The 72,089-nt window shown below is 41.0% G+C and overlaps 1 protein-coding gene across 1 annotated transcript; it reads right to left on the bottom strand.

Moving 5' to 3' along the window:
• Window positions 1-13,338: 13,338 nt before the first annotated feature.
• LOC134375839 (death-inducer obliterator 1-like) lies at window positions 13,339-39,652 on the bottom strand. The gene is given in 14 exon segments (XM_063094589.1): window positions 13,339-13,560; window positions 14,456-14,545; window positions 15,250-15,403; window positions 15,696-16,200; window positions 16,441-16,576; window positions 16,842-16,895; window positions 16,898-16,948; window positions 17,092-17,208; window positions 18,354-18,533; window positions 18,645-19,096; window positions 32,122-32,335; window positions 35,593-35,805; window positions 37,732-38,053; window positions 38,817-39,652. Coding segments are annotated over 14 exon segments (3,546 nt in total).
• Window positions 39,653-72,089: the final 32,437 nt, after the last annotated feature.

Genomic DNA, 72,089 nt, shown 5'->3' with positions numbered 1-72,089 from the left:
AAAATAATTATCCCTTATAAAATTAATTATTACTCATTATTTCATTATTTGGTCTGTAATTGATTTAGACTTTGTCTCTGTTTAACCTTCCTGAAAAAAAGCAAGACATTTAAATGTATTATTCTTATCCTAAATGACTCTTAGGCTTTATTTTCCACTTACAAAGTTCTTCCCATTTATTTACATACAATTACCATGTTTTATTTCTGTTTTTATAATGTCATTTGTGTTTACATAAACCACTTGTTCATCAGTGATATATTTTTAAGACTGCATTTAAAGACTGATTTGATTTATATAAAATAATGATTTTAATCACTTTCTATTTTTGGACCTGTAATATTTGCCTATTGTATTATCATACCTAGAGGTGACAGCTTCCCTTTCGTATTAGTCCATTTTGGGTTGCTATAACAGAATTACTTGAGACTGGGTAATTTATAAGGAAAAGAGGTGTATTTGGCTTATGATTCTGGGACAGCTGCATCGGGCATGGGCCTCAGGCTGCTTCTACTCATGGTGAAAAGTAGCAGGTGCCGGCGGGTACAAGCAGATCACATGGTGAGAGGAAGCAAGAGAGAGGAAGCAACAGAGAGAGAGAGAAGGTGCCAGGGTCTTTTTAAATAGTGAGCTATCCTGGGAACTAATACAGTGACAACTCACTCATTAATCCCCCCTCCCCAGGGAGAGCATTAATCCATTCATGAGGGACCTGCCCCCATGACTCAATCAGTTTCCAGCACTGCCACATTGGGGATCAGATTTCCATTGAGTTTGGGTGGGACAACACATCCAAACTCCATCACTTTTTAAAAATTGTGGTAAAATACACATATTATTAAATTTACCATTTTATCACTTTTTAAGTGTATATTTTAGTGGCATTAAGGGCATTTACTTTGTTGTACAATTATCACCATTAATCTTCAGAACATTTTTCATCTTGCAAAAGTGAAACTCTACCTATTTAAAAAATAACTCCCAATGTTTCCTCCTCCTGTCTTTTGCAAACACCATTCTGCTTTCTGTCTCTATGCATTTGACTACTCTAGGTACCTCATAGAAGTAGAATTATACAGCATTTGGATTTTTGTAACTTTTTTTACATGACATAATGGGCTTAAGGTTCATGAATGTTGTAAAATATGTCAGAATTTCCTTTCTTTTTAAAAATAAGTTGTATTCCATTGTATGTGTATATCACATTTTGTTTATTCATGTATACATCTGTGGATATTTAGACTGCTTCTACCTTTGACTAATTTGAAAAATGTTATGTCAACATGAATGTGTAAATATCTCTTCTAGTTCACACTTTTATTTACTTGGGCACATATGCAGAAATGGTATTGCTGGATCATAAGAAAAGTCTACTTTTCATTTTTTGGAGAAACCACCATACTGTTTTGTCTCCAGTCTGTACTGTCTTAAAATGATACCCACAGAGCACAAAGTTTCCAGTCTGCCTATGTCCTCATCAACATACATTTTCTGTCTAGTTTTTAAAATTTTTTCCATTTTAATTAAGGCATAATTGAAAATTTTATAATTTTAAGGTGTATAATATATAAAATTTACTATTTTAACCATTTGAAGTATACAGTTCAGTGGCATTAAGTACATTTACACTGTTCTTCAGCCATTATTTTATTCACACAGAATGTTATGCACCTTAAAATTTTGTGATGTACTTACTGGCTGAACCGTGCACTTAAAAATGTTTAAAATGGGGCCGAGCCCATGGCACACTCGGGAGAGTGCGGCGCTGGGAGTGCGGCAGCGCTCCCGCCGCAGGTTCGGATCCTATATAGGAATGGCCGGTGCACTCACTGGCTGAGTGCCGGTCACGAAAAAGACAAAAAAAAAAAAAAAATGTTTAAAATGGTAAATTATATTTATCTATCTATACATATATGCACATACAAGTGTACTTCAAAAAGTTCACAGAAAAATAAAATTAAAATATAATACAAATATTTCAATTAATTTTTGATGACCTCATGTATAAAACAAGAATAAAAAATACACATACAAAACTTTTTTTAATGAATGAACTATACCTATATACAGTGACATGAATGACTTTCTCATATATAATATTGCATAAAAGCAACCAGACACAGAAGTATGCACACTACAACTACATAATTCAATTTATATAAAATTTAAACAGCAAACAAGATTGTGGTTCTGAATTCCAGTGATGGTAGTTTGTTGAACTAACACTGTCACAGAAAACAATGATAAAATGTTGATAAAATATTAAATACAATTACATAAAAGCACACGCCTTTATGTTATACATACATAATATGTGAATATCTGTGTGTAAGACTAATGAGAATTCCAAAAAGAGAAGCAGCAAACAGAAGAACCTCACCTTTTGCAGTTTTTGTGGATGACTCTGTGCTGAGGGACTTATTTAATATGCACCCAGGCTGTTCAAGATCTGACAGCCTTCACTTCCTGCTGAACCAAGCCTGGAAATCAGCCAGTGCTAAAAATGAGGGTTTTCTCAGGTCTTTTTAAAAAAGTGTCCCCACATTTCCCAGCACGCACAAAGCTCTCTTAGTTCCCCAGTGTCCTGGGTGCTTTTGAATACCTCATTACTGAAATGAATTTTCACTCCGGCTTTTCCTTTGGGGCTTTAGTTGATCTATTGTATGTGTCGAGCATAATTTATTCTTCTAGGTGGCTCCAGGCTTTTTGTTTGCTTAACATTTTCAAGCAATTTCTATGAATTTTCTGTATTGATTGGCATCTGACTTAGACAAAATGGAAAAGAGAGCCTGTTTCAGACCTTCTGGTAGCCCCCAAAGAGACTGGAACGTGCAAGTGCAACACTTCACAAGTAAGATGTGCTTTGCTCTCTCTGGAACCAGGATCAGTCTCCAGCTGTAGGTCGGTTTCCATTTTCAGAGTTTCCATTTCCTCATGACTCGGTGTCAGGACATTGTGTGTTTCTAGACATTAGCTGTGTAAACTGTTGGCATACACTTAGAGACTTCTTAAGTAAAGTCAGAGGCGCACAGTCCTCCCAGCTGCGTTGTGCTGTTATCACACGTTTATTCTGCTTTTGATATAGAGCTGAGCTGTGGGGTGAGGGGAGCGTTCCATTGACCCATGATTTGTCCTCATTTTAGGAAGACTCTGTCTCTTTGGCTTATGACATTTATAAGTGCTTCTCAGTCCTTATCCCTTTCTTGGGACTGGAAGCTTAGAGAGGGATGGAGTTGGGCATTTCCCCTGCCCCAGGAGGTTTGGACCCAGTAAAATCTCAGTTGGTTATTAGGCTCTTAAGAAATCGGTTTCCTTTGAAGGCAGCACCTGTTAAGGAGGACAGAATTCAATGGGCGTATTTTATTTTATTTTATTATTATTTTTTTTGCCATTTTATTTATTTATTTTTTTTAATTTTTTTAAATCTTTTTTTTTTTTTAAATTTTATTTTGTCGATATACATTGTGGCTGATTATTGCTCCCCATCACCAAAACCTCCCTCCCTTCTCCCTCCCCCCTCCCCCACAACAATGTCCTTTCTGTTTGCTTGTCGTATCAACTTCAAATAATTGTGGTTGTTATATCTTCTCCCCCCCCAGTTTGTGTGTGTGTGTGTGTGTGTGTGTGTGTGTGAATTTATATATTAATTTTTAGCTCCCACCAATAAGTGAGAACATGTGGTATTTCTCTTTCTGTGCCTGACTTGTTTCACTTAATATAATTCTCTCAAGGTCCATCCATGTTGTTGCAAATGGCAGTATTTCATTCGTTTTTATAGCTGAGTAGTATTCCATTGTGTAGATGTACCACATTTTCCGTATCCACTCATCTGATGATGGGCATTTGGGCTGGTTCCAACTCTTGGCTATTGTAAATAGTGCTGTGATGAACATTGGGAAACAGGTATACCTTCGACTTGATGATTTCCATTCCTCTGGGTATATTCCCAACAGTGTGATGGCTGGGTCGTATGGTAGATCTATCTGCAATTGTTTGAGGAACCTCCATACCATTTTCCATAGAGGCTGCACCATTTTGCAGTCCCACCAACAATGTATGAGAGTCCCTTTTTCTCCGCAGCCTCGCCAGCATTTATTGTTCATAGTCTTTTGGATTTTAGCCATCCTAACTGGGGTTAGATGGTATCTCAATGTGGTTTTGATTTGCATTTCCCGGATGCTGAGTGATGTTGAGCATTTTTTCATATGTCTGTTGGCCATTTGGATATCTTCCTTAGAGAAATGCCTACTTAGCTCTTTTGCCCTCAATGGGTGTATTTTAAATGCCTACTTTCTCCCTCCTGCTGGAAGCTGAAAGCCATTATTTTGTGACCTATGTGAGAGCCTGGTAGTGTTTCTGGTGGTAAAACTCCTCAATTTGTGGAAACGTCCAAAACTGGGCACCCCAGAGGTTTTGACTCAAACTTTATGAATTCGCCAATTCCAGTTTCGGATTCTTCCACCTGGAGCGCTTCTCACAGAGGTTTGCTTGTGGTTTTCTGATCAAGTAAGTGATGGTTCTTTGTAAGAGCCTCTTTCTCCTGCTTCTGTCTCTGTCTCTCCCTATTTCTATCTCTCTCTGACTCTGTCTCGCTATCTCTCCTTGTCTCTGTATCTGTTTCTCCATCTCCCTGTCTCTGTCCACCTGTCTCTCACTGTCTCTCCTTATCTCTGTATCTCCTGCTGTCTCTCTCTTTTGCTGTCTCTGTCTCTCACTATCTTTTGCCATCTCTTTCTCTCCTGTCTGTCCCTCAGTCTCTCCCTTTCTTCATGTCTATCCATATCCATCCCTCATCTCTCCCTGTCTCAAAATTTCTGTCCCTCTTTCTGTCCCACCATGTCTGTTCCTGTCTCACCCTGTCTCTGTCCCTCTGTCTCACTGTCTCCCCATCTCTCTGTGTGTGTGTCTTTGTGTCTCCCTATCTCTGCCTTTATCTCTCACGATCTGTTTCTGTTCCTCTGTCTGTCTCAGTCTCTCCCTGTCTCTCCACTTCTCTCTGTCTCTGTCTCCCACTGTCCCCCTCACTGGCTGTCATCCATCTGGTCCTGTCACATTCTCCTCCTTGGCCACAGACTGACACAAGGAAGAGGAAGGAAGAGAAAGGGATGGGTGTGTGTCTGTGGCACCAGCAGTGTGGACACCACATGATGCGTGTCTTGTCACCACTGGGATTTGTGTTTCCTTTGCTCTTAAAGGTGTAAGTACCTAAGAGCATCTGATAAACCTTCATTATGTATGTGATTTTAATTAAGTGCTTAAGAGTACTTGATTAAATATGTTCATAACTGATATCTAAATATTTGGAAAAATTAACTGTTAAATATTGAATTTGTTGTTTAAATGTTTAATATGCAGTGTTTAAATATTTGAAGAAATTTTATTTAACAGATTTATTGGATGAAGAAATGGGATGTTAAACAAAATATGAGGGAAGGGAAAAGATTATTAAGGAAATATTCCAAAATGTCAACAGCAGTCAGTGCTCGGTATAAAATTATGGGAGACTTTGGTTTTTCTTCCTCTCTTTTGCTGAGTGTCCTGCAGGAAGCAGGTGTTGGACCCAGTGGCTACCAGTCGAGTGCCCTGGCCCTGCCCTGCCACTGAGTGCACAAGGTCCTGCCTGTGCTCAAACCCACATGGCTCCTGTCTTTCCTTTCCTTTCCTCCTGGTCAGGCCCCATCCAGGGCACAGCCACAGCTAAGGGCCCCACTACTGCCACCACTGCTGATGCCATGGAGTTCATTGGGGCCAAGGGCCTGGCGTGGCATGGAGGGGCAGGGGTACCCATTCCCTTTGGGTGTTACCCTCCACTGGAGGCCCCAACAACTTCGAGTTTTCTAGAGAGATGGCTCTTTCCACTTTCTCACAGCTGCCTCGGCAGATGTGCCAGGACTAGGAGCCACACCCAAGTGGCCCCTGGGCACTGGCAGCCCGGGATCTCTGTCCCTGGCATTTCTCTGCCCTGTGAGGTGGACATGGCTGTGCCCTTGTGTAGGAACAGGCTGGGGCTGGACTCCTCACCTGTCAGGTTTCTAGAAAGCCATGCATAGCACAGTGCACAAGTGTTGTGGGTGACGTTGGCCAAATGGAACCATGGGCTGGAGCCATTAGAGCTGGTCCTAGAGGGGATGTCGGGGTGAACAGGTGCTTGAGCAGTGGAAGGAGCATGGCAGAGCTGCCTGATGCAGCAGGAGGGTTTCAACAGTGCTTTGGGGTGAACGAGAATGAGACCAGACAACATCTGAGGACTGCAAGGCCCGAGGGCTTTGATGTGGGGGCGTATTTTCCAAGGCATCTGGGAGGCCATCCTGATGGCAACCTGCATGCCACAAAGTGTGGAGCCAGGGGCTGTGCCAGGCAGCCCTTAGTGTCTGTGTAGTGGAATTGGCACTTCCGCTCTCTGGCAAAGTGTCACTGTCAGGCTGGATTGCAGACCACTCTTCCTCGTCCTGTGCAGGTCCTGAGTGAGTCATGTAAGGGAAAGAAAAACCGAGCAGCAGCCAGGAAAGTGGACATGCTTTATTCTTCAGACATGAGCTCCACCGACCAGCAGTTCAGAGCTGCTGCCTTCCATACTGAAGTACACAATAGTAGCAATGAGCCAAGGGGTGCCTGGGCACAAGCGCACTCACTCTAACGTCATTTGTTCACAATGGATGTGCTGAGTCAACCCAGCTGGATATGAGGCAAGGGGACCTGACAAACCAACTCCACTTTCCTCACTGTCAGCTACTGGGAGCTCACTTCAGAGCAGTCTTCCATGAGGGACACCTGCACATGTGTCACCGCTCAGCTCGCCATGACCCGTGAGGTGATGGGGCCATTGTGGAGACAGTGTCAATAGCTGTGACAGCAGTCTGAAGGGAGTGGGGGCTGTGTGGCTAGCACTGGTGGCCAGAGGGGTCCCCTTATGAAGTCCCCTCCCTTGTTACACTTGCCTCAGGTCTGCTTGGTCTGCATGAGCTTGGCTGGGAAACGAGACAGCAGCCCCACTGAACAATCTGCCACACAAGGCCTGTCCTGCCTGGGCTGGTCAACACTTTGTTCAGGAACATCCCCTCCGTGTCTATGCTCATGGCTGAGTTGTGGACACACACACTTGTTGAAAAGCTAATTGCTGGCTCAAGGGTGACCAGATCAATCTGTCATATGAAAGGTGGGCCTCACCCAAACCTGCATGCTCCCCCCTGTGGTGGCCATGCACAGCCATCTCCCTTCCACCTGCAAGTACTGGGTCTGGGTCACCAACTCTGCCCAGTCACTTCATAAGAAGCCTGAATGGCAGCTGGAGTCTTCTTTGAATCCCAAAGGGGTGGGATTTGGGGGCAACCTCCTGCCCAGGAGCCACATACTCAGCCCCTCCCTGCACCTCCTCACTGTTACACTGTGACCACGTTTCCCCCTTCATCACACTCTGTGGTTCCCTGGGAGGGAGGCTCCTTGGTGGCCCCCAGCAGGGGTGTGTGACACCTGCAGAGCAATGAAGAATGTGGGAACCTGGGTGGCCAGTCATGACTTGGCTCATCCCCCAAGTTCAGGAAGGGGCCGAGGGCAACAGAAGCTGGGGGTCCAGGTGCCCTTGTCCAACCTCTGACTGCCCAGTGTTAGGACAAAAAGGCTGAGTGAAGACACACGAGACAAAACTCTTTGTAGATATTTATTCTACTTCAAATAACAGAACCTGACAGCCCAATGTACAGTGATAAAATACTCTGCAATATAAATACAACTTACAGAAATTTCTATCAACAAAACCTAAAGAAACAAACTTCATTTTTACTTTTGTATATTTAAATTAGGAAAAAAAAAACCTTCACAACATATTAAATATTGGAAATGACCCCTGCTTTAAGGTAATTTAACATAGCGACACTTGGTTTATAACACAAACACCCCAAATAGACATGTTCTCCATATTTCCTTAAAAATTTGTGCTATGAAGTGAAAATCTGTAGTGATGTGTAATGCAATAGACTCCAAAAGAACATATGAAATTCTCTAATTTTGCATCTGAAAAAGTTCATGAAAATATAAAAATTATCAACATGTATTAGTACAGTCAAATAAATTAGCCAGGTTTTCTCTTATTTCACACTTCAGAAGGACTTGAAAAATACAACAGGCAGTATCCTGTACTTCACAGTGTAAAGTTCTTTATTTAATTTGTGGTTTTTTTAACTAATAATCACTATTTTCCCTCGCTCGGCGAGCTGTGCATCCAAGGCTCTCTCCAGGTTCTGCTCTTCTTCAGGGCTGTGCGGCTGATCCTCCTCCTCTTCCTCTAGAGCCTGAGCCTTTGAGAACTGACCAAACTGCTGAACAGTCGGATCTGGCCAAGGAGCTGCGGACACCCCGTCGTCTGTCTTGGTGTTGGAGTCCTGGTGGAAGGAAGGAAGAGCTCCCACAGACTCCTTGGCAGGGGGCTCAAATGATTTCTTCTTTCTGAAGAGAATTTGGAAGATGGGTTCCAGCGGTGAAGCTGTTTTCCACATATTTGACACGACACAGGAAGTTGCTGTAGTGACTGCTGCTCGCTTAGATGAGGCTGTGTCAATCCGGGTAGCTACTGGCTTGATGGATGACTGTATTTTTAACACTGGTGTTTCTGGAAGAGAGGGTGGAGGTGGAGGGGACCCTGTGGGTGTGGTGCCAACAGCGGTGCCTGCAGGGTACAGGGGACACTTGGAGGGCTTCTCCTCAGACCGCGGGGCTGCAGTTATCATGGGGTAGATGGAAACATCCACTTCTTCCTGTTGAAGTCGGGGCCGTTTCTTCTCAATCCTGTCTAACTCTCCAGCACTTGAAGGACGTTTTATTTTATGACAGATTACTAACCCAAGGATTATATTTGGACGTGGTGACTCAAGACCTGAAAACAAAATATTTGTGTGAATTTTAGAATCTAAATCCAGTTTTCATCCTTCAGAGGTAAATTTTATTAAGGGCTTTCATGTGGGAAATTCTGTGGGAAAATAAAGCCAAGTGTTTGAGGAGCTTATTGCAAAAGAACGAATGGTTCCCATCCCACGAAGTCACCACCAGGCCTACCCAGCCCTGATGGTGGCCGCTGAAAGGGAGGGATTAGTCCCCTAGCCTCCAACTACAGAACCAAGTGCCCAATTCACGAGTAAACACACCCCAATTGTCAGAACTTGTTACATGTTTTATAAAAAATTACACACAATGCTAAAGCAATAGCATGGTGGAGGCGGCGGGAAGGGCACTACAGCAATGACTAACATTGTTAACCTGCAGGGATCAAAAGTGCGTGTGGACCAGCATGTCTTTTAAACAAACGGATCCCAGATATGCTCCTATGTGCCTCTTGTGACATATCCAGAAGGTAACAGCCCTTTTTGTCATTCACTTATGAGTTGCAACACATAAGTTAAGCTAAATATACTAGTATTATGTGTTAATGATTAAGGACCAATTCAACTCAATTTACAAAGACCACTAGGATTGCATAATCAGTAAAGCACAAAAACCATTAGGTAAATTCATTAGTTTCTGGTACCAGAATTACAATGAATGAAACAATAATGCTGACTGAAATAGCTAGAGTAGATGTTTGAGGCTTAGAAAAAAATTCAATGAGCATTAATTTATCAAAAACTTCGAGTCTTTGTAAACACAGGGCTTGTGCTTAAGTAAAGTGCCGAGGCATTCAGCACACTGGTGGGGAAGGACAGTCACATGGAGACAGACTGGGAGCTTCAGGGCACAGCATCAGTTTACCGAATAGGTATTTGTTAAGAAACGTTACTCCAAAGATCCTAAGTTGTGACAACTTACATCAGGAATTCTAACATTCCCATAATGATCCCCCACCCCCACACTCACACTCCATCAAGAATTCCCAAAGGGGAACGAACTAAACAGCCAAGTCACAAACAGTAACTTACAGAAAAATGATTCACAAAGGACAGAATATTTGTTTCAATAGCATAAGGATACAATCAGTCAAACTGTATAAATTCAGTTTACAGATAACATTACATAATAAAGGAGGTAATCACACTTTTTTCTTACAATTTAAAGCACTGCTAAGATTGTCCTGTTCTTTTTGTAATTTAGAGATGATCACACATCACTTCACAGGGTTGTTTTCATAGTTCTAAATATGTTTGCTGTGAGTCTTCCAAAATTCCAGTACGGAATTGATTACCGACAGCTGAGCGCACAAGTGCAGGTGGATGTCCTGCCCGCCACTTAGGAGGAGGACACCAGGTTGAGCTGGTGCAACCCGGCCTCCGCAGACTGACGCCGCTCTGCTCCCCTCCCTGCTTAAGGGTGTCCTAAAGGTCTCCTGCTTCACAGGCTGCTGTGTAAGAGATTCGTGTTGAAGGCACCCATGGGTGAGCTGTGATCACAACATATCCTAGTACCATGCCACCCTCCTCTCATGAGAACTTTCTGTCAAAACGTCCTCTCCCTGCCCCATCTGGTAACAGCAGTGTGTCAGCAAAAGAAAAGGCAAAGGAGGGGATAGCATCTGGCGTCTGGCCACCACACTGAACAGCACTTCCAAAATTCCTGCTTGGCCAATGGGAAGAGCAACTCATCAAGTTAATTTCGTAATTAGCATTCATTATGGGTATTTTATCTTCAAATACTACTTCTTTCACCGTAATAGCTATTTACCGAATACTTTATAGCTAATTTAAACAGACAGTTTTGGGGTTTGGTCAATTGTTAAATCAGCTTTCACGGCATTTGTGGACCCAGTATCTCTGCTGCAGATGGTCCCAGAGCTTCAGTACAGGTTTAACTGCTGAGCACATTCGTACCTACTGAGTCACAGCTGAAGTTCTGTCTGTGGGGCAGCTCTGTAAGCCAGGCTCTCTCCCTACAAACTTGGTCTCAGGAGCAGAAGTAGGAGTGGGCTTGGCCAGGGTGGGGCACTGGAGGGCAAGGACTGGGGGGGGGCTTTGCATGCGGAAGTCACCAGGGACTACCTCACTCAGGGAAAGGCTCAACTTCTAAAGGGCTAACATCAGGGCTCTTGCACAAATCAAATTTCTTGCATCAATCAACTGCGTGTGCTGGGTTAACCATTGTGTTAAACTCAGGAAGACACAGTCCCCAGGCTCTGTAAGGTGCTTCTCTCCAACTATCTTTTAATACACTAATATGCTTCTTGATGAAAAGAATTAGTGTATCTCACCCCTGGCAAGCTGGCTTTGACCTTTGTTGTCATATTTATCATAGGTGATGTTACGTAATATTTGTGTTGGTCTTGAAAACAGCGAGCTATCTAGAGATTGGCACTTAATAAGCAGCTGGTTTTTTAGATACTTTCAACTCTCGCCCATCTCATCTGCACACACTGGGAGATGATCTAGTGAAGCTCCACAGTTTTGAACATCCCCAGCAATCTTCCCAAAGATTTCAAATTTAAATAGGCCTGTCCCAAAATGCATACTCCTATCTTGAGATAGTCAAGTCTTATCACCTCACTCACATATTTATGTCATGTTACGGTTCCATGAATATTTGAAATATAACTAGCACTTGGAAATAACTTATATTCCTGGAAGAAACAATAAAACCAAAACTTATATTCATGGAAGAAACAATAAAATTCACTTATCTTGGACCTTAGAAGCAATGCTTACTGAGATGAAGGGACTTGTCTCAAATTTAAAGATGCTCTACACTGCTGTAATACAGGTGTCCAGCATGACAATACCAAACAAATGAGGGCAAAGAGCCACATGAGCACCCCCAACTGTGCTCCACATCTAAGGGAGGAGCAAGAGAGGACCAGGTTTCCCGGGGGTAACTCTCGAGGCTCACCCCATTTTCGCAGCTCCTGTGTCATGAGTTTTTACCTGGAGAGTGGTGTGTGTCCCAAGAAAGTGCAGAAGCAAAGGCGACGCCGGCTGTGGGAGGCTGGGCACCAGCTGGGCACAGGATGCTACTTACCCACCTCCCATATGAGGGCTGCTGTGAGGTTTACAATCCATAAAGTGTGTGAAAATAAGCAAGTAGGTAGGTGAGATATTTAAAGACCAGCTGCAGTTAAATGTGCCATCTTCCACTTTCACAGAGGTGACACCCCCACCTGATGCCCTCCAAAACACCAGTGTGTACAGTGTATGTGAAGACTTTTTAGTCCCATGTCTGTGTCCCTTGAGTTCATGGTGGAAGGTCTAGCCTCAGACTCAGTAGTAGAATTAAGCCACATGTATGGGAAAAGAAACCAAGGACAAGAGGTACATACTGATACCAATCAATACCTCTATGGGCATTTAATTCCAGAAAGTTGGCACAAGCCAAGCCTATGCCAGGTGTTATGAATGTGTTCCAGTCAGTGCCTGGGCCATGCTGGGGGTGATGGATTCCAGCCCCTGAACAAGCCCATGAAGTGGAGGGACCCCTACAGGATCCCAGCTGGCTTAGGTGATGTGTGGGTGCAGCTGTTGATGGGGACAAAGGCACAGGGTCTAGGCAGCACCTGTCAGTGCTCAGGGTGTTTAGTTGCCGCCACTATGACAAAGCACTTGGAAGAGCACTTGCTGTGTGTCAGAAACATCAGCTTTCAGATAAGAGCAATCCTCTGGGGACTTCGTGGCCAAGAACACTCCAATTTAGGCACCTGGTGCCAATTTACTAATTGAAGTTACATCAATTTCCTCTGAGGGGCAAAGAAAACTGGACACTAACAGACCTGCTCCCCTTGGAATCACCCTCAACCCTTGACAAATCTGAAATAGTCTTTTAGGTTAACTTATAAATAACCCTTTCCCACAGTACTTTCTAAGGAGAAGCAAACAAAAAGTAATTTGCCAAAGATGAAATAACTTAATAAAATTTGAGCAGTAGACATAAAAGTAACTATTTCCAGAAACAGTTTTCTATATATATCACTATTTTTTGTATGTGCCAGAAATTAATCCATGTTACAGAGTGACCTCAGAAGGAAGAAAGTCACTTATTGACATCTGCTTACTCCAGGGCTGAGACTAAAACATGAGCTCCATTTAGAGAGAAGAATATGACAGGAGCAGATACAAAGCACTGCCTTTCCTCTCCACTGACCCTGAGCAATTGATCAACCCACTGATCTGAGGCCATGACAGGCTGATTGTGAGCTGTGGGCCTTTTCCTTCATATACAACTTTTCAGAGATAATTTATGCTACAAACAAGGGGCACTCCTAGTGTCACACTCCTCTACCCTACAGGATGAATTATTCTGCTAAACATGGCTTCATCTGTATTTCACAATTCTGTTCCCAGAGACTCATGGCTGGATATGACAGATCTACCTTGCGACAACTCAGCAGGACTCCATATCAGGGGGAGAAAAGGGGTGGGTATCAGATGTTCCTCATCACCACCCAGAAAGTTGGTGCTTACCTGGTCCCTCAAAGGGCAAGAGTGCATATGGAATAGGGTCCTTAGCACCCAGTGGGATGAGGTAGAGGTTCTTGATGTGCCTGGTCTTATTAGGTACAACACCAAAACGGCCACGACTGCTCAAGTAGGAGTAGAGAGAAACGTAGGCAACCTCTTCTTCCTCTGTCAGGGGGTGAAAGCGGATCAGACAGAGCTCCTACCATGCAAACAGAGGACAGGGGAAAGCCTTCACCTGTGGCCATGCGAGGAAAGCATCTGCTTTAAAATTTGTACCCAAACCTCAAAAGTACAGCCTGAAATGGGAGATTTTAGCAATTCTGATTTTGACTTTCATAGCCTTATTGTCCAACATTTGTAACAATGAGATAATGAAGTAGTAAAAGAAACTCACAATCAAGCATCCGACTTCCTGACTCAAAACTTGGTTTCAGCAGGAGACTCTTTAAAATGACTTCCACTCACAGCCTTGATTTCAGAGAACTGTCCTGTGAGAGGCACAGGCCATGTAAGGTGTAGGCTTAGCTGCGTCTGGAGCAAAGTAAGCTTTCCCGCATGCACAGCGACTGTGGGCACGGTGAGCAGCTGCACAATCTGCAGCCATTCCCTGTGTGTCTCCACATGGGAGGGTTAAACTAGGCACAGGGTCTAAACCCTCTTGGGAATCTGATGGAAAACTGTACATACAGACACACGCAGCTGTAGCTAAACCTCAGGGGTTCCCAGAAAACCAAAACCCATTCAAGAGCCCAGGCTCGGTGCCTTTTGGCAGATCACCTCCAAATTCCCACTGTACTCCTTCAATCATAAAAAAATAAAAATAAAAATGAGGAAATAAAGTTTTTACATTTTTTTACTAAAATGTAATCATATGATTACAGTAAAGGAAAAAAAACCCTTCTATCACCGTATTTCTCAAACACACCATCACACAGGAATGTAACTATATAAACTTACTTTAACATTCACCTGAAAGTATCTAGTAAGTTGCAGTCTGACATTTCAAATGTGAACCATCAAAATGAAAGGTTAAAAAAGATGTTTAAATAAGCTCTATGTTCCATTGTTGCAGAGACCATATTATAAGCGGATACCTTAGACACAGAAGACTTGAGTTCACCAACATAATCCCAAACCATCTTCGGTGCGATCCTCCCACCGATGTGAATTGTGTTGGGCAAGTCCTAAATAAAAAGTACTTTGAGTAAATCACCTGTGAAACTCTAGTGTTCAAAAAGAGACTACTGCAGTAACATGAAGGCACCAAACAACCCAAAATTCAAGAAAACAACAATTCCAAGGAAAATGGTGATAACTGTAGTAAATACTGACTGGTGAACTACCATCCAGGATTACAAGCTCCCAAACCCAAAGGTGGTATAATAACCTTCTGACAAACAGGATTGTTTAGAAACTGCTGCCCAACCTTTTTACGTTATCTTTTGTGAACACACACACACACATACAGTAATGATTCAGTTATTACCAGGATAACTGACTTGCCACTCCTTCCTAAGGTCATAAATTCTAGTGCCATCTTTGTTAACTTTGAAAAATGAAAGACCTGTCAGGGGGTTACACCTGCCACCCACACTATGCAGGTTACAGATGCCTGGCCATGCTGGTGGCTGGGCACACACGTGTGGTAAATGCCCTTGCTAAAAAGATCACTGCTAAACAGATCACTGGGCTGCCCAACTGCTCAAATTTCTGTTCTGTGCAAACTGCATGACCGGCTGACCCACTGTGGCAACCATTATCTTGCCTTTGGAGGTATTTAAGTGCCCAGGCAGCCAGTCTAAGAGTGTCACATGTCTGCCTGTAGTAGAGGAACTCCTGTGAAAGACACATACACAAAAGCACACACACATATACTTTTGGTACTAACCTCACTGAGATAATCAGAACACCCAGAGACAGGATATGCCTTAGTGACAAATTTTGCTACACTTTTCATGTTAATAAATCCTTTCCAAATGGTGCTGAGTTGAGATAAAAAGCAGGTCATATCTCCTTCTGGAGAGGAACGTGACTCTGAGACACTGTAAAACAAAACCAGGAAAAATAAGGAAATCTCTCTTGTACAATGAGAATTTCAAAACAATGAAGACTGTGTGTTTAAAAGTAAAAGTGAATTCCTACAAGTTTTGGTAGCTTACTTTTGCCAATAAATGCTTTAATCATAATGATATAAATAGACATTTTGGTAAGAGAAAAACAAACTGAATTGTATTTCTGAGTAAAACTCAGAGTTGAAATCAACAATTGCCTTTCCATTCATTAGTTCAAAAGAAAACTTCATTGGCTCTTTCAGACTATATCTAAAATACACACCTGATATTCTCTGATGGAACTGACAAGTGTCCTGGGTCAGGGGATGAGGACGGCTTAGCCAGTATTAACCTGGGCACCGCCAAAGAAGTCAAAGCAGGCATCAGTGTGTCTTGTTTGGTTTCTACCACATGGGCACTGTCTGGCTGGGCTGGTATGGAGGCTGTCACTGTGCATGATCCACTTGGAGCAGTCCTGGAGTCCCAGCTGGACATAGTGACAGTGGTGACCACTGCATCCCCACGGCCTTCCACTGGGGAGAGCTCAAGAATGACATCTCCTGGGGGCCCAGGGAAATACTTTCTCTCCAGGTTTGGATGAGAAGCACTTTCCAGGTCTGGTTCAGAAGCATTTCTGGGCAGAGTTCCTGGTGTTCCTTCATCAGCTGAGTTAGGAACTGGATCAGATGGAGAGCTGACACACTTGGATTTTAAGTCTTCTTTCTTAGCAGAAGCCAACAATTTCTGTTTTTTCAGAGGTGGCTCATCTTCTGATGAGGAAATCTGACCTGAGGTAGATGAGGAAAGACATGGTGAGAAATCTGACACATCCAAGACCACAGCGTGCTCATGAGCAGGTAATTGCTTACGAGAACCCAAAAGCAACAATGCAAAGAGAGGAGCTAACTTCATAAACTCCAGAAATCCATTCAACCCCCCTCCCTTTTTTTTTGGTTTAATATCGCATTTGGAAGGATTAGTGATTTTAAGCAAAATCCAGTTTAATGGGATCCCAAAATTATGCTCACCTGTACAGATTTTACAATTTAGATTAAAAAGATGCGCCTCATGCTGGCTTGTTGTGTTTTTCAACAAACTGCTACGGACGTCCAGAAGGGGCTGGGGGCTTTTCTCAGGGACAGCTTGTACTGAATCTTGCTGTTCCTCAAAGAAAAAAAAATGACTAGGTAATTTATTTTCCAATGCCACTTCCAAATTAACAGCACACATGAAAAAAGTCTGATGTGATTAAGAACCACTGGATGAAAAAAAAAAAGATCACTGGATACAAGTACTTGACAATTAATAAAATTATATATATCTGTTATAAGCTCAGTGTCCTGCCCAATAATTAAAGACACCTAAAAACATTTCAAATGGATAAATTTTACTCTATCTTTTGTGAAACCTGAAAATACCAAATGCTCACATCTAAGTCTGACAGGAGTGTAGAATCTTTTATATTGGGAATGGTTTCCTGTTTTTAATGTCAGTCTTTTTGTTTTCATTACACAATTTAATTCTGGACTCTATCGCCTAAAATAAAAAAGACAACAATCAAGCCCTACACCTTGTTTTCCAGGAGGAAAGAACATCACTCCTGCAAATGGTCTATTAATTTACTTCTGGTAAAGTTAAGTCTCTGGTATCTGAAGCAGGCATCGTAAGTCAGTACTCACAGATTTCATCAGTTTCTCTCGCCACAGGGAAATTTCCTTAGATCCAAGTTCTTCTGGCTTCATTCTCACAAGTTTTGCCAAAGAGATTTCTCCACGCAAAACACGAAGGAAGAGTCCCTATAAAGAAACATCTTTCATTCATTCATTCAAACAATATCTGTGTGTGTTAATGTGGAGGCTACGGAAACAACAAAGCAGCACAAGAAGCTCTGCCTGGAGGTTCAAGGACCACAGGACAAAGACAGAAGCTTTCAATGGAGGGCTGCGCTGCACAGAGCCCTGCAGAGGCACGACCTCACCTGCCTCCCCAAACACTCCCTTGAGAGCAGGCACCAGGCCACCCAGCTGAAAACAAATGGAGGCCCAGAAAACATGGGTGTCAAAGTCAAGCAAGGCACACACTGTACTGACTCTTCTTTAAAAAATAAAACTCACCTCCTCAGGAAAAACAAAACCATGTTCATAATTTGGAATACAGGTCAGAAAGATACAATGTTAGGAATATAGACAGGAAGAAATGACTTGTGCTGGGGGGCTGTTAACCATGATGAGATGCAGAGTATCTGACCCTGGTTCTACTGCACAGCTAAGAGCTCAGAGAGTGACACACAGGACCAGAAGACTGTGAGCCCTTGAGGCAGGAGGTAAGGGGCTGTAGCACGTATGCAGCTCAGCCTTTCCAGACTTCATTTCCATTTTGATCAATCACAGGAGAACAACCCCCACTCCACAGCTGCTATGAGGACTGAGCTGCCCTGCAGCACCCATCGAAATGGTGAGAACTGGAGGGGCTGTTCCTTATTATTACTGTGAAGTAGCCCAAATTGTCGGGCTCACTCAAGTGCTGAGAGAGAAAAAAATAAGGCAGAAAAGGCTGTCTGAAGCCAGAATATGGACACAGCCATATTCTAGATTAAAGAATCTGTACTTTACTTTAGAGCAAATGAAAGGAGGGACATGTAATTTGGCACTGCAATGTTTAGAAGAGGCTAACCTGGTGAAATAAAAGATGAACTTCAGCCACTGAGATCACTGACAAGAGTCCACTTAAGGCAGGGAACAGAAAGATCCTCAAATAACACCAAGTACATGGGGCATACAGAAGTGTCACAGAGGATAAAAATACTTTCTAACTTTCATGGAAAGAATGTAAATGTTGCAAATGCTCTTTGATGTATTACTGTGAAACTCAGCTAATAGAAAACACACACCAAGTTTCCTTCTGCGTCAGGAATATTGTAGTACACAGAGATCACACACACCTGATTTTTAGGATCCTTGAGGTTGAACAGGAGGCTGCGGTATTTTCTCATGTAGCGAATATCTGTAACTTGAAACAAGTTAAACATTTCCTTCTCCAGATGAAGGGTGATGTTTCCTACTTCTTTCTCTGTCATGATTAAGTCATCACTGTCACTGACTCTGAATGGAATGAAAAGAAACTACATAAACCCTTTGTATTTAGACATATTACATTTTTGAAACAGTGGGGCAATCTCAAAGTGATCACCCTATACATGGAAGAGCTGACACAGATAAAAACCAAGGACAACAGCCCAGCTTTTCCACAAAATCTCTTTCAAGGAGTGTCTTATATTCTGCCGAATTTGTGAACTGGGCTGTGACTGGGCAGAGCTCCAGGTCCTGAGGTGTCCTGGGACTGGAGAGGCCACAGGAAGAGATGTTGCTACCGGCTTCCCGATGGTTCCAACCAAAGCAGCAGATCCAGGGAACTGTCTGGAAGACGCCATCTGCCTGACAGCAGAAGTGCCACCTGATGGGGTGGCCAAGAGCCACGGCTTCTTGGGGATGGTGCCCTTGAAGCCAGAGGGTGCCTTTTTAATGGCCGGTTGGGCTGCTGCCACATTAGCAAAAGGAGGAGACTTCTTTGGAGCGAGATGTCTTGGCGATGGTCGTTTGCCCACCAAGCAGCCCAGGCGGGCTTTTCTCTTTGAGGCCGAGGCCACCGCTGCCTTCTCCTCTGCTCTTCCATCTGCCTTCCTGGCTGTGAGAGAGAGCGCAGGTGTGCAGGTGACACAGGAGAACAGGCTTCAAACACGCCCACCCTTAACTAGCAGGAGCTTACTAGGCATTACTGAATAGGATACATTTAGAAAAAAGAATTTTTAAAATCTTAAAATTCAAAAAAGAAGCTTAATTAAGGGCTACTAACAGTATTTATGATAGTGACTATGGCTTACTTCAGAAAGAAAAATGCTTTATTATATTATTATATTAAAGCTCTTACTTCACCCAATAAACTCCACAGTCAAAGTCTCAATTTACTCCTCAGCTGAGCTTTAAAACTGAAGGACACACTTCATTTTACCTAAAACAAACAAAAAAAACCCTACGTGGATTTAGGGTAGCACTTAAGAATTCAAGTGCAATTTTTTTGTAAACTTGAATTTCATAAGTTTTCTCAGGAAGGGTAAACAGACGAGTGCTCCTTACATGCACATTCAACCCCGAGTGGACCTCTGTGGCCACCACATCTGAGCATGGGGGCAGGGAGGTCTCACATGCCACATTGTCCTATTGGACAAGTCACTTGGAGGTGATGCCATTAATGACATATGGAAAGGCGACAGGAATTTGCAACATAGGGAAAGTCAGTCATGTTCCCATACTAAGAGTTGGCAACCAACAATACACTAATGCTGCTGTATAAATGTCCCCATTTACAGCCCTCTAGTCACAACTGAATTAATGTGGTAGATACTAAATTCGTGCTTTTAAATCAAACAAAGATTGTAGTCAAAAGCTCAAAAAAAAAAAAAAAAACCCTCAAAAGCCCTGAACCTTTACATGCCAGGAAAGAACCCATTGCATAGTCCACCAGAACTCAAAGATCAGCACAGCAACCCCTCAGGGAGGCAGGGGCTCCAGTGCAGATAGCGTGTTGATGGATGGTGTTTGTTCGGGCAGCCGTGTCACATGTCAGAAATCCAGGTAGTGGGACAAGGCGTGAAATGCCAACAGGTACAGGGCTGCAGGTGGTCTTGGGCCTTGTGGGATGAGGGTTTCCCAGGGTGAGTGGTTGAGGTACAGGCTCTTCTCAACCTATCTGCTCAGCAGCAAGCCTCCAAACTCCCAAATATCTAAGTGAGAGGATTCAACATATGTTCGAGCGATCCCTTCAGTTTTCAGTCAATTCACTAAAAACCTGGGAGCTGCAGTTTTCCCAATTTACAGGACAAATAAAATTCCTTTGTTTTACAAATTTGCAACAGTACTACATGGATCCAAAGCTTAGGACAATTAGACAGTGTTAACAGGCATTAAAGTTAACTTTAATCCCAACTTCTTTCATACTTTTTGTCCTAACCCTCCTTTTAATGGTAATTCACACAAATGGCAAATCCCATATTTTCCTCTCCTAGAGCCTTTCCAACCTCACACACCCTGCCTGCCTCTTGCCACAGGTGGCTGCCCACAGAACCCCATACTTGGCAGCATTTCTAAGCCTCAGTGGTCGAGGCTCTCCACAGACCACTGTGTCCCCTGGGGACTGTGGCTCACATGCTACAACAGCCACACCTCTAAATGTTTCATGCCTCTGGGAGTTGAGTTTTCAACTGAAGTGCACTATACAGCAATGGCAGTGTCTGACAAAATAGAAAACAGAGACACACTAGGAAAAACAACAAAGACTACCTTTTCCTGTCTAGACACCTTGTTTTAACATTTTTACGTGTATTATTTTATCAGATCAAATTTGTATACCTAAGGGATCACAGTATGTTAGTATTTGGAAATTTATTTTTTAACAACTCAGATTTAGCTAGCGAGGTTCGCTGCATCTAACTTGAATGGCTCCCAGAGTTTAGATTAGATGAAATCAGCACAGTCCCCTTTCCACGGGAGAAGATGGGCAGGGGACAGGGAAGGGCTGAACATGTAAAGCACAGCAAGGAAGCAGTGCTAGATTCACAATGTCAAAGGACTCTGACATTGAGCAAGGGCACCATGAAGCAACTATTGGCCTAGACAGTTGTATGAAACCATCCACCAGCCAGGAAGCCGACCAGCCAGCAGTCATGAAAAGAATGAACCTATCATGATAGAAATCGAGACCTAAAACTAGTTCAGTCACTGCCTTTATAAACAGAAATTTTTCTGAGAATATTTTAACATTATACTTCTAGATAACTCTAAAAAACCGGTCTAAGGCATTTCCAGAAACCTCAACAAAGCACCTTGAATACAGCACATTGGAAACCTGTGTGATATGACCTGAAACCAAACCTTAGTGACATTTAACGTTCACATTGTTTCAGGTTACAAATACACGTACACTTCAGAAACGTTACCTACATTTCTCCAGACCATAGGTTTTAAAATGAGATGTCCATGAAAGATTAAAACTTCCACAACTGCTCTAGTTGATGTATTTTCTCCCTCATTCAAGGAAAAACCAAGAGGTTATTTCTGGGACATTTCCAAGACATGTGACTAAAGTCACTGATTACCGAAGAGCAGTAATAGTAAATTAATGTAATACATTAAAAAAGGTAATTGCCTTCCTTAACTATGAAGATGATATTTTATAAAATTAGCTGCTTCTCTTAAAAACCAACCATCATTATCCTTTACCTACTCTTTAAAGAGTACATAAATAGGAATAAGTAAATTACTGATAAAATGTTCTGTAACTGGGAGACATCAGTGGCCAGTTGCCCACAGTTTACCTGCTGGTTTCCTGTGACACATATTAAGTCTCTGTTCTACTTTGAGGGAAAATGTTCAAAACATGCCAAAAGATCTACCCAGCATCCGCCCCAGGGACCTGCATGCACTTCTGTCCCACTGTGAGTGGCAACCGCATCGGTGGTGCTGGACTTGGGTCAGCTCGGCTGGAGTGGCAGCAAAAGAGAAACTCATTTTTGAGCACAGCTAAAATGTAACTTACAAGTTCACTTTTTAGTGAATTATGTTGTGTATAAATTTACAGGAGAATAAGGAATAACTCTTTAACCAACCAGAAAAAAACCTATTCTAGAGAAACAGCAGCACCGCCTTTCAGGGATGAGACACCCCTGCCAGCTGCCGAGCTCTCTGCTGGTCAGCAGTGATGTCATCCTGGCAGCACTGACTGTGTCATGGTCATAAGTGTGCCACCTAGTCCCCTCACATCTGTCCACTGGACAGGAGGGAAGCCATTCTGTCCACACAGCCTCCTTCAGCATCTGCACCCGTGGGGCCTGCTTGTAGGGAGGAAAGGTGTCACCTTAGGGAGCTGGCTTAAACCTTAGCAGCAGGAGGAACAGCTCCCCATGGCCAGGCCACGGCCCCGGATGAAACTGCTGCTGCCGGGCCTGGCCATTTGTTTACAATGGAAATAAGTTGTTTGGGGTCCAGCCGACTACAGAATGAAGCAGGCCCTTGGCACAGGGAGCAGCAGCACACCCTAGTGGGCTAATTCCCCCAAAGCATGAAACTAGGTGTCTTGTCTCACTACAAGGATGGCTGTGGCAATACAGCATCACAGGACACTGGGTGGCACTAGAAGGACTCACAGAAACCAGGAGGACATAATCTGGCCTCCAGCAAAGGAATTATGCTAATGTGCTCGCTCCTCTGGGTAGAATCTGCCCAATAAACCACATGGAAGTTGCAACAGGACAGGGATGAAAAATACGGGGAAGAGATCAAGTCAGCACAGTCCCAACCAACCCCACAGACACTCATGTCCAGTGACTGCACACACTGGATGGCTCCGCACAGGCAAAGGAACAGGTGAGACGCACCCCTTTCTCAGTGCTGGTGACTGATTCAGGGAAGTCGGGCTCCAGACCCTCTCTCACGCCCACTGTGTCCTGAATCCTCACCATCAGCTACAGCTGTAAGGACTGTTTCTCTTCTATGAACCTGCAAGCGTAGGCTCTGAAGAGACACAGTGGATAAAGCATGTGAGTAAATTCTGCTCTATTTTTAGATCTCAGTAAGGCACATGCACAATGTCATTTCCCATCTCAACTGTTTCTTCAACATCAAGATTTTTCCTGGTGTGAAAAATCAAGATGCCAGTAGCAAAAGAAAATGTTTTGCTTTTGCTTCCCTCAATATGCTTGAACGTTTTCAAGTGAATTTCATATCATGAGGGGATTTTGCTCTCAATTGCAGTGCGGGTCACCTCCCAGCTGTGCAGCTATGTGCCTGGCTGTCAAAGCCATGGCTCATTTGGGAGCAGAGCTGCTATTTGTCCAGATTTTCCGAGCCAGAAACAAGCACTGTTCACTTTAATAAGGTTAAATTTTAACAAACATCTATCTTTTTTTTGTGCCTAAATTGTTTACTACTTAAACCGGCAAGGCAGAAGCATGTTAAAATAGTCCATTTACACTCCCCCTGTCCCAGAGGGCCATATGCACAGAACCCCAGAGCTGAAGGCACTGTGCAAATCACAGTGCAGGATGTGTGGCCAGTTATCGTGTGTTCTTCTCACTGAACACTTCCAGGTTTGCATCGAGTAAAAGTTGCCTCAACTTTCATTTAAGTAGATAAAAGTAGCAAAATTTCCTAAATTTACTTCTCTAATTCCCCAAAGCTAAGACTATAACTATGTTAGTGTTGATGTATAACAAACAAATATTAAATAGTTTACAACTTTATGCAAATGTATCTGTAGCTTGTGCACTATACCAGAGGAACTGTAGCAGGTTTCTTCAGAGGAGACCTTTGCAATCTCTGACACTGATAATGCCATCGAAGGGACTTTCCTAGAGTGCTAACCTTTAGGGTGTATTAGAGTAGATCTGTAGCTCTAAAAGGCTCTAAGAAGGTTACTGAAGAGCAGGCGAATTTACTGAGTGGCCTGGCTGGAAATTCTACCCCTCACCCAACTTCCCCAAGTGGCTGATGAACAAGAACAAAGGGAACAGGTAAGGGACAGACTGAAGGATGCCACAGGATAGTGCTGACGGGATCACACCCAGCAGGTTCAAGTTTACAGAGATGTGAAACCTTTCCCTGATCTAATTTTCTCAACAGTAGGCTACTTCTTTAATTTATGAAAAGTAAAACACTTCCTTAATGCAGCTGCAGGCCCACGCACACATCCAAGAGCCCTGGGGGGGCCTCCACATACCAACTGAGCCAGCACCCAGGTGAGTGCAGGATCCTGCAAGCCAAACTCCTCTGCAGCTGCAGGCCCACCAGAACCCCAGAGGGGCCATGCACATTGACCCAAAAGGAGGCAAGGCAGCTCAACATGCACCCAACTGCACTGATACAAGAGTCACCACCACAGCCTACAAACAGAGGACGAAGTCTCTTCCCTCATAGCCCCCTCCAGAGTAATAGAAGAAACAAGTGTCCTATCAGATGTCCTATCAGACACCACCAAAGGGATATGGTAATTCTCAAGTAACAGCCTCCATCAAGCAGGAAAACCTTGAGATGTCTGGAAAGGAATTCCAAGCACTGATCAACAAAACTCAGAGAAATAAGAGAAGAATCAATTAGAGAACACAATGAAAGAAAAAATATCCAGGTTATGAAGGAGGAAATTTACAAAGAGATTAATACTTTTGAAAAGAATGTAACAAAACTAGAAAGGAAGGATTCATTCAGTGAAATAAAAAACAGAACAGGAAGCTTGAGCAGCAGGCGAGAGCAAGCAGAAGAAACAATTTCAGACACAGAAGATGGTCTTTTTGAAATAACCCAGGCAGACAAAAAAGGGGGGGGTATTTAAAATGAAAATTTAAGAGAGCTAATAGAAAACTTCAAGTGCACAAACATCCAAACCATGGGTATTCGAGAAGGGGAAGAGAAAGGAAAAATCATTATAAACCTAACCAAGAAAGTAATGACAGAAAGCTTCCCAGGCACAGAGAGAGATGCAGACCATCAGATCTAGGAAGCCCGAAGATCCCCAGACAGATGCAATCCAAAAAGATCCTCTCTAAGCCACGTTATAGTCAAACTGGCAAAATTTAAAGACAGAGAGAATTCTAGAAGCAGCAAGAGAAGAGTGTCAAGTCACCTATAAAGGAGTTCCCATCAGACTAACAGCAGACTTCTCAACTGAAACCTTAAAGGCCAGAAGAAAGTAAGATGATATATTCAAAATACTAAAAGGAAAAACTGCCAGTCAGGAATTCTTCATCCAACAAGGTTTTCCTTCAGAAATGAGGGAGAAATAGTGTATTTCCAAGACAAACAAAAATTATGGGAGTTCACTACCACATGACAGGCCCTGCAAGAAATTCTCGAAGGAGTCCTGCATCCAGAAACTCAAAAATGATAATCACTCTCATGGATTTACAAGAAAGACCAAAACCCACCATTAAAACCAAAATGCTAACAAGAAAGAGAAAGAAGTTGAATCGTGTTACCTGAAAAGTCTAACTAACATTGAGGGTGAAAAATAAAAGAGGAAGAAAGGAAAAAACAATATTGAAAACATCTAAATGAAAAGCAATATAATGGCAGGCAATAAAGCAATAGTTACCAATAACAGCCATAAATGCAAATGGGCCAAACTCCCCATTAAGAAGACACAGATTGACTGATTGTCTAAGGAAGCTACACCCAACCATATGCTGTTTTCAAGAGACCCACCTCACCTATAAAGACACAGACTAAAAGTGATGGGGTGGAAAAAGATATACCACGCAAATGGAAACAAAAACTGAGCAGGAGTGGCTGTTCTTCTATCAGATAAAACAGACTTCAAACCAAAATCCATAAAAACAGACAAAGAAGGTAATTATATAATGATAAAGAGATCTTTCCAGTTAGAAGACATTAATAATCATAAGTATATATGCAACCAACACTGGAGCACCAAGATGTAAAGCAAACACTCATAGATCTAAAAAAAGAGATAGACCCTAACACAATAATATGAGGCGACCTGAATACCCCTCTCTCAGCATTGGACAGATCTTCCAGGCCACCAACCAACAAAGAAACACAGGGCTGATACTGAGCCTTAGACCAATTGGACCTGGCAGACATCTACAGAACATTTCATCCAACAACTAGAGAATACACATTTTTCTCATCAGTACATGGAACATTCTCCAGGACAGACCACATGTTAGGTCACAAAACAGGTTTCAGCAAACTTTAAAAAACTGACATCATTCCTAGTATCTTTTCTGACCAACAATTGACTAAGACTGGAAATCAATAACAAGCAAATTTCTGGAAACTATTCAAGTGCATGAAAACTAAACAACAGACTCTTGAATGACCTATGGGTCCAAGAAGAAATTTTTATTTTTTTTTATTTTTTATTTTTTCAAGAAGAAATTTTTTAAAAAATCAAAAAATTGCTTGAAACTAATGAAAACAATGCATCATACCACAACCTGTGGGATACTGCAAAAGCAATAGTAAGAAGGCAGTATATTGCAATAAGTGCTTACATCAAAAAGAATGGAAACACTTCACAAAAATGACCTAACACTACACCTCAAAGAACCAGAAAAATAACAACAATCCAATCATAAAAGTACAAGAGAGAAAGAAATAATTAGCATCAGGACAGTTAATTAAATGAAATGGAGACTCCCAAAATGATACAAAGGATCAATGAATCATAAAGTTGTTTTTTGAGAAGATAAATAAAATAGACAAACCATAGGTTTGCACACTCCACCATACCTCTTTAACATAGTATTGAAAGTAGTAACCAGAACAGTCAAGCAAGAGAAAGAAATAAAGAGCATCCACATTGGAAAGGATGAAGTCAAACTGTCCCTGTGTGCAGATGACGTGACCTCACACATAGGAAACTTACACACTACCAAAAACTCTTACAGTTGACTAACAATTTTGATAATGTTGCAGGGTACAAAATCAACACCCACAAATCAGTAGCATTTGTATCCTCCAATAATGAACTAGCAGAAAAAGAAATCAAGAAAGCAAGCCCATTTACAATAGTCACCAAAAAAATGAAATACCTAGGAATCAATTTAACCAAGGAGGTGAAAGATCTCTACAATGAGAACTACAAAATACACCTAGAAGAAACTAAAGAGGACACATAAAAAGTGGAACGACACTCCAGGCTCTTGGATGGGAAGAATTAACATTGTGAAACTGTCCATTCTACCCAAAGCAATCTACAGATTCAATGCAATCTCCATCAAAATATCAGCAACTTTTTCACAGAAATAGAAAAGGCAATGCTAACATTCATATGGAATAAAAAAAGATCCTGAATAAATAGCCAAAGCAATTTTGAGCTTAAAAAGAAAAAAAAAAAAAAAAAAAGCTGGAGGCATAACATTACCCAGTTTCAAATTATATTACAAAGCTCAAACAACGGTAATGTCATAGAAACAGACCCTCAGATCTATGTGACAGGAGAGAAAACCCAGGGGATCAACTTTACATACTTGCAGCCAACTGTCTTTGACAAAGTCAACAAGAAAAGACACTGTGGAAAAGACAGCCTCTTCAGTAAATAAATCGTGCTGGGAAAATTGGACATCCATATGAAGAAGGATGAAACTGGACCAGTATCTCACCATATGCCAAAATCAACTCAAAATGGATTAAAGACCTGAATAAAAAACCCCAAACCTTTAAATTGCTAAAGGAAAACATAGGGGACACACTCCAGGAAGTAGGAAGGGGCAAAGGCTTTATGAATAAGACCCCCAAAGCCACAAGCAACAATATAAACAATAAACAAGTGAGCTAATATCAAACCAAGAAGCTTCTGCACAGCAAAGGAAACAATCAACAGAGCAGAAAGTCAACCTAAAAAATGGGAGAAAATATCTGCAAACTCTACATCTGCCAAGGGCTTAATATCCTGAATATACACAGAATTCAAACAGCTATACAGTAAGAAATCAAGTAATCCAATTTAAAACTGGGCAAATGAGATGAATAGACATTTTTCAAAGACACACAAATAGCCAACAGTACATGAAAAAGTGTTCAGCATCACTAGTCATCAGAGAAATGCAAATCAAAACCACACTGAGATATCATCTCATGCCAGTTAGACTGGCCATTATTAAAAAGACCATTAATAACAAATGCTACTGAGAATACAGGGAAAGGAGAACTCTTCTACAATGTTGGTGGGACTGTAAATTAGCACAGCCACTATGGAAAACAGTAAAGAAGTTTCCTCAAATACAGACAGCACTACCATATGACCCAGCAGTCCCACTACTGGGTATATATCCAAGGAAATGGAAATCATCATATCGAAGGGACACCTGCACTCCCAGGTTCATTGCAGCTCTATTTACAATAGCCAAAATATAGAACCAACCTCCGTGCCCGTCGACAGATGACTGGATAAGGAAAATGTGATACATGTACACAATGGAATACTACTCAGCTATAAAAAAGAATGAAATTCTGCCATTTGCAACAACCTGGATGAGTCTGGAGAAAATTATGATGTGTGAAATAAGCCAGACAAGGAAAGATAAATACCACATGCTCTCACTTATAACTAGGTACTAAGAAACAAAGTAACAAAGAAACAGAACAGACTACAACAATTCCTTGAACTTTCAGAAGGACAGAAGAAACCAATGGTTACTAGAGATGGGGGGATGGATGGAGGGAGGGAATTGGGGGCATGATGGGTCAGGTAAAGGGCATAAAGAAAAATCATGATTTGTAATAATGAATATGCTAATAACAATGTTTTTTAAAGTAAGACACTTTAAATACAAAAAGAATGTCATTATTGTCTTTCAAGAAAATTCCAGCTATGTGGATAACATTAAAAACCAGCTGTCAAGCTAAATCCTTTATCAGTACAAATTTTGGTATTTCTTCAAATTGGGAGGGGAATGTTGGTTTACATGTACAATGTCTGGTTACTCCCAGCCTCATTTATTTGTCACTGACAACCCTGGGACAGACAGAAAAAAAAAAGGCTTATGCAACTTTTAAAATACAGACACGCCCTCCACCACCAGCTTTAAATTTCTACAAAACATCCTTGGGTTCTAGTATTCTTCCACATGTTTGTTCTATTACAGGAAATTTGCTCCTTATGATCTCACTGCAATGTGCTTCTGGAGCCCATGCCACAATTTATCCTTGAGGACACCTGTTCTCCCGGATCCATTTCACCCTGTGTCTGGCCACCTGTGTGGCACACACACATGAGCAGGAGGACAAGGCTTTGAGATGGGGAACATGCACAAGCAATTATCTGGGTTTAGGTCTGCAGGTTATTCAAGTTTTCCATTTCAACTCCCACAGCTAGAATTAAACTGTGGAAATCTGTTTTCTAGTTAAAATCTGTTCATATCCCAAGTGTTTTAAATTACTTAACAAGCCTTTAGGAGTCCAAAATACTGGGAATTGTGCCTGTAGACACTTCCATTTCAAAACTGCAATAAATGAGGAATACTTTAGAAACAAAATTTCAGCCCATTTCATGCCTTGACTAATGGGGGGTAAACAGTGGAAACAAAGAGAAGCAATATGGAAGCAAACAGATATAAAAACAAAAGGGAAACATCATTCTCTTGGGGAGCACTAAAATAAAAATTGTGCCTGTAAACTAAAGAAATTATATAGAAATCCCCCAAAATCAATTTACGAAAAATCAGAGAAACATTTGCATGTTAATCCCATCACCTTGAGAACGTGAAGGATACTTTAACTGGCAGCACACCTCCTTAAAGCAGCAGCAGAGAGCTTCCTGCACAGCAAGGCCCAGGTCACTGAGAAGCTGTACCTGTGCCCACACCCTGAGGGCAGCACCAGCCACATGGAAGCACACTGGATGTCGTCACAGTCACCTCCACAAGCAGCAGCGATGCTCAGCTCTATGCCACAGGACTTCTCACAATGTACACAGTCACACAGACTGGAAGTGGACCCGGTATCAGCCTCAAGACCTCCACCACCTGAAGACATCTCCACAGCCAGCCAGGGAGGCAAAGGAAGGGTCTTCATGGGGTGCAGAGTTACGATGGTCTGTGTTCATGCTGCCCCCTCCCGCTGTACCTGTCAGGACTCAGAGGATGTGCCCTGCTACCACAAAGTCCAAGAGATGTCTGGTGGGAGAGAGAGGTAGAGGCACATTGAATTTAGATTATTTTACCCATGACCCTACTCTTCTCCCAACCATCTTTTGGAAAGATGAAATTTCTGGGGAAACAGAAAATGATCAGAAGCAAGTAGCTCAAATGTCCCTTATAAGTTTTGGATATCCAGAAGCTCCAGTGGCGCAATCGGTTAGCGCGCGGTACTTATAAGTTTTGGATATCCATCCATTTCAATTTTGAGATGTAGAGATGTGCTGGGAAGGTTAATCAGCCGTATCAGCATCAGTGAAGAGCTGATGGAAGAAGTGGGAAAGGCCAAAGGAGAAAACCTATGAGTACAGAAATTAGCCTCACTGATCTGGGCTTCCATCCATCCCTGTCCCCCATCAAAAGTTGAGTGAGGTAGGAGATAAGATTGAGATTAGGGCAAATTATTTCTTCATCTTTTCCTTTCTCCAATGCACAGTCTCCTCAACCCCCACACTTGGAGTCTCAGGGTCAGCTCTCCAATTCTGGTCGACACAGAGGAAAACTAACTGAACTAAAATGAATCACCCAAATTATCTCTCCCGTAGTTATTTATACCCCCCGGGTTTTCTTTCCTTTACTGTTAAGTGGCTATAACCAACTCAGTTAAAGCATTTTACCAGAGTATTAAAAGGTGACTGCTCCCAACCCATTCACAGAAAGGTGATGCTTATTTTTACATCTGCTCATCAGCTGTGTAAACATGCTGTAACTTAATGAACATATTAGATGTGCTATTTGCTAGCATGAAATTCTCAGCTCAAACAAGCTAAGGTGTATGGAGATTCGTTATAATACAGTAATTGGTTAACTCAATTTACTTGGGACTCCATTTCTTAGGTCTTGTGCTGTTTACATAACCAAAACGGGGGTGTGTGTGTGTGTGTGTGTGTGTGTGTGTGTGTGTGTGATGTATTAAAAGGCAAACAAGAGGAAAACACAGAACACATTTATAATCCTGAAATCTAGGGCTATTTAACATTTTTGGTGTTTTAAAAGGCAAAAAATGCACCATGAATGACATAAATAACTGATTTGAGCATAGTTTTATAATAGAATAAAATGTATCTGATATAAAAATAAAAAATAAAATAAAATTAAATTAAATTAAAAAAATGTATCTGATAAGTCTAATTTAAATTTCTATAATTTAACTGTGCAGCATTAGTCTGAGAAACAAGATCTAAAGCTGCATGATCTAATCTGGAGTTTTCATGGATTTATCTGAAATAACTTCATTTCATTAATTTGAAATGTGTGCCAGGATATGACATTTAATACTAGGGAGCCACTCATGCTTAGAATTCTCAGCACTTTCCCTTCAGTGAGGACACCCTGCAGCTCCATGTGTGCGAGCACAACACTGTGGGATCTACAGAGCAGCAGTAAATGCTCTTCCAAATTCAAATGCACGTTATGTGGGCGTGCGGTATATGAGTAGGACATGAAAAAACTCCCACCTGTCCAGTCAGAAATAAACTTAACTCCTGAAAAGCATACCTAAGTTGAACATCAGATGCAACACTAATTTGCAGAGGTTCCCACAGCATATAAAAAAAGGGGCTGATTTTATGTGCTGAGAGCAGATCATGTGTGAAAACTAAAGTTTTATATGGGTTGTAAGAAGATTAACTAATGTCTGGACAATGAGGAATTTTAAACGCTGGGCAGTCTATTCAGATTTTGCTGAAGACAATACAAATACTTATCAGAGCCCAATAATAAAAACAGGTTAAAAAACTTAATCATCAAGATGAAACATTTAGTAATGAGGTTTGTACAGCTTTTTGGAAAACACTGACTGGAAGTCCTAACAGATTAGAGATAGATTTTCAGTGTCAGGTGGTATCTTGGACATGGACATTAGTTTCCAGCCCTGATGGTGTAGCCACTGTTTATCATCAGCATTAAAACACAACTGGAACCCCCAGTCCTGGACAGGCTCAGGAAGTGGCTATCTGGAAAGAGTGGGAGGGGTTCAGGAGGCCAGCCCCCAGGTGATACATACGTTTGCACAACAGTGATGACAAGACAGTGGAAGTCTTTTCCAGCTTTACTGCACTGTAATTCTGGTTGCTTGGCCAGGATGGCATGCTGCTTTCACAGGCTGTCTCCTTCCTGAGGGATTTGCTCTTAGAAAAAGCCACCACCACCTTCTTCACTGTGCCTTCACTTTTTTCTGGAGCTGGTCTCTTGTGCAGAGAAGAGCTTTTAATGCCTCCCTGGATAATCACTAAAACCACAATCATTAAGAAGGCCAGAAAGTACACCTCCACTTCATTTCACTGAGAAAGAAAAGTCATAATCCTATTTCTTCTTTGGGTCATCTACCCTGAGTCTGCACACCACATTTGCTCAGCAGCAGTCTGACTACCCTTGCACATCCAGCCAACCCTTAGCACTCGCACCTCTTATTCAGGATTCCAACTTTTTGAGCGACAAGAAGATCCCTGACACAGAGGGATCCTTGCTGAGGTATGAGAGCAGTGACACAGGATGCAAGAAGAGCACAAATGATTTTTCTTTATCCTCTGCCACGCCCAGGGCACGCTTGGTGCTGCCATTCTCCTCCTGGGTGCAGCAGCAGCCACTTCTTTGTCAGTTCTATGATTCAAAACTACCAACTTTAAAAATTAAGTCACCTAAAAGTTACGTAAGCATTTGAAAATCATCAAGACGACTCTCCAAACAGTGATAGTTAATGCTTTCCTTGTCATAAATGTAATGTCAACCTGAGCCCCAGGACAGGCCTGGACAAGAACCTGTGATTTCCAGCCATCCCTGAATTCTCCCCAAATTCCACAGAGTACCAAAACAGGACAATCTTGGCACAAGCCAAGGGCAGTCTCCTCTAGCCGGAAGCAGGCCATGCCCAGAGTCCTTGGCATGAACTGAGGGCAGCATCTCCTGCCTGGAAGCAGGCATGAAGCACACCAAAACACCACTTCCAAGTGGGTGGGCCACCACAGCCACCACCACAGCCATGGCTGCTGCAAAAGCAGCTCAAGACCACCACAGTAGCACAGCTGTCATGCAGGCAGCCCAACAGACCCTCAACTGCATTGACACAAGGAAAGCCACCAGTGGAGTCTGGAAAAAGAAGAGTACATCCCTCTCTTTAAAGCCCACTCCAGAGTAACAGAAGAAGCAACTATTCTCTACCAGATGACCAGACATCAACATAGAGATTACTAGAAATAAGAAAGTCCAAGAAAATGACACCACCAAAAGAATACAGTAATTCTGATATACCAGACCCTATACAGCAATAAGTCCTTTCAAGGACTGAAAGGGAATTCCAAGCAACAATCTTAAAGGAACTCACTGAGATAAGAAAAGACTCACAGCAAAATGGAATGAGAAAAAAATCCAGGATATAAGGAAGGAAGTTTACAAAGAGATTAATACCTTATAAAAGAATGAAGAGAACTCATGGAACTAAGATTCACTCAACAAAATAATACAACCAATATAGCCTTAAGCAGCAGGACAGAACAAGCAGAAGAAATAATTTTCCATCTTGAAGACATACTTTTTAAAATTACCCAGGCAGGAAAAAAAAAAAAAAAAAAGAAAGAAAGAAAGAAAGAAAGGAAAAAAAGAAAAGAAAAAAAATGTTTTAAAAAAGGAAAGCTAGCAGGCAACCTTAAACACACAAAAATTCAAATCAAGGGTGTTCAAGAAGAGGAGAAATGAAAAGGCATGGAAAACCTATCCAGTGAAATAATAATGGAAAACTTCCCAGGAACAGGGAGAGACATGGACCTTCAGACCCAGGAAGCTCAAAGATCCCCACACAGATTCACCCCAATAATCCTCTCCAAGACACACAATAGTCAAACTGGCAAAGCTCAAAGATAAAGAGAAAATTTTAAAAGAAGCAGAAGAAAAGCATCAAGTCACCTTATAGGGAGCCCTTATCAGACTAACAGCAGACTTTTCAACAGTAACTCTGTGGGACAGAAGGAAGTGGGATGACATATTGAAAATACTGAAAGAAATAAACTGCCAGCCAAGCATACCATATGTAGCAAGGCTATCCCTCAGAAATGAGAGAGAAATAGTGTATTTTCCAGACAAAAACTGGGGGAGTTTACCACCACGTCACCAGCCCTGTAAGAAATCCTCCAGGGAGTCCTACAGCAGCAATCCAAAAAATGGTAATCACTCATCTTACTAGTTATAGTTCCGTTCAAACTGTTTCTTTCAAAATTCAGTTTTAGTAGGTGCTGTGTTTCTAGGGATTAATTCATTTCATCTAACGATCTAATTTGTGGACCAACCATTATTCATAGTATACTCTTATAACCCTCTTGATTTCTGTAAATTTGATTTTAACGACACCTTTTGGTTATGATTTTAGTTATTTGAGTCTTTCTTAGTCCATCTAGATAACGGTTTGCCAGTTTTGTGGATTTCATCAAAGTACCAACATTTAGTTTCATTGATTTTCCCATTTTTTCTATTTTCTGTTTCATTTTCTATGCTCTAATTTTTATTATTTACATTCTTTGCTAGGTCTGGGCTTAGTTTGTTCATTTTCTAGTTTCCCAAGGTGCAAAGATAATTGTTGATTTGAGATCTTTCTTTTTCACTAATATTCACATTTGTATTAAATAAATTTCTAGTTTAGCAAAAAACTAAAATAAAAAACAAGTAAATAAGTAAATAAAAACAGGTAAGCTATGGAGACAGTAAAAAGATCAGAGGTTATGGAGGGGGAATGGATGAATAGGCAGAGCAGAGAGGATTTTAGGGCAATGAAAGTCTGCAACAGTACCATGGTAGATACATATCATTAAACATCTGTCCACACCCACAGAATACGCAAAAAAGTGTGAACTCTAATGTAAACTATGGTCTTTGGATGATAATGATGTGAAAATCTGTTTCATTAATTGTAACAAATGTACCACTTTGTTGGGCAATGTTGATAATGGCACAGGCTACACATGTGTGGGTCAGGGGTATACGTGGGAAATCACTGTACTTCCTGCTCAATATTGCTGTGAACCTAAAACTGCTCAAAAAGTAAAGTCTATTAAAAAATAAATAAAAATAATAAACAAACAATCTTGTGAGTGAGGTCTCCAATGAAGAACGTAGCCTTGTCCAGAGCTCACCTCCCTCCCAACTGCCCTGTGTGTCTACTCTCTATACAAACTCCATCGGGTGACTGCCAACTCTTTTTTCAAGAGTGCTGCCAGTGTCCTGAAGTCTTATGTTCTCCAGGCAGCAGTGAGTTACCTGCCTTTGCTTTACTGCATTTACATGACTGAATTTCAGCTAATGGGTAATAAAAAAACAAATACATGGAAAAGGTGGAAGACAAAAGTAAAGGTGCTACTATCTGCAGTACATCTGTACCTGCTGTCCCCTACATTCTACAGATAAATTTAAAAAAACAAGTCTCAGGGAGAAAACACTTTTACACAAATTTTGCTCCAATTGTTCAATTGGCTGGTCTTAGCCAGCTTACCTGAACACCATCCTGTGGAAGTTGGAGCTTTTCTGGCTTCATCTTGATCTTCTCCTTAGATTTTGGCTTCTGTTCTTTGCCTGAACTTAGGCATTTCATAGTAACTTCAGCATGTGTAAGAATACTGTCCTTGCTGCAGTAAGCCAGGTTGGGCTGCGCCACACTGGAGCACCCAGGGTGGGTACACCTGGAGGTGCCCGGAGCCTCTACCACCTGCAGAGCAAAACAGGGAGCTTCAGACAGTGCGCTGGCCAATTTCAGCATTAAAGTGCTGTGTAAAATCACGATGTAAAATCACGGTTTTTAATGAAGAGATACCAACAGTATTTTTAATATGAATAAAACCTTATTTTATGTATTCAAACTACATGAATGTATTTCACTGAGGCAAGGCATTCACATTTTAACTCTCCTTCACACCATCTGTGGTGGGCAGAACTATGAGGTGACCCTCAGGACTCCGGCCCCTGGTACATGTCCTCTATATAATTCCCTCACCCTTGAGTGTGAGCAAGGTCCGTGGACATGATGAGATTTCATATCCACAAGCAGCTTCTGCTATAGGGCAAATGTGCAGAGATGTAATCAAGGCCCCAAATGAGGTGACCAGAAAGGGCCTGACTTCATCAGGCAAAATCCCTTAAGAAAAACTGGCCTTTTCTTAAGAGAGGAGACTCCATATTACTGATTGTGAAATAAGCTGCCCTGTGTTGAGAGGGACAACCAAGGTTAGGATCTGAGTAAGGCTGCCAGATAATATACAGGACACACAACTAAATCTGAACTTCACATAAACAAAAAACATTTCATAAGTATGCCACAAAAATTGCATGGGACATACTTATATACTGAACAACATGAGGGCTTCTGCACTTCTGGAAGGGGATCTTTCCCCTGCTGAGCCTCTGATGAGTGACTGCAGTCCTGTTAAGACTCTGAGCAGAGGGTCCAGCTAATCCATGCTCAGGCTTGAGAGGTACCGAAACTGAGACCATAAATATGTGTTGTTCTAAGCTAAGTTTGTGGTAGTGTGTTATACAGTAACAGAAACCTAACACAGCACAAGAAGTACACTTGGTTGCATCTGTTTTGATGGTCAAGACTAAATACACATGAATGCGTCCCTCAAGTGTACTTAAGTGAAAACTTATTTCTCAAATTAAATTATTAACATAGTTATTTTTCCTCCATAGAATCTATTTTACTGAGAATACAATTTTATATAGGCTTAAGTCAAAGACATTGACAATAATGACACGAAATAGATAATTTTCCTATTAATTTTTCTTGATGATTGTGACAGTAATGTCATATTTCCATTTAGTCCCTCTTAATACTTTCATGGTTCAGTCCTTATTCAAATGGCTCAGTCCCTCCACTTCCACCTTCCAGCTAACACAGTGCAAGAGTGTTCATAAGGCAGAGACACAGCAACCTCAAAGCTTCCTGCTCAGTTGGCCTCTGTTAGAAGACAAGCAGCCAGGGTAGGGGTGGGCCAGGGACTCAGAAAGGCCCAAAGGAAACATGCTCTGAGTCACACCCCCTCGTGGGCACTGGAATGGAGATTATGACAGCATGACAGCTCTCAACAGCAGAAGCTGACATATGTAGGAAAAATGATAAACAATCACAGCCCCAGAGGGGCATAAAAACCAGGTGGGAAGGAAAGTCAAGGAAAGAGCCGCAAGACAGAGAAGTGATACACTGAGGACAAGAAGTAGTGAGGGTCGGACTGATACAGGCGCCACCACCACTCAGGGTTTCCCACACTGAGTTGGCACAAGAACCACAAGGCAGCTTGAGAAGGTGCATGTGGGCACATAGGGGGGCACATGCACTTAAGCAATTGACAAAGAATGCTGCTGATACACATAAAATACGTAAGTAACATCAAGAACATGGAAATAAAAGTGATTGTTAAGAATTAAGTGCACAACAGCAGACGAGGTAGGTACAGATGGTGTGGGCAGGAGACGGGGGCAGAGCTCCTGAGACCCCACTCCACATGCAGCAGCTGTCCTGGTAAAAATTAGCTTATTCCAAGACAAACTTTTCTAGCTTTGATATTTCTACCAATAGCAAGTCTGGAATCCATAAGGTCAACCCCTTAATATTTACCTCGGTAGGCAAAATACTCACAGGCTGGCAAAGCTTGAGTTTTTTCTTTCTGCTTGGATTTGCAGCTTTCTCAACTCTCCTCTTTATCTTTCGGTCTTCACTAGATTTTTGCTCCACTGTTCCTGTACTTGTAAACTCTGTGTCATCAGCATCTCCAGGTCTAAATTTAGTTTCCCGATGATTTGTGGTTTCTACATTAGTCTCATCCTGCACTTGCAGAACGGTGCAGTTTGGGCAGATATAATCTTCCCTGTTCCTTTCCAAAAGCCTTCCTTGAGCCTGAGAAGCGCTCCCACAATCGCCACGAAACCGTTCTTCACATCGGTCACAGCAACTCATAAACCTGAAATCATAAAACAGTGATATTAGGAATGGGACATGAGGGACAAACACTCACTTTTTGACAAATTAAGAAGTCCAATTAGTTTTAACATTTTATTGCTTAGAAAATACCAATATAGAGAAATGTACAGAGAACAGAATGAAGAAGATGCATATGTCCCTCTCTTGATTTTATTAACATGCAAGTAAGTCATTTTTATCCTTTTTTGGCTGGAGTGAGCTATAGGGTTTCAAGGCATTGTACCCCAACTACTTCAGTGTACACCTCCTCAAAACAGCAGTGATGCCTTTGTCCCACCAACAAGCCAACAGAGATTCCTTAACACCAAAGTCTAGCGAAGACTCTGAGCTGCCCCCAGGTCCACACTGGGGTTCAACCAGTGTGCACCTGGCCCTCTGCTGTCTCCCAAGGAACAGTCTAGGGGAGCACTCTCTGACAGATTACTGAGACCACGTGTGGTCTACTCGGCAGCCACTGGCTGCACATGGCTGGGTGGGGGCAGGGAGTTTCTCACCTCCTCTCATGCTCATCACTTTGACTGTAAACAGCCACATGTCCAGTGGCTACCACAGGGGAGGGGTGGCTCTAGGCAGGCCTTTCATTCCTTTTCTGATAATGATGTATTCGTATTTTTTGAATGAACAAATTATTCATGCAGCCTAGCTTTGTAACATTTAAAATCAAAACGAATATAAACACTATTTTCACCACACGGATTTCTTTTAAAGCTGGGGCAGCCCATCCCTGTCCTCCCATGACCCACCTGTTGTTACGAGGCTGGAGACACATGTGGTCCAGGGTGTTGGGGTCGTGCAGCTCACATTCAGGCTTAGGCTTGCCCGAGTCCCTCCTCTCTTCGCCTTTAACTTGCTGAGCTGCTGCCCTCTCCAGCTGACTCTCTTGGTCATCGGTCACTGACTGGGACACAACCCTCTGGACAGTCTCTGGCTCTTGCTTGCTGGGCAGAGCATTCTCGACAGTAGTGCCTGCCTTGACATGCACAGTTTCTGTGGGATTCTCCTCCCGATGCTTCTTTCTCAGGTGATTCTGGATGCCTTTCAAGGGCCTGTCAGGTGGCTCTTGCTCTCACTTTCTCCAAAGGCGATTCTGAAGCTCCTTCAAAGTCAGGCCATCACTGTCATTGTCAGAGGTGTCCTCCTTGTCCTCTCCTCCTGTGGCCTTTCCAGAAGAGGCAGATCGCTCTTGTCCACTCAAGGAACCAGAGTGGGGACCACTTTTCATCTCAGAGGTACTTCCTACGCTCCCTTCCAAGGCAGTTTCAACATCTGGGACTGGACAAGACGTTGGCTCACTGGAATCCGCAAGGGAGACAGGAACATTCTGTCTTCCTTGGTGCTGAGCTGCTGTAAGGAATTCCTCCACCCGCTCGGTGCGCTGTGGCTGCCTCCCAGTGCGTCCCAGGGCCAGGCTGTGCTGCTGCAGGGGCTGCTGCCCCAGCGAGCCTGCCTCCATGTCTCCCATACCCTCTCGCTTAGCAACAGTGGTTCTTCCAAATCCCCGGGTTTGGCTGAAGCCTTTCCTTGTAGGTTTGATAGTCTCAGGTGCCTCCGCACTGCTTGGGTCACCTTTATCTTCCATACCTAATGAGAAAATGTCATCACATCATTAGCAGCAAGCCACTGAGTGAAAAGATCACACAAACTCAACCACACACAGGAGGGAGCACAACCTGCCTACATGTAAATAAGAGGAAATGGAACCATCCACCTTCTATCTACAAGACATGGAGCAGTGCAGAAGTCAGTCCTGTTAATCAGTGTTTCATGAAGTGTGGCGTGTGAGATGATTTCAAGAGACTCATTAAGGAAACTTGAATTAGTTACATATCTAATGTTTAGCAGGAAAAGACAGTCAGCAAGTCAAATGTGTCCTGCTGCCATTTACCTGCTTAAGACAAGGCTTTACAGAACATGGAGCAGGGAACATAGGAAGTAAGCACCAGCGTGAGTGGGATAAGGACACAATCACAAGAGCGAGGTTGACAACCCACAAGGAGACTGGCCATGTCCACCCTGGCCTCTGGAGCTCTAGGCTGCTGACCACCCCCTGCTGGAGACCTCGTGGAGGGGAGGAGCTCAGCGGAGCCCAGCTTTCAGCCACCCCCACCCAGGCCCAGGAGGGACACTGCCGTGGACCCTCCACAGCAGCCCTGACTCTAGCTAGTTCTCAGTGACCCTCCTGGATGCCAAATGGGAGGAGGACCACCCTGATTCCACATGGTTCAGAGATATGAAACGGGCGTTGTTTTAGTCCACTGAGTTTTAGGGATATTGTCCACAGCAACAGATAACTTTAGACACTTAGAAAACACTGACCTAGGCAATAGCTTTAAGGTATACCATTCTTCTCTGTTTTTTTTCTTTCACTTTCTAATATATTCTTCTAAAGGGTCATGTTTGTGAAACTTTTACTCTTGTTTAAACCAACAAAACCTGAACAAGACGGTACCATGAGAATTATTTTCTAAGCTGTCCAGTCTTTAATCACATTTAAATATTAATTATGACTCTGGTTTATGCCATATTCCATCCGATGGGAAGGACAGGTATAAAATGAAAACCTTAAAACATATAAAATACACAAACTTTAAAATCACTTGCAACCTTTTTTTTTCTTCTTCTGTCTAAATGCTGTCATTTCCCAGTTTCCTGTCTAGCTATAGGTGCTGCCTGACTGCAAACCTGACCCACACACTCCTTGGTGACTCAGAAGCTGCTGAGGGGAGAACCAAACCCCTTCCTTACTCCCCCAACACAGCTGAACTAAACCAGCTGCCAAAGTGACCCAGCACCAGTGTGGAAATCCCAGACCCCCCCAGAGAATGCAGAGGAACCTCCATGATGGTGCCAAACACAAAGGGGGGCTTTCCCATGCCAGCTGGGGATCCAAAGCAAGTCACAATCCAGGAGGCAACGCTGACCTCAAAAGTTGTGGGTTTTAAATGTGAGAAATAACACAAAATGCAGAGACCTGCTCCTTATATACAGCAGAGCAGTTATTATATTACAGTATTAGCTTATAATTACAATATAATCATATGTTAAATCACAATTGCTTACTCATTCTCTCTATAAATTTTACTTTTTGGAAAAAAAATTTTCTGCTTCCACAAATCATCAAATTTGCAGCAAATTTGATAGACATCTTGAAAGTGGATCAAGTTTCAATTTGCATACAACACACTTTGAATTTCTACTAAACACACAGCCTGAGGAGCCTTCACCAACAAGGCATATGGATGCAGTCCCCCCACTGCTGCAACCTGCCTCCGTGGGGATGGCTTCCTGCAGGAAGAATGAAGGAACATTGTGAATCAAATATTTGTTTTTGTTTTTTGGGCGGCTGGCTGGTAAGGAGATCCAAACCCTTGACTTTGGTATTAGCACCTGAATCTAATTCTCACAAATAATTAAACACAACTAAAAACTTTAGGCTAAAGTTTAGAATATTTCAAATAAACATGAATGGTACATTAAATCAGTTTCTTTACACATATTGCCACTTTAGAAATGCTAAATACAGACTTAAGTTAAAATTTAATTGCTACTGTTTAACACTATTGATACTTTACGTGCCAAACACTGAAAACTTGGACAATTTTTCTCCTGGAATCAGAAATACAACAAAAAACCTGGCCGATGAAATCTTTTGGTCCAAATAGACAACCAGGCCTCACATCACTGTTGTCAGTCACTGTTCACAAGTAACAGGATTCATGTTTTCAACAACTCAAATATCTAGAGACTACTCCCATGGAGTAAGTTCCTAAAAGAAAACATAAAAACAAAAAATTACGGCTCTTAAATACCTGTAACTAAAACCACATATCAGTAGTTTTAAAATAAAAAGGCACCAAAATTTGAGGGATCTTATATTTGAGTGTACATTATGTCAACCACAAGACACCCAGGGAGTTAGGAAAAAAAAAAAAAATACAACACCCTCTCCTTTAAGGACTTTTACATAGAAAAGCATATATTATCACTACACTCTGAGAGAAGGTTCTAGGACAGCCCAGAAGGAGAGGCCAGTCTTGGACTTGCTCAGGGGAGGCTGGCAGAGGTGCAGGAGATGAGGGCTCAGAGATCAGCCATCCAGCATCAGCTTTTTTCCCGGTATGAGCCTGGTCTTGGGATGAACCCAGCTCAATAAAACCCAATGCAGAGCAGAGAAACGTGAACAAAATGTGAAAAGGGTGAACAAAATTATATATAAATTTAATTATTCAAAAATTCTCAATATTGTCACTATGTCATCATTTTAATTAAAAACCTAAGAAAATTTTTAGAAGACTAGTGTTTATGATTACTGAACACCAACATTCCACAGTTCACCTACATGTACTTAAAAAACATTTCTCCTTGTAGAGTCTCTCAATAGCCACATCCTAAACATTCACTCAACAGGCCTTTATTTCCAGCTAGGACCTGAATTTCTACTTTTTCTAGCACATCTGCCCGAGAGCCCACCCTCCTGAGCAGTGCTTACCACCTCCTAACTTCTCACCTGCTCCAGCTGCCTCCTCTAACTGTGGTCTCCCCGGTGACCTCGGAACAGAGAGGCAAACATTCCGCCTCATCCTTTTAAAGAGACAGTGACCATTAAGACTTCAGAGTTCACCAACTAGCCCAAAAACAACACCATAGTCATATAATCTCTTCAATGAAGTAAACCTACCCTTAAAATGATTGTTTTAAGAATTCAGAAACTATTTGGTAATACACTTTTATATTTCACAATACTGAACATTTATAAAAGCAAAGAAATCGATATGTTCTCAGGAATGAAAAACCATTTTAAAAAATTCAATTTATTTGTTAATCTGAAAAATAAACATGTTTCTGGATTTGATTTGAGTTCTGAATTATAAATCAGAAAAAAATATAGTTATTTTAGTTAAGTACAATGAGATAAAGGACATACTTAGAATAGCAGACCATTTTAAACATGCAAAATTGATTTTTCATAATTTCTTCAACACAAAAAATCTAATATGAAATTTCACTTAGCTTGAGAAATAAAAACATGAATATCAAGTCAAAATTTTTTTTAAAAAAATGTTGAATATCCAACACAACTCAGAATTACTACATTACTCTGCCCATTACCCAGCACATTACAGGTGGAATGTGGTCAAACACATCATATTAACAAAAAAATTTTTTTTCCAGAAAGGAAGAGAAAAGTGGGCATCTCTGAAACTGGGAAAGTAAACTGTAGGGTAACACTGAATGTACTGAACTTAAAGTTATTTTTCTAAGCACACATTTTTTCTCAGCTGAAAACTCCATCTCCAACTAACTCAAGAAGTCAGGATAACGCTACGAAATCTTGGGTTAAAAGATAAATATATATTTGTGCATGTGTATATATGTATGTGTGATAGTAGTCTAGACTTAATAGGTCTAGACTATTCTTAATTGGTCTGTTAACAACAAAGCCTGCAGCAAAAGGGCTGGAAAGTGACAATTCAAGCAAGGACATGTGGCTGATCTTCACACTTCAGCTCTCAAACTTTTTCTCAGGGCTCCTTTATACTCTTAAAAGTTGAGGACCACAAAGAGCTTTGTTTAAGGGGTCTTCAAAAAGCTGACGGAAAGATTACCATTATCTTTTAATTCTATTTTTCCATGAACTGTTTAAAACACTCTCATATATTCATTGATATTTCCTAAATTTTAAATATTAAAAAATAAACCCATTATACATGCACACTTTTTAAATAAAAAAGTACCATTATCTCTAAAATAATTAGAGCCAGAGTGGCATTGTTTTATATTTTTGCAAATCTCTGTCTTAATAGAGGACATTGGGACTTCAAGTCTCCTTCTGCAGTCAGTCCACATATTCTGTGGGTGAAAAAATGAGAGAAAATCCTGCCTCATACAGATGTCATTAAGAATGGAGGAGCATTTTACAATATTTTCACATAATTATGGATGTTCTTTGATGCTATATGAAATCTTAACAAGTAGTAGTTTCATAAAAGTTTGCTGCAACATGGAATCTGAAACCATATGAATGAACTTTTCACGCTTTCCTAAACTAAAACCCACTGTTTTGCACTTTAAACATATCTTTTACTCATGTGTGTTGGTCATCTGGAAACACTGGTTCATCAAGTTTTGGGCAGAGATGCCAAATGTCAACACATTTCATTAGATGATGTATTAGTCCGTTTTGTGTTGCTATAACAGAATTACCTGAGATTGGGTAATTTATAAAGGAGAGGTTTATTTGGCTTACGATTCTGGGATAGCTGTGTTTGGCATGGGCCTTCAGGCTGCTTCTACTCATGGCAGAAAAGTGGCAGGCACCTGGCGGGTACAAGCAGATCACATGGTGAGAGAAGAAGCAAGAGAGAGAGAAGTGAGAGAGAGAGGAGATGCCAGGGTCTTTTAAACAATGAGCTCTCGTGGCAACTAACAGAGAGAGAACTCACTCATTTATCCCCCCTCCGCCAGGGAGAACATAAATCCATTCATGAGGGATCCGCCCCCACGACTCAATCAGTTTCCAACACTGCCACTTTGGGGATCAAAATTGCACATGAGTTTTGGAGGGAACAACACATCCAAACTCCATCAGATGGTATTAAAAAAACACATTTGTTAATGTCACTTCCAACCTCCTCAGAAGTCTTTAATTACTGGGAAGACATCATCAAAGTCATGATGGCAGATACAAATTTCCCAGAACTCTAATTTTTGCATGAAAGCTTGAACTGTATCATTAGTAGCAAATACTGTCCATTGCTTTCCTTGAGACTCACATTATTCATTTTGGGGAAAAGATTTACCAAATAGAGTTGCGAAAGTGCCGTCTGTCTGCTGTCATGCCCAGGAGGGCTGGCTTCCCTGAGATGTAGCTGAACAGCTCAGGACTCAGCCAGTCCCACCAGAGCCTTCCTGGAAATGCCACCCCCGGATACAGCAGATGTCCTGTATACTTGTCCCTTCATCACAGGGACAGGTGAAAAGATGTCTATCTGAGGGTTGAGACTTACTAAAATTAACATTTACTGCTTCATCAAGGATGCCCAGAAGGGAAACTGGCATATTTTAACCACCCAGTGCATGGCGGGGAAGAGCACAAAGCACCTGCGCTCTGATCCGCCTCTGCACCACAGTGCACATGTCAGCTCACAGTGCCCGGCTGCTGCTGCACAGCTAGTTTTGACCTCTCAGGCCCAGAAAGGGTTTGGGGGACTCCCAGGGGTCCGTGGAACACACCTGGAGAGCCTTTGTAATCTGCAATTTCTACTAGTTTGAAAATACCCTTGATATGTGTAAAGCAGCGGTACATATCCACACTTCAGGTATCAGAAGAAACTTTAAACGCTTTTTTCCACAAGAGTGTTCTACAACAACCTCTAGGATTTTCCCTTCAGATCCCCCAACTCATCAAAATGTTAAGCTGCCAGAAGTGAATTTCTTAAAAACTAAAGAAAAAAAATAGCCTCCCAAAATGTTGTTACTTAAAAACAACTATAAGTATTAGGATACATAACTTTATAACCATTATAAATGTTAATGCTCAACTTGTAATACTCAAAAATCTGCTTGAAGTAAATAACTGAAGCATACTTATTTAAAGATGTGCAGTTCCACAAACTCTCCTTTAACAACAATAGAACGTGTGTAATCATCACGGAGAGCAAAGGTTCTCAAACGGTGGTCAAGGGTGGTCCAGTGGGGCTGCCTTTTCAGGAGGTCCCCAGGATCAAAGCTATTTTCACAACACTAGAATTTTCTGTGCCTCTGTCACCCTCTCAGGAGTATATAACAGAGTTTTCCAGAAGCTAAATGATGGTGATATTAGCTTGAATGTAGCAGCAGATCTGAGAATCCAGCTACTGTCAGTTAAGACAAAGAGATCTGTAAAAACTTTTAAAACAATGCCACCTCTCTCATTGAATTGTTAGGTTATCATGTAAACGATTATTATTTTAAATAAAGGTATTTAAAAATGAATAAATAAAAACTTTGTCTCATTTTTAATTTTAAATGGGGTGAATATCAACAAATATAACCCAAATAAATAAAAAGCTCTGAAGTTCTCAGAAGTTTTTAGGAGTAAATTTAGGAGTTTTTAAGACTAATTTTTAAACTTTAAGAGCAACATTAAAATGAAATCCCTCCACTCACTGCCATGAAGAGAGTTTGACAACACGTGAGTGAAAAGAGCAAATCAGCCCTGATGGTGGCCACTTTTCTACACACCCTGCCACGTGCACACATCCGTGCTCACCAGCTCGTGGTAATGTGGGATGTGCGGACAGTGCCCCTTCTGGTGTTTTTGCTTTGTTTTTACATATAGCTTAAATTTTTATCTTGACAACATAAACACACTAAAGCTACCTTCATGTTGGAAAAAAATTGTTTTATTAATAAATGTATACTAAATACCACCTAAATATCTCCATTAGCAAATGGAAAACAAAACCACAGCACTAAGTTTGATACTGAGAGAAATATCTACTTTACAAATTGCACACACGATAATCACCTACTCATTATGTTTCATAGTCAAGGCTATGGAATTCTTATTAAAATATGTACAATTACCTATTCAACTTCATATAACAACTTACCCTCTAAATTACTAACAAAAATAAAATGAGGCCAAGGCAATGAAGACTGTCTCACAGGCAAGTGTGTGCACCGAGAAGAGGTGAGCTCAATTCAGACCGTGCTCTTTGACCTCCGCTTTCCTGATTAGTACGTTTCCACTGATTATCACATAACCTTTGTAATGGAATCAATATACATCATCTGATACTAACCACACAGAGGCCAATATTAGATTTCCATTTGAAGTGACCCACCATTTAAGAAAGAAATGAAAAAGGGAGACCCCATTTAAGGAAAACTCTCCTAATGGACTTCTGAGTCCATCAGACATAAGAGCCTCTCAGACATGTGCCACACTGCAGGGACTCAAGGATAACAGGAAGCCAGCCTGTAAAAAACACATTCAGTCTTTGCTCTTCAACAGTCAATCATAAGTCACGTCGTATCACAGAACAGGTATATAAAAAAGGTAAGAAGTGTCTTGTTAACAGAAGTTTAAATCAATCAGGTACAGTTCACAAGTAAATACTAAAGAGAACCACTGCCTTGAGCAGCACAGAACTGACCCCAAGGGAATTAGAACCCCATGGCCTTAGAAAAACTTACAGTATCAACAGCAACACCTGAAAACTTCACTACCAAAGAAACTGGGAGACAAAGTCCCCACTCTAATCCCTCCCCTCCCCACATGAAGACAACCCATTCACCCCTTAAGGTAGAGGCTGGAAGAATTTAGAGAAGCAGGCTGGGAAAAGCTTAAATTGCCATAAACAAAGAATTAAGGGAAAGTATGGTGAGGGCTCAGAAAAAGAAACGTAGGGAAAGTCTGCAACTTCTTAGAGATTACTTAAGTGGTTGTGATCAGAATGTTGGCAGAAATGTAGACAGTACGGGCCATTCTTATGAGGTCTTAGAACTGGGGAACGAGGTATTATTGGAAACTGGAAAAAAGACCATCATTGTTATATAGTTGTAAGGATGTGGCAGGATCGTGTCCATGTCCTAGAACTTGTGGAGGGCACAATTTATTTATTTATTTTAATTAATTAATTTTTTAAAACAAGTTTACCAGTTTTATATTATCAATACTTAGTAAATGTCAAGTCCAAAATTTAAATATTCAGAAGTATGAGGTTTGAACTTTTTAGAATGCAGTGACATTTCCAAAATAAGATTAATTCCTCCAATCTCAAAGATGAATACCTTCACTAAGACTGCAAAGTATTTTTTATTTTTCAATGACTACAAAGAATATAATGCTGTATGTATAGAAAACATTATTAATTCATAACTATCCCTAAGCTACTACTTTGCCTATGCAAAGATTTGAAAACAGCCAAAAAACATTTTTTATTGAGGTTTAATCAAAAAATCATATCTCAAGACTGCAATATTGACCTGACAGCCATGGCTTAAAGATATACAAGTTGTACTAAGTTCTTAATTAATTCTTATTAAGTTTTATTAAAGGTAACAGCATCACTTCACCATTTCATGGAGCAGTACATTGCCATGTTTGGTGAGTTTGATGTCACCTGCACCAGAAACAAGACTGTTCAGAGAACAGTGATATTATTAACCTCACATGGCAAGAGCCAAGCAAGACACTCCCAATGCTTGCCACCCCGCTATCCTTCATACAGGGAACTGAGCTTGGAAAACTTCCATTGTGCCACTGGGAAATACCACAGGGAAGGCACAATTTAAGAGCAAGGAATTAGAATATCTGATGGAATAAATTTCTGAGCAAAATACTGAAAAAGCTGTGTGCTCCTTTTAATTGCACACGGTAAGATGAAAAAGGAGAAAAATTATCTAAAGACAAAATTTATAATTAAAAAGTAAGCAGAGCAGAAAAATTTCAAAAATTTACAGCCTGACCAAGTAAAGACTATAAAGGCATCTTCAGGAGAACAAACCAATTGTGTGGTCAAGAGAACCTCTGCAAAACAAAGCACCATGAACAGAAGGAAGCCAGGTGCTATGCATCAGGACAATGGAATGAAGACCCTGAAGGCATTTCAGAGATATTTGAGGCTGCCTCTCCCATCACAGGCTCAGAAAGATAGGGCCTTAAGGACAGAAAAGGCTCATGGCTCAGGGCTGCCTCAGGTCTCTGCCCCATGAATCTTGCGAGTGTTTTGTAGTCACCTTATCCATGGCTCAATTGGCCCTGGATTTTAGGTGTGACTCAGGCCACCAATCTAGAAGGTACAAGCATAAGCCTTGGTGGTGTTCCAATGGTGTTCATTCTGCAGGTGCACAGAATGCATCAATGTGCCCAGAAAGCAAAACATGGAGTCAAGGAAGATTATTCCGGAGGATTAAGATTTAATATTTCCCTGTTGGATTTAAAACTTATATGGAGTCCATTACTCCTTTATTCTTGCCTATTTCTTTCTTTAAAACTTCATAAAATTTCCAATGTCTGGATCACCATTGTATTTTGGAAATACACAACTTGTTTTGATTTCCCAGGCCTACAATTCAAGAAAATTTGCCTCAGGATGAATCATGCTTAAAGTGTCACACGTGTCTGATTTAGATGAGACTCAAGCCTTTAAACTTTTTAACTGATGCTAAAAAGCAAGCTAAGACTTTGGGGTTACTGAGACAGAATAAATACATTTTGTATGTGAGAACACAAGTTTTGTAGAGCAAGGGAAAGGAAGCTATGGTTTGAATGTCCCTTGAAAACTCAGGTTGATGGTAGGGGCCAACGGCTTCAGCCAAACCCCCTTGACATCTGCATCCAGCCCAGCAATGACCAAGCCACCACGGGAAGTGCCTGGTATCCCCTGCTGGAATGAGGGGGGTACCACAGGCCTCAACCATGTACACTCTCCTGTCTCCTCCTCCCACTCTATTTCCCTCTCTTTTCCTCTCTCCTCCTCTCCCCCAACTGCTCCACAACCTCTTATAATTAAAAAAAAAACTCATGTTGAAATTTAATTGCCATTGTGATGCATTAAGAGATGGGTCATTAAAGAAGTGACTAGATCATAAATGTTTTGTCTTCATCAATGGATTAATGTCATTATTACAGATGTGGGTTAGTTACTGAGAGAATGCACCTGTAATAAGAGTGAGCTCTCTCTTTCTCGTGCCCCGTCACCCTCATGCCTTCTGTGATGTTATGATGTAGCAAGAAGGCCCTATCAGCATGTCAGCACTGTGCTCTTGATCTTTCCAGCCTCTTGAATCATGAGTCAGAAAAAACTTCTACTCTTTATAAGTTCCCCAGTCTGTGGTACTGTTAAAGCAGAAGAAAATGACAGAGTAGCTTAATTGATTAATAAACATGAAATCCAACAGTACAGAGCTTACAAGAGACTCATTTTAGATATAAGAACACACAGACACTAAAAGAGATAAAGAAAAAAATTCATAAATATTATAACCAAAGGAGTACCAGAGTAGTTATACTTAGACAAAATAGCCTTCCAGGAAAAATTCGTCACAAGAGTCAAGATCACTACGTGATAAGGTGGTAAATTTGTCAAGAGAATGTAGCAATAAATATATATATATATACACACTCACACACAGCCTAAATATATAAAGAAAATATTTATAGAACTGTAAAAAAAGACAGAAATACAGTAATAATAGAGAACTTCAAAACCTGAATTAAAAGAATAGATCATTCAGACAGAAAACCAAGGAATCAGTGCACTTCTATTACACTATAGACCAAAAGAGCATAAAAGACAGATACAGAACATTTTGTCCAAAGGTATCAGAATACACGTTTCTCAAGCACACATGAAACATTCTTTAGACATTCTACAGGACATATATGTTGGGCAAAAACAAAAAACAAAAAACAAATCTTAACAAATTTAAAAAGGATTCATTTATAGCAAGGTTTTTTAAATACCACAATGGCATAAAACTGGAAATCAAATTTACTTCAGATGTGCTTCTGAAAAGCCAACTGATTAAAGAAAATTCAAAAGGTATCTTCAGATGAACAAAAATAAAAACAAACTAAACTTATGAGATGAAGCAAAAGCACTTTAGGATAAAAGTTTCTAGTGAATAATTTCTACGTTAATAAAAAAAGGATCTGAAATAGACGATCTAAGTTTAACCCCCAAGGAAATTTGCTGTGGATTCAATGTCCCAACCCAAACTCAATGAAGCTTAAAGTGTGTCCCCCAAAGTTCCAGGTGTTGAAAACTTGGCCCCCTCTGTAACTGCTGAGGGTAGAAAATCCTATTACAGTAATTCAAAGATGGGGCCTTAAAGTGGTGATTAGAGTGTACAACCATGTCACAGTGAATGGATTAATAATGGTAGTCAGGGCTGCAGCTCTGAGAGCTTTAAAAGGAAAGCACATGAGAGTCTCCCTCTCTGCTCTGCCACTTTCTGCCCTGTGGACCCCTACATTGCTATGAAGCCACCACCAAAGAATACCTTCACTAGAGGTGTCCCATGGACTTTGGACTTCCCTGCCTCCAAAACTATAAACAATAAATGTTATTTTCTTACAAATTGCCTAGTTCCATGAATTTTGTCGTAAGTAACAGAACAATAGAGCATTGGTACCAAGAGTGGGGTGTTGCTTATAACAGATACTCAAAAATGTGGAAGCAGCAGCTTTGGAAATGGGTAATGCGCAGAAGGCTGGAAGAATCTGAAGGAGCAGGCTAGAAAAAGTGTAGACACTGGTGTGAGTTTAAAAGACAAGAAAACCAGGGAAAGTCTGGAATATTTTAGAGACTGGTTAAATGATGCTTACAGAAATATGTCCTGTAAAGACCATTCTAAGGAGGTTTCAATCAAGCTAGGTAGTTTATTGGAAACTCGGGCAAAGATCACCCTTGTTATGAACTTGCAAGAAACATGGCTGCATTCTGTCCATGCCCACAAGTTTTATGGAATGTGGAACTTAAAGTTGCTGACCCTGGGTTCTTGATGAAAGAAATTTCCAGGGAAGCTACGTGGCTACTTGTAACCATCTATGGTGAGTTATAGCAGTAAAAGCATGAGGAAAAGCCAGAATTTACAATTCAAAAGAAAGCATATCACAAATAATTTGAATACTTCCAGCCCAGCCACAAAAGCAAGAGTGTAGCCCAGGGGCCTTTTGCTAAGGAGAGGAATAAAGAAAAGTATTAGCAAGAGAAGGGAAAAAAGATCCTGAAGGGATTTCAGGATTTATCTTTTCCATTACAGGCCCAGAGGCCTAAGGAGACAGAATGGTCTTGGGGAACAGGCCTGAGGTGCCCACGGCAGGCTCACTGCCCAGGGCCACCTCAGGATGCTGCTCTCCACAGCAGCACCTCAGCTGCTTTGGCTACTTCAGCTGTGGCTAAACTGGTCCCAGGTGTGGGTGGACCCACAGCTTTGGAAAATATAAGCTGGAAGCCTTGAAGGCATCCGTGCACTGTTAATTCTGCAGGCTGGCAGAATGCCAGAGCAGTGGAGGCTCCCAAGGTGGAGGCACCCTGATTTCAAAGGACACAGAGAAGGCTGGTGACCCAAGAAGAGATCTGTCACAGGGCAAATTCACCACAGTCAGCCTTCATTAGAGCAATGCTGAGTGGAAATGTGAGGTTAGAGTGGCAGAAGTGAAATCCCATCAGCTCCATGCCTACTGGAGGGGTAGAAGCAGGACCACAATGGAGACCCCAGAACTGTGAAGCTACCAGCAAGCAAAGCCAGCCTGAGAGAGCTGAAACATGGCCTTTAGACCAGGAAAACCATACGAGTGGAGGTGCCTGAGGACCTGGAGACCCAACCCCTGCACAGCATGCAGAAGACGTCAAACATGCAGTCAAGGTAGAGGATTCACCAGCTTGAGACTTAGTGCCTGCCCGTCTGGGATTCTGACTTGTTTGGGACCTGTATCAGTCCATTTTGTGTTGCTATAACAGAATACCTAAGACTGAGTAATCCATAAGGAAAAGAGGTTTATTTATTTGGCTTATGATTCTGGGATAGCATCTGGCATGGGCCTCAGGCTCCTTCTACTTGTGGCGGAAAGTGGCAGGCAGCTGGCAGGTACAAGCAGATCACATCGTGAGAGGAAGCAAGAAACAGGAAGGAGGTGCCAGAGTCCTATGAACAACCAGCTATAGCAGAACTAATAGGGCAAGAACTCACTCATTACTCCCCCCACCTAAGAGAGCACTAATCCATTCATGAGGAATATGCCCCCATGACTCAATCACTTTCCAACAGTGCCACATTGGGGATCAAATTGCCACGAGTGTTGGAAGGGACAATACATCCAAACTCCATCGAGACCTGCTATACCTTTTTCTTTTGGCCTATTTCTCCTTTTTTGAACAGGTATATGTACCCTGTGCTTGTCCCACAACTGAATCTTGGAAGGAGATAACTTAATCTGATTTCGCAGATGAGACTTTGAACTTGGGTCTTTTGACCTGAAACAAGTGAAGACTTTGGGGATGAAATAAATATATTTGTATGGGTAAAGAACATGAGTCTTGGGGGGCGAGGAGTAGAATACTGTGGACTGAATGTCCAACCCCAAACTCACTGAAGCTTAAACTGCATCCCCAAAAGTTCCAAATGTTGAAAACTTGGTCCCCATTGTAACTGTGGAGGGTGGGAGATCCTAGTGTGGTAACTGAAAGGTGGGGCCTTGAAGAGATGATTAGACTGTAGGACCATGTGGAAGTGAATGGATTAATAATGGTCAGGAGTATGGTCCTGAGGGCTTGAAAAGGAGAGCACATGAGAGTCTCTCTCTGCTCCACCATTTTCTTCCATGTTGAGACTCCTGCATGGCTGTAAAGCCATCACCAAAGAAGAACCTCACTAGATGTGTTCCATGGACTTTGGACTTCCCAGCCTCCAAAAACTGTAAGCAATAAATTTTGTTTTCTTACAAATTACCCAGTTTTCTGTATTTTCTTTTAAGCAAAAGGAATGGACTACTACAAATGTGAAAATAAACTATTAAATAATGCCACTGTTAGTATGGTGAATGAAAGAACATTAGAGTGTAAAGGGATAAAATAGAAACTCAAAAGAGAACAGAAAACATCAAACTAAGAATTGAGTTTGTTTTTTTTTTAAAGGGAACAAAATTGGCAAGATTTGGCTAGGTTAACCAAGGTTAAGAAAAGAGAGAGAGCTCAAAACATTACAAATTAAAGAGGAGACATTACAAGTGATACCACAGAAATACAAAGGATTATAAAGGACCACTATGAACAAGTGTATGCCAAATATAAGATAACTGAGAAAAAACAGATAAACTTTGAAAAATGGAAAACCTACAAAGATTAAATCATAAAAAATTGGAAAATTTGAACAGACCAATAATTAGTAAGAAGATGAAGCAATAATCAAAAATCTCTCAAGAAAGAAATGCCCAAGGATGGATGACTTTGTGGGTAAATTCTACCAAGAATCAAAAGAAAAAATAGTACTAATCCTTACCAAACTCTTCCAAAATATTGAAAAGGAGTGAACACTTCCACACTCACTTGATGAGGACAGCATTACCCTAATACTGAAGCCAGGTAAGGACATTACAAGAAAAAAAAAACTATGAGGCAATATTCCTGATAAAGATACCAGTAAATATCCTCAACAAAACTCTAGAAACCAAATTCATCAGGTCCTGAAAAGGATCCTCTAACATGATCAAGTGGAATTTATCCCTGGGATGAAAGGATGGCTCAACCTATGCAAATCAATAAAAATGGTATACCACAATCCCATTATGAAAAACAAAGTTCATACCACTCTCTCAAAGGATGCACTGAAAACATCTGACAGAATTTAACATGCATTCATAATAAAATCTCTAAACAATACACGTACAAAAAAATATATCTCAGCACAGAGGCCATATATAATAAGCACTTACGTAACATAACACTCAGTGGAAAAATGCTGAAATTTTTTCCTCTACTCTCAGGAACGAGACAAGGATGCCCACTCTCATCACTTCAGTAAGCATAGTACTGGAAGACAGAGCTACAACAATTAGGTATGAAACAAACAAACAAACAAACAAAATTCAAATACAAAAGGAATAAAAGTTGTTTCTGCTTGCTGATGATGGGATCTTATATATGGAAAACCTTAAAGACTATACCAAAAAAAACCCATAAAATTAATAAACGTTCAGTAAAATTACAGGTCACAAAAATGAACATACAAAAATCAGTTGTATTTCTATACACTAACAATGAACTTTCCAAGAAAAAAAATTAATCCCATATACAATAGCATCAAAAGTTATAAAATGTTTATGAGTAAATTTAACACAGGAGGTGAAAAATCTGTTCCATGAAAACTGTAAAATATGATAGAAGTAATTAAAGTAGACCCAAATAAACGGAAAGACATTCCTTGTTTATAAATGCAAAACTAATATCCATAAAAAGTTCCTACTACAGAAACTGATCTACAGATCCAAAGGAATCCATCTAAATTCAAGTGGCACTTTTCAGAAAAACAGCAATAAAATTCTAAATTCATATGGGATCACAAATGACCCCAAATAGCCAATGCAATTTTAAAGAACAACAAAGTTGGAGGTGTCACACTTCTTCACTTCAAACTACTTTACAAAGCTAAGCTAATCAAAAGAGCATGGTACAAGCATAAAAACAGACACACAGAGGGCCGAGCCCGTGGCGCACTTGGTAGAGTGCTGCACTGGCAGCGCGGCGACGCTCCCGCCGCGGGTTCGGATCCTATATAGGACTGACCGGTGCACTCACTGGCTGAGTGCCGGTCACGAAAAAACGACAAAAAAAAAAAAAAAAAAAAAAAAACAGACACACAGACCAATGAAACAGGACAGACCACAATTAAACCCATGAATCTAGATCAACTAATCTTTGACAAAACCACCAAGATATAAAACGGAAAGTGTAGTCTCGTCAAAAAAAATTCTGGGAAAAGTGGATATCCACAAGCAAAGGAAAGACACTGAACACTTATCTTGCATCACATACAAAAATTATCTCAAAATGAGTTAAACACTTAATATAACACCAGAAACTGTAAAACTCCAAGAAGCCGGAGAGAATAATCTCTATGACATTGACCGTGGCAATAATTTTGGGGGGTATGACACCAAAAGCACAATCAAAAGGAGCAAAGAAGAAGCAAAACACACACACACACACACACACACACATGCACACGCACACACACACACGTGGGAGTTTATCAGGCTAAACAGTTTATGCACAACAAAGGAAACAAAGAACAAAATGAAAAGGAAACCAATGGACTGGGAGAAAATATACCTGGTAAGTAATGATGATCTAACAAAACTTAAAAGCAAAAAAAAAAAAAAAAAGTAGTAAATCTAATTGAAAAATATGTAAAGGACCTAAATATATATTTCGCAAACAAGTTTATGAAAAGTTGCCACTTGGCATCACTAACCATCAGGGAAATGCAAATCAAACTACAGTGAGATATCACCTCACACTGTTAAGATAGTTTTTATCAAAAAGTCAAGATAACAAATGTTGAGGGTGTGGAAAATAAGAAACTCTCCTACACTATGGGTAGGGATGTAAACTGATCCAGTCAATATGAAAACAATATGGAGACATCTCCAAAAATTAAAAATTGAACTACCTTGCAATCATTCAATTCCACACCTGGGTATACACACAAAGAAAATAAAACTAGTATGTCAAACAAATTTCTGTACCCCCTTGTTCATAGCACATTATTCACAATAGCCAAGATATAAAAACAACCTAAAGGTCCATTGACAGAAGAGTGGATAAGTAACATGTGGTATATATGAGGATACCTCAAGAAGTTCTTGGAAAAATAAAATGAAAAGATAATTTGACTCTTGCCATTAACTTTTTAAAGTACCTTCATATACATAGTATTCAACCATAAAGAAAAAGGCAACCCTCCCACTTGTGACATCATGGATGAGCCTGATAGGACATTATGGCATCTGAAATAAGACAGAAAAAGTACAAATATTTTGATATAAGTTACATGTAAAATCTAAGAAAAAAAAGGTAGAGTTAAAACAGAATGGTGGGTGCTGACAGCCAGGGGTAGTGAGATGGAAAGATGCTGATCAAAGGCTATAACCTTTCAGTTACAAGATAAATTTGGGGGATCTAATGTAAACATTGTGACTATAGTTAACTATGTATTGTACACTTGGAATTTTTTAAGAGACCACATTGTGTTTCCACCACAAAAAATTATGGTAACTGTGAGATGATGACTGTGTAAGTTAACATGGTTATGTTGGTCATCACACAATATATACTTATATCAACTCATCACAATGTACAGCTTTAATATATACAATTTATATTTGCAAAAAACCCATGTCACGAAAAAAAAGGGGGGGAAGTGAAGAAGAAACGGAGGAGAGGGGCAAAAAAGCAAGAAAAAAGAGAGGACACATTCTCAGTAAGCTTCATACTAAATCAGAGAAAATTATGCACTGATAAGATGTAAAGCAACACTCAGAACTTTACTACATGCTAGCCAATGTTCTAAGCTCCCATGGACACTAGTTAAGAATTCTGTATAGTAAGAAATGTACTACACTACTTCACAGTTGCAGAATTTGTTTAAATTCCTATCTTATTTTAGGCTAGAAAAAAAAAAAATTAGAGGTGAGATATAGGGTTAGATTTTCCTCTATTTAAGGAGATGCTTTGTGCTAGGATGCAATTACTGAGTCCGAATTTCTGTATAATTGCCTTTGAAAACTTCATGGGATTGGAAATACATGACATCTGTCTACACTGTTTCTAGGACTTTTGAACTAAATCCCAGTATGTTTCACCACACCTGTCACACACTTCTGACATGAAACAAACAAAAAAAACTTAAAATGACTTAACATAGAGGTCCTCAGACAAATGCCCAGATTAACCCAGGTCTGCATAATCAGTGGAAGAGTAGTCAGATTGTGAGACCATAAAGAAAGCTTTAGCTCTCACTATTAATTTGAAAAAAGATAACTGAAGGGGAAGAAAAATGATCAGAAAACTGTAAGAGCACTAAATAGAAGATTTACCTCTGTGAGAACAAGAGAAATAAACCTAGGCTCCCCAAAAATTATTTTCACTGGAGCAGATCTTCCCAATTCCCACTTTAAGGTCTGATTTCTTCTTTGACCTTTGGACCTGTCCTGACCTATGTTATCTGCTCACGTATGCTCACCTACCTGGGTTGGCGACGGTCATTTCTCTCTGCATATTCTTATATTCTTTCCTCTGTTCCAAAAAGATGGCCAAGTCCGGCTTAAAGACAGGAAGGCCTGTTTTATCAGAAAAAGTCAAATGACTCTTGATGAAATTTTTTTAATCCATCTAATTCTGTGCTCAGTGGAGAATAGAGAACACTCTGGAAGACTGTAGAAAACTATATCCCAAAATACTTTCCTGGCACAACCATTAGAATATTTTGAAAGCATTACAAATTTGTGGATCTTGATCTCCAATTCCAATTACTACCGAATCAAATACAAAAGGGGGAAATGTATTTTAAGGTGTGGGTGACAATATTTTATGCCACTGAGTTTCTAGAATTGTTACTAAATTGGAGTGAAGGATCAAGATCACCTCAAGAAAGGGAAGACTAACATCAAGATAGAACATCATAAAGATTTTCTTTTCCACCAACACACCCCAACTTTTTTTTCCTTGAAAACAGAAATCTTAAATGCACATATGCAAATCACAATCTCTCAAGAGACCTTCTACATAGAAAGGAAATAAAAACCTTGGTGTGGATTAGGAATTCTAGAGGGGAGTTATCCTCACCCAGGGAGACCAGGTTTCTGTAGATCTCTAACATCACATCTCTACACAAATTCCACTGGGCAGGGTCCAAGCATTCCCATTCCTCTGGAGAAAATTCTACGGCCACATCTCCAAATGCTGACAGTCCCTGAAAAAAAAAAAAAGATAGATAGATAGATAGATAGATAGATAGATAGATAGATAGATAGATAGATAGATAGATTGATAGATAGATAGATAGCACAACAACCATGTGACCATAGGCAGAGTTCTTCATTTGACCCAAGATAAAATTACAGAGTTAGGAAAACATGTCCTGACTCACATAAGTGACCTGAATTATCCAATAAGACACTTATCAACATTGTAATATTCTCTAATGTATTTCTTAACTCTGCAAAAAGAATGACATAAGATTTATATAACCAGTGTAGACACTATGCTTTTATGGGATATAAAATATAAAATTAAAGCATCAGTATACGAATATACATTTTGGAGTTCCATATTTATATCACTTAGGATAAGTCATGCATATTTCTTAGAAGAAAAACAGTCATGGTGAGTAAGAAGCATACTTCTCAAAATTTAATGTGTGCAACAATGAACTGGAAATCTTATTAGAATGCAAATTCTGATCTAAAGATGTCTTGGGTTGGTCCTGAGTGTCAGCATTTCTAACAAGTTCAAGTGATGCCAATGCCTTTGGTCCAAATGCCACACTTTTGAGTAGCACAGAGGTAGAATACTGAGGAAAGGATTCCTGGATGACTTTGAACTGAATGGATTGTACGTGACATACAGGCTTCAATATAACATTAAGAATAGCAACACTGCTTGTTTTTGACCAATGACTATACACAGGATGTCTTTCTAGCAGTTTTCAAAAAATATATTAATGTATAAAACCACATAAATAACCTGTCAGAGCAAATACATAAATCTTGCTTTTTTTATGAGTATATTTTGTCAAATATCCAGTAAATGGTAGAGCCAGGGTTTAATCCCAGTTAATATGTCCTAGAATTATCTCAGGCCCATATGCAAGGTGACCTTAAATGAATGTTTAGAGCAGATTTCAAAACTGAGAAGAGTAATAGAATTAAGTTAAGAAATCAGCAACACAGAACTAATCAAATAACTTTTACATATTATGCACGCACATACATACAAATGGTAATTATAGAGGCATCAAACATGATAAATCAGAAAACTTTTGTGCAAATAAAATTAAAAAATATTCTTAACCCTTTTACCACAGTTTCGTATCCTCCTCTGCTATGGGAGGCCCAGGTGGCTGCACACAGCATCTGTGACCTACAGGTATTCGGAGATCTGCATAGATGATGCAGGACACTCCAGCAGCTGGTAAACGATTCACTCTTTCCATGGGTGATAGATGAATCATTGAGGGTCCCTGCATATGTGCACACAAAGACAGCAAAACAGCACCTGTGAATATTAACTGGGTGGATGTCGTATGTCTGAAGGAAGATCCTGGGACCCCTGGCTAGGCAAGGCCTCCAAATCAGGGTTCTAGATGTGTATACTGAAATTGGTAAAACAAATAAATAACCACCACACTCAAGATGAAGGGAAGAACTCCACCCCCACCCATGCAGGAGGCAGGAAAAGCACAGGTGCCATGACAGGGAGGCCTAGAGCAGGGAAATGCCCAGGCCCAAACAACCCCACTCCGGCCCATGCAGAAGGCAGGAGGAGTTTTGCGACAGGGACAGAGAGGCCACAAACCACTTCCATGGATGTGGACCACAACAGCAGCCACCACAGCTTGTACCTCCACAAGGACAGCTTGCCACCACAGAGCAGCCATGACCACCATGCAGGGGGGCCCACCACATATCCAACTGCACTGACACAGAGAAGAGTCACCAGAGGAGCCTGGAAAAGGAAGAGTCAGTCTTTCTCCTCAAAGTCCACTCCAGACTCCAGAGTAATAAAAGAAGCAAGTGATCTATCAGATGAGCAGAAATCAACGTGAGAGACTAAAAATATGTTAAAAAAATAATAAGAAAAGAAAACAAGACACTAAAAAGGAATATAGTAATTCTCAAATGCCAGATCCTACAGAACAGGAAACCCCTGAAATGACTGAAAAGGAATTCTGAGCAACAATCTTAGTGAAAGTCAATGACACACAAGAAGACTCAGCACAACAAAATGAGAAAAAGTATCCAGGGTCTGAAGGAGAAAACATACAAAGAGATTAAAGTTCTTAGAGTTTAGCTGAGTTCATGGAGCTGAAGTGTTCATCTGATAAAAAAAAAAAAAAAAAAAAATGGCAAGCTAGAACAAGCAGAAAAAAGAATTCCTGATCTTCAAGACAGTCTTCTCAAAATAACCCAGGTGGGCGAAAAAAGAATTTAAAACATGAGGAAAATCTAAGAGCTAGCAGACAACCCAAAGTGCAGAAACATCTGAATCATGGATGTTCCAGAAGGAAAGGAAAAAGGAAAAGGAATTAAAAACATATTCGATGAAACAGTAGTGGAAAACTCCCCAGGTATAGGGAGAGAGATGGACCTTCAGATCCAGGAGGCTCAAAGATCCCAAAACAGATTCAATCCAAAAAGATCCTCTGAGACACATTACAGTCAAATTGGCAAAGCTCAAAAACAGAGAGAGAATCTTAAAAGCAGCAAGAGAAAAGCATCAAGTCACCTATAAGGGAGCTCTCATCAGACTAACAGCAGAGAGTAGAATGGAGGTTACCAGAGACTAAGGCATGGGACAGCAGGGGATGGAAAAAGAGCACATGTTGGTCAAAGGGAACAAGGTTTCAGGTAGGCAGGAGTAAGTTCTGGTGCTTTATTGCACAGCACGGTGAAGACAATTCATAGTAATGTACTGAATACTTCAAAGTTGCTAAAAATGTTGATTTTAAACGTCTTCACCACAAAGAAATAAGGATGTGAGATTATAGGTATGTGAGTGTTTTGATTATTCCACAATAAGTACATGTATTAAAATATTGAAAGAAAGTAAGCCGAGATGTCAGGTACCATTCAAGCTTTATTAAAGAAAGAAATCTGCCAGGCTGTACTCAAAGCGGACAGCCCAGGGCTGCCCTGAAAATGGGGGACAGTGGCTAACATAGGGCAGTGAGTGGGAGCTTATATTGGTATGTTGGTGCCAAGAGCTGGGTGATGTAATTCCGGGGTGGGGATTGAGTTAGGTCATGGGAATGGAGAGTTCTGTGCATGCAGAAATGCCAAAAGTTTCATTTTCTCCAAAACCATGAGGCTTCTTGTAAAAGAGAATGGGGGAGGGGAGGAGAGGAAGTGGATGGCACCATTTTGTACTTAGGATTGTCTAAAATGGCGCTGGTTATGTTGCAGATCTATTATTCCTGCCTTTTAAGTATAGGAAAAAGGAGAAAAGGGTGGAGATCTCATTCTTCTGAAGCTACTTCCTGCTAGAGATGGGAGTCAAGGTGTTTAGGGTAAGAGTAGCTTTGAATTTGAAAAGAAATGTCCTGTCCCAGTAAGGGGGATGGGCATTGATGCATTATTAAGAATTTGTGTGTTAATTGGGTGTAATGTAGGGTGAAGGGGAGGGCTTAAGTGATCTGTGGGTGGTATTCTCATCCCATGACCCCTACTATTAAGATAGAGGATGGGGTTGTTGGTCCTGCATATTCAGGAAGGGTAGAGTAAATGGCCCCTGTATCAATGACAAAAGAGATTGGCTTACCCGTGACAAGGCGAGTTACACTGGGCTCAGGCGCGGTGATTTCCATGGGGGCCTCAGGCCCTGGGCATCATCAGTCCTCCTCCTGGGCAAAGCCTAGAAGCTCCAGTAGAGATGCTTGTGGAGCTGAAGGTTGTGGGTTAGGGACTGGGCCACTCCCTTTCTGGAGAGTGGAACAGTCAATCCCCCAGGGGCCTGGCCATTTGTAGTGAGGACAGGGCCCCAGGAGGGGGCCTAGGGTTATGACAGGCCTGTGCCAAGTGGTCCAGTGGACTGCATTTGAAGTTCTCAGGTGGCTTGCCTCTTAAGGAAGCTGGCTTTGGAGTATGTGAGCCATGGATGGCATTAGCCAGGAGCTGGCATTTGGCCTGATCGGGTAATGAAATGAGAGTGTAAGAGGACCATGCCTGCAGGGGAGTTTGGGTCTATACATGTGTATTCACATAAAGCCTCAGAGAGGTGGGTTAGGAACTCATTGGGATTTTCAGTGTATCTCTCTGTGATTCCTCTAAGCTTGTCATAATTGACTTGTGAGTAGCCTTTGGAGGCCATAAATCAAGTGTGTGATCATGTTATCCTGGAGATCCTGATCCCCGTTGCCAGCCTGGTAGTTCCAACTGGGGTCTGTGCAAGGAACAGCAATGGTTCCCACAGGCCACCTATTATTTTCAGCATGTACCTGAGCCGCCATCCAGACCTGCTCCCTTACATAGACTCAGAAAATTCCTTCCATACCAGCCACTTCATGGAAGAGTTATAAAAAGCTGGAGCTGAGGCAGGGTTGTTACCTGATGAAGGCAGAGGAGAGGTGTTCGGTGGCTGAGGATGAGCATCTCAAGACCAGGTAGAGGGAAGAGAGAGAAATGTGGAGGGCTGACAGATCAGAAGACTGATCCAAGTCTGGAAGGGGAGGTTGAGGATGAGGTAGGAGAATTTGAGACATAGGACAATTTTGACAGAACGCATTCAGAGATAGGAGAAAGCTTGAACATACAGGAATCTCTACAACTTTTGCTGTTTCGGTGAGTATCTAAATTGAGTGCCATCTTGTGGCCACTGAGATCCATTGTAACAAGGCATTCAAGTTTGTCTCCCTGGAGGTGGAGAAATTGGCCAGGAGATGGCCCAGAGGCATGGAGTGTGGAGTACAGCAGAAAACAAGAAGTTTAGGCTTAACATCTCCCTGGAGACCAAAAAATTGGCCAGGAGACAGCGCAAGGGTGTAGAGCATGGAGGTTTGGATCGAGAGGATCCTATGTAGAGGGTAAGAAAGGGCAGCCAGTCCTGGCACAAGAGTGCCAGCAAAGGGCGTCCTCTTTGGTGTCCACCATTTTTGAGAGGAAAGCCACTGACCAGCTAGAGGAGCATCTTCCAATAGCTGGGGGGCACAAGAAGAGTTCCTTTGGCCAGGCACTTGGGCTTCATAGAGACCAGAGCCATAGAGAGTAGTCAGGGGAACTGGTAGAAGTAGGCGGGACAGACCCACTGACTCACCCTGAATTGAGACTGGTGTTGGATGCATTGGTCTGAAACAGTGAAAGTCCCAGAGGCATCCAGTTTTGGCAGGTCTGGGAAGGGCAGCCAGGAGCTAATCAACCCAAGAGAGAACGGATCATCCGATGGTCCAGCCAGGGCCCTTCCTGGGTTTGGGCACCGTAATGAAAAAAAATGAGCTGAGATGCTGGGTACTGCTCAAGCTTTATTAAAGAAAGAAATCTGCCAGGCTGTTCTCAAAATGGAGGACAGACTGGGACTGCCCTGAAAATGGGGGACAGCGGCTAACATAGGGCAGTGAGTGGAAGCTTATATTGGTATGTTGGTGCCAAGAGCTAGGTGATGTAATTCCGGGGTGGGGATTGAGTTAGGTCCCGGGAATGGAGAGTTCTGCATATGCGGAAATAACAAGTTTCATTTTCTCTGAAACCATGAGGCTTCTTGTAAAAGAGAATGGGGAAGGGGAGGGGAGGAGGTGGCTGATGCCATTTTGTACTTGGGCTTGTCTAAAATGGCAGTGGTTATGTTGCAGATCTATTAAATACAGAATTGTATCCCAAACACTGCATTTTGTAGCCTGGTCTCCTAGGAATGGCCCACCCCACCTAGATGAAGTGTTCTAGCCCAAGTGGATGCCCAGTAATATCTAAGTTCAGTGCAAATTCAATCAAAATCCAGACAGGGCTTTTTAAGTGTGGAAAAGAAGTTGACATGATTTAAAATAAAACTAAGAATCAATGTAATGAAAAAGATTTACTCCACAGTAAAAAGTAAAAATCTACTATAACTTTAGACATTATATTTATGCACAACTATAGTTCAGTGAAATTAAAAATAGGTAAGGCATAGGCCAGATTGTTTGGTCAAGTTAGGACAATTGTAAATAGTAGTAACCCACTTCACGAGAGTATTTTAAAAGAGACAAGAAAGATAGAAAATACACTGGGTCCAGTAGCAATCATAGCAAGAGGCACATGGTGAGGATCTCAGAGGTGTCCAGACTGCCCGGACCTTAGGCTCACAGCCGCTCTCCACCCATAAACAGACCTTTGCAGCGCCAGGCCCACACACAAACAGGTCTGTGACTACCATGAGTACAGAGGGCACAGAGGATCCACTACTCACACTGGATGAAACTCACCATGCAGGCCTGGACATGCAGCATGACGGCTGTCACATGTGGGTCACGTGATGCCCCTGTGGTCACAAAGCTGGCCTAATACTAAGATAATGTGGAAAGAAATGTTGAACAAAAATAATAGCCACTACAAATTATAACATGGTAAACAATGAAGACTATTTCAATTAAGTGGCTGTTAACTGAATGTGCCTTCCCAAAACTCATATGTTGAAGCCCCAACCCCAAATGCAACTGTATTTGGAGACAGATACTTCAAGAAGGTACTCATGGATAAATGATGTAATTAGGCAAGCCTGAAAACTTAAAGACTGCTGTGTCCTTACAAAACAAACACCAGGGCTTTCTCGCTCCCTCTCTCTCTCTCTCTGCTGAGCAATGGTGAAAGGCCACATGAGGAAACAGTGAGAAGGCAGCTGTCTGCAATCCAGAAAGGCCTTAATAGAAACAAACCAGTCAGCACCTGGATTTGGAACTTTCCAGCTTCAGAAATGTGGGGAAAAAAATCTTTGTTGTTTAAATCATACAGACTGGCGTTTTGTTACAGCAGCCTGTGCACATAAACAGAACGTTAGGAGTACATTAGTCATAAGTAATAGTAAAGTGATGTCAGAAGGTGGTAAAGTTAGATCACATCTATACACCAAATCTAGTCATGTGACACTATGAGGAGGTATTAATAAACAATTCAATGTCAGTGATATCTGTATTCAAGTTTAAAGAACAGAAAAGCCAGACACCATGCTGTGTTCCAAACAAAATGTTCTATTTATATGAAAGCTTATCAATATACAAACACATTTCCTCCAAACAATGGAATAACAAACAACATTTCTATTGCTTGGAGTTATCAAGGATGCATTAACAGCTATCCTTGAAGCAATTTCTGATAAGTAGTAATTCTACCTCACAATTGCAGTATGCAATGTTATAAAATTAACCTGTCATTTTAGATACCTTCTGCTTGATGAAAAACCCATAACTTCACTGCCCCTCTTCCCCAAATAAAAATATGCATGTGGCTGACACCCTGATGTGACCCTGAGTCACACCCTCATGTAATCCTCCACACTGGAGTATGGATGAGACCTGTGGTCAGGCTCTAATCAACAGAATATGGCAAGGTGCAAGGGTTGTTACACTTGTGGTCACCGGCCCGTGGCTCACTTGGGAGTGTGGGGTGCTGATAACACCAAGGCCGTGGGTTCGGATCCCTATATAGGGATGGCTTGTTAGCTCACTTGGGAGAGCGTGGTGCTGACAACACCAACTCAAGGGTTAAGATCTCCTTACAGGTCATCTTTTTTTTTAAAGGACTATCCTAGCAGGCTAGAGTAAAGTTCTCCCTCACTAACATTAAAGAAGCAAGCAGCTCTGTGTGCCCTGCCTATGGAGAAGCACAAAGATGTGCGCAGCCTCCAGTCAGAAACCAGTGAGTAAGGGGTCCTCGGTCATATGTCTTCAAGGAAACAAATCCTGCCCAAACCTGCATGAGTTCAGAAGCAGAGCATTGCCCAGGTGAGAGTTTTCCAGATAAGAATGCAGCCCTGCCAACATCCTGCTTACAAAATTCTCAGATTCCAAGCACAGGATCTGGCTAAACTGTGCCCAGACTCCTGACTCACAGGAACTTGAGATAGTAAATGTATGTTGTTTTGAGTCAATACGTTGGTGGCTATTTCTTATGCAACAAAAAAACCTAATGCTCTCCATAAATGTCCCAAAACAGAGCAGCTGCTGAATTGGGTATTTCAGTGGCCCATCAATTCATTCATGCTGGTTCTGCAGCATTCTGTCCTGCCACTCTCAGGCCCCACACCTGCATGCCACAAACATCAATGTCCTGATGCAGAAGAACCATCTTTTCTATGTCTCTTTCCCTTTGAGGAGACTTTCCCATACATATCACAGAATCCTTCTAGTATGACACTGTACACAATGGGGTTGCATGTTCACCTCTAAAAGACCACTAAAGAAAAAATTAGCCTGAGTTAATCATAAAGAGCTCAACCAAGATCAATGCCTGAATGACTCTGCTGTACAAGTGGGTAACAAAACCAAATCAAGACTTCACCATAAAGTGAGAGATGGCTCTTGGGTACCCAAACAGTTATTGCCAACTACCAAATTCTTACAGAGAAATCTTTATAAGTTATAACAACAAATACCATCATAGCTACAGAACATACATTGTTTATTAGGTACCAGGTAATATCCAACTCACTTTATCTAATTTACTCCTCACAATAACCCTGGGGGATAGATCCTATTATCCCTGTTACTGAGTGGAAGAAATAATCCCAGAGAAGTTAGGGCTGATGTGCTACACAACAGAGGTGGGATTCACCAGGCTGCCCCTCTATCAGTGGCAAGGCACACACAGCATTCCATTACTACAAAAAGAGTTACACAGCACTTGGTACTCATAACTATGCTGTTGTCACATTCAAAGATATGAAAAGTAGGAACAAAAAGGGGAAGTTTTTCTTTTAGAGACTGCATTTCACTGCATAGAACAAAATGAGTAACATTGTTCACAGCTGTTTAGATTAACAGTTATGTACCTGATTTGCTCATTTCTACAGAAATGTTTCTACTAGACACATCAGATGGCTTGATGTTAGCTTCAAACTTTGGAAAAATTTATTTCTCTACTTGAGACAGTTTGGTAACAATGATCATAGAAATTTACATAGACTAGGAGAGTACAAAAACTGTGTAGAGCAATACTGTAGACTTAATATACTTAACAAGCTATAAAGAGGCTAGAATGGCATTTAAAGTAAAGATACAATCTTAAAGTATATTATGCTAAGCGTATACATCCCCACCTACACTTACGTGTGGTTCCACTAAGAAAACTTCCTGTTAAATAGAATACTTATATGCATAAACCCTACATACTTGAGATGGCTGTTCTATGCACTGTAGGCTGTTTAGCAGCATCCCTGGCCTCTACCCACTAGATGGAGTAACACCTTCCAACCTCCAGTTGTGACAACAAAAATGCCTCCAGACATGGCAAATGTCCCCTGGCGGGCAGTATCACCACTTAACTATTTGTCTAGTGTCAAATATTCTTAAAGTAGTTTTGATACTATATGTATCATTTCTTTTTGAAAACTTATATACATATTATATGTTGATAGTTTCCACTTCAAATTCTGATATATAATATGCTTGGAAGTTTTGTTAAAAGTGTTGAAACATTAAAGATATTTATAAAGATTTACTTTAGTCTCAGTATTCAATGAGATGTCCCTCCTGATAAGGGGTTCAAAATTTGTTGCTGTTTCTCCTCATGATTTCTTTGATTTATTCCATAAACTGATAAGAATAAAAGGCAACAATACAGCTTACTCTCCTGTGTGAATCTTCCATCTACAAGGACTGGCAACTTCTGTCAGAAAGCTCAAAATGTCAATTAGCTACAGGGGCTGTTTGTGTTGTATAGCAACAGATCACAGGTACAATGGCCCAACAGAGTAAATTTCTCACCCATGTAAAGTATAAATGGAGGGTTTTGGAATAAAAGTGGGGAGATTTCTATTCTCAACAATCAAATTCTTATGTCTTCAATCCTGGTGGCCTTCTTTAACCTGTTGCTCCCAAGGCCTCCCTGGTGATCATCTGCACTTCAGTCCCAAAGGGCATGAGAAACCAGGAAGAACTATATGGGGATTTTGGTGGTGGTGGTGTTGCCAGCCCTGAAAGTAATGTTTGTCATCTGTGTCCATATTCCTCTGAATGGAGATCAGTTACGTGCTTCCACACATAACAAAGGGAAGCCAAGAATGCAAGCTAGCTGTGTGTACAAAAGAAAACAGTTTGGTATCTAAAAATAAACAGCAAGTCTCTGCCATACAGGACTTTCTTTCCTGATTCTCTGATGTCTAGTGAGGTGTGACTTCTGACAAAAGATGTTTCCACATTCATTACAGCCAGCCTTCCATATCCACAGCATCCATATCCACAGATTCAATCAACAGAAGATCAAAAATATTTGATAAAAGATAAATAATAATACAATAAAAATACAAATACATAAAGACACTATAACAGTTATTTGCATAGTCTTCACATTAATTCACTATTCAAAGTAATCTAGGCAGGATGTTAATTATACACCACGACATTACACAAATACTACACCATTTATATAAGGAGCTTGCAAGCAGATTGTGGTATGTGCAGGGGGTGCAGGAGCCAATCCCAGTGGATACCAAGGAACTGTATAGGGTTTCTCCTCTGTGTGAGTTCTCTGATGCACCCTCTGGTGACTTCCAATGAAGATTTTTTCCACATTCATTACATTCATAGGCCTTTTCCCCATTGTGTATTGTCTCATGTCTAGTGAGGGCTGACTTCTGGATGAAAAATTTACTACATTCTTTACATTCATATGGTTTCTCATCTGTGGAGTTTTCTAATATCCACTGATGGCTGACTTATGGTAGAAAGTTTTCCTACATTTTTTTACATTTATATGGATCCTCCTGAGTGAGTTCTCTAATAACTCCAAAGGTGTGACTTCCGGCCAAAGGCTCTTCCACACTTTTTACAATCATAGGGTTTTTCCCCTGTGTGAATTTTCTTGTGTCTACTGAGAACTCCCGGCTGGCAAAATCTCTTTCTACATTCATTACATTCATAGGGTTTCTCACCTGTGTGAGTTCTTTGGTGAATAGTGAGCTTTGACTTAGTGGAGAAACATTTACTACATTCATTACGTTTGTATCATTTCTCACCTGTGTGACTTCTCTAATGTACAGCCAGGGCTGATGTACTGTAGAAAGCTTTCTTACAGTCTTTGCATTCATATGGTTTCTCGCCTCTGTGAATTCTCTGATGTACAGTCATGCTGGACTTACGATAGAAAGATTTCTTACACTCTTTACATTCATATGGTCTCTTCTGTGAACTCTCTGATGTCCACTGAGGTCTGATTTACTGTAGATTTTCAACATTCTTTACATTCATATGGCTTCTCACCTGTGTGAATTCTCTGATGTGCATTAAGCAGTGATTTAATGTAGAAAGTTTTCCTACATTCCTTGGATTCATGTGGTTTCTCACCTGTGAGTTCTCTGATGTCTCCTGAGGCCTGACTTTTCCTGAAAGGTTTTTCCACCATAATTACATTTACAGGGTTTTTCACCTGTGTGGATTCTCTGATGTATGGTGAGGGCTGATTTTTTGATTTCTTACATTCTTTATATTCATATGGTTTCTCACCTGTGTGAATTCTCTCATGTGTACTGAGACTTGACTTACTATAGAAACACTTCCTACATTCTTTACATTCATATGGTTTTTTACCTGTGTGAGTTTTCTTATGATACCTGAAGCCTGTCTCACTCCAAAATGTTTTTCCACATTTATTATTCATAGGGTTTTCTCCCTGCGTGAGAAATATGATGCATCCTTAAATGTGACTTCCGCCAAAATGTTTTTCCACATTCATTACATTCATATAGTTTCTCACGTGTGTCAGTTCTCTCATATACACTGAGGTTTGCCTTCTGGGAGAAAGATTTTTTACAGTCTTTACATTCATATGGTTTCTCACCTATGTGAGTTCTCTGATGCTGGCTGAAGTTTGACTTGTAGTGAAAAGTTTTTCCACATTCATTACACTCATAGGGCTTTTCCCCTGTGTGAATTCTTTTATGTCTATTGAGGGATGATTTATGGTAGAAAGTTTTCTTACATGTATTACATTTATAAGTTTCCTCATTTGCATGAATTCTCTGATGCCTGCTTAGGAGTGACTTCTGGTTAAAAGCTTTCCCACAATCACTACATCCACAGGATTTTTCCTCTGTGTAAATTCTCTGGTGCACAGTAAGGTCTGACTTCTGATAGAAAACTTTCTCACCTTCATTACTTCCACAATCCTTCTCCCACGTATGTGTTTTCTTATGTATGGTAAGGTATGATTTCTTAATGAAGGATTTCTCACATTCACTACATTTGTAGAGTTTCTCTTCTGTGTGTATTCTCTGATGCTTACTGAGTTTAGACTTTTTATAAAACTTTTTCCCACATACATCACATTGAAAAGTTTTTCTTCCTACCTGAGTTATCTCTTGGGCAATGACAGCTGACTTACCACAGGCTTTCCCATATTTACCACGTTTACAGGGGGTCATTCCCATATGATCCGTCTTAGGTACACATAATGTTGTCTCTGTGCTGGAGGCTTTCTTTTGTCCACTATCTTCACAAGGCTGCTGCCTTTCGGTCTGATTCTTGGGAGGCTGACTAAGATGTTCACTATTTCTGCTGGGTTTCTCACTTATATTATGGTCATAAGGTTTCTGTGCAGCATGCTTCTCACCAGGCTTTCTGGGGAGAAGCACATCCCAACAGACACTACACTCCTCAAGCCTCATTTCTGAATAGTTTCCACTCTCTATAATCAGATTCGAAATACGGTTTGAGTTCAAGTGAAATGTTTTTTCTAACTCAACTCTCTTCAGTTGACGTTTTTCTGTTGGTGATTACAACTGGCCACAAATGTCTACTGAGACTTTCTTGACTTTTCTCAATTAGGTCACTGACCAGGTGGAAATCTGTAAAAAAAAAAAAAAAAAAAAAACCCACCAACAACAACAACAAAACATATCAGTGTACCACACATGAGCACTGCTCATTATGTGCTCAAATTAAAGCAAATCATTTTCTTTTAATCCTAGTGGCACAAAACTGTTTAAAAATTAATAATGGGTAAGGTTTTATAAGTACATATCTTTTCTTATGTACTTAGTGTAATACATTATATTAATGTATTTTCTAATGTCCAGTTATGTTACTCTTTGCATCCTTGTTTACTTTTTTAATTAAAGAGGAAAATACTTATTAGACTATTCACCTGGTCATATTTTCCAACAAAGTACTTGTCACTAGCCATTTGTCCACCCTGTTCACTATTTTACTCTTTTCACAGTGGGTGTCTCAGACTGCTCTTTATCTCATTATTCTGCCCTGAAAATGGCAAGATTTTGCAGCATCAGTTACTTTCAGGTAAGGCCAATAATTTGTCACTTATCCAGGATGTTGGCCTTGCATCTATGTTTGTTAAGTCTTAACTCGTCACTACGGAATGTCTAAAGGTATCCGGGGGTTTTTCAAATAAGAAATATCCTTTTTCCCACACTAGATAAAACCTGCTCCCTCCAAATTTCTTATTTAACCTGACTTTCTCTGCTTCCCAGAGAGCTTCAGTTTACCATCCTGGGCACCGCTTCCTTGCTGGTCAAAGAGATTTTGTTCTGCAACCCAGGCTGTGCTCACCATCCTTGCTAAATGTTTTTCTAGCTCCTTCTGAGATCAACTGGCAGTCTCCCCCAATTTCA

Source organism: Cynocephalus volans, chromosome 4 (assembly GCF_027409185.1).
Source record: "Cynocephalus volans isolate mCynVol1 chromosome 4, mCynVol1.pri, whole genome shotgun sequence".
Lineage (NCBI taxonomy): Eukaryota > Metazoa > Chordata > Mammalia > Dermoptera > Cynocephalidae > Cynocephalus > Cynocephalus volans.
Note: the sequence above shows the minus strand (reverse complement) of the source record. Positions and strands in the feature narration are given on the sequence as shown.